The 72,089-nt window shown below is 37.2% G+C and overlaps 5 protein-coding genes and 1 non-coding gene across 7 annotated transcripts; 1 reads left to right on the top strand and 5 right to left on the bottom strand.

Annotated features, from left to right (window-relative positions):
- Nucleotides 1-26,345: 26,345 nt before the first annotated feature.
- On the bottom strand, nucleotides 26,346-27,032 carry LOC142634645 (uncharacterized). The gene is made up of 2 exons (XM_075808939.1): nucleotides 26,775-27,032; nucleotides 26,346-26,672 (listed from the first exon to the last, which is right to left on the bottom strand). The coding sequence occupies exons 1-2, from the start codon at nucleotides 27,030-27,032 to the stop codon at nucleotides 26,346-26,348; spliced, it is 585 nt and encodes a 194-aa protein (XP_075665054.1).
- A 15,138-nt stretch (nucleotides 27,033-42,170) lies between these two features.
- On the top strand, nucleotides 42,171-44,687 carry LOC142622145 (pentatricopeptide repeat-containing protein At4g32430, mitochondrial). The gene has a single exon (XM_075795581.1). It carries the CDS (start codon nucleotides 42,252-42,254, stop codon nucleotides 44,565-44,567), a length of 2,316 nt encoding a protein of 771 aa, XP_075651696.1. The 5' UTR covers nucleotides 42,171-42,251; the 3' UTR covers nucleotides 44,568-44,687.
- A 252-nt stretch (nucleotides 44,688-44,939) lies between these two features.
- TRNAS-AGA (transfer RNA serine (anticodon AGA)) lies at nucleotides 44,940-45,021 on the bottom strand. The gene has a single exon. It is a non-coding gene; the product is annotated as a tRNA-Ser (tRNA).
- A 1,905-nt stretch (nucleotides 45,022-46,926) lies between these two features.
- Nucleotides 46,927-50,171, bottom strand: LOC142614096 (uncharacterized). The gene is made up of 5 exons (XM_075786645.1): nucleotides 50,020-50,171; nucleotides 49,810-49,930; nucleotides 49,510-49,613; nucleotides 47,342-47,473; nucleotides 46,927-47,228 (listed from the first exon to the last, which is right to left on the bottom strand). Exons 1-5 carry the CDS (start codon nucleotides 50,020-50,022, stop codon nucleotides 47,202-47,204), a joined length of 387 nt encoding a protein of 128 aa, XP_075642760.1. The 5' UTR covers nucleotides 50,023-50,171; the 3' UTR covers nucleotides 46,927-47,201.
- Nucleotides 50,172-55,480: 5,309 nt separating this feature from the next.
- Nucleotides 55,481-65,668, bottom strand: LOC142622418 (uncharacterized). Of its 2 annotated transcripts, XM_075795880.1 has the most exons (20): nucleotides 65,327-65,668; nucleotides 65,202-65,236; nucleotides 64,979-65,100; nucleotides 64,370-64,459; nucleotides 64,137-64,256; nucleotides 63,964-64,047; nucleotides 63,053-63,130; nucleotides 62,551-62,676; nucleotides 62,385-62,474; nucleotides 61,936-61,971; nucleotides 61,771-61,826; nucleotides 60,231-60,378; nucleotides 58,662-59,100; nucleotides 58,472-58,563; nucleotides 57,470-58,019; nucleotides 57,041-57,176; nucleotides 56,796-56,837; nucleotides 56,379-56,532; nucleotides 55,869-55,952; nucleotides 55,481-55,785 (listed from the first exon to the last, which is right to left on the bottom strand). In XM_075795880.1, exons 1-20 carry the CDS (start codon nucleotides 65,581-65,583, stop codon nucleotides 55,660-55,662), a joined length of 2,865 nt encoding a protein of 954 aa, XP_075651995.1. In that variant the 5' UTR covers nucleotides 65,584-65,668; the 3' UTR covers nucleotides 55,481-55,659. The 2 variants fall into 2 exon arrangements, with proteins under 2 accessions (XP_075651995.1, XP_075651996.1); XM_075795881.1 differs by lacking the exons at nucleotides 58,472-58,563; nucleotides 58,662-59,100 and having other exon boundaries at nucleotides 65,327-65,667.
- A 4,524-nt stretch (nucleotides 65,669-70,192) lies between these two features.
- On the bottom strand, nucleotides 70,193-71,500 carry LOC142634636 (uncharacterized). Its single transcript, XM_075808931.1, has 2 exons — nucleotides 70,917-71,500; nucleotides 70,193-70,703 (listed from the first exon to the last, which is right to left on the bottom strand). Exons 1-2 carry the CDS (start codon nucleotides 71,498-71,500, stop codon nucleotides 70,193-70,195), a joined length of 1,095 nt encoding a protein of 364 aa, XP_075665046.1.
- Between the last annotated feature and the right edge of the window lie 589 nt (nucleotides 71,501-72,089).

The following is a 72,089-nucleotide window of genomic DNA, read 5'->3' as shown; positions in this document are numbered from 1 at the left end:
TTACAGAGCAAGTGCTAATTTTTTTACATATTATTGGTCATAATGTGAGGTTTCGTGTAATTGGTAGTCGGTTCCATAGATCAACGAAGCTGTCCATAGATACTTCAACGTCGTCCTTAGGGGGGTCCTGAAATTATTTAGAGCTCTAATAAGACTGCCTAGCGAAGATACACCCCCAGAGATAAGGGATAGCAAAAGGTTCTACCCCTATTTCAAGGTAAATATTAAGACTTGTGTATATGTGTAAATTGTGAAAGTTTGTGTAATTCTAAATCATTATGTTTGTCGAAAATTAGGATTGTGTTGGAGCGAGAGAGGGTACACTTGTGCGTGCATACGTGCCACTCCGAGATACAAGGAAGGTTTCGTGGTCGCAAAGGTGGAACCACACAAAATGTGTTAGCTGCCATTAGTTTTGACTTGAAGTTCACTTATGTATTGGCTGGATGGGAAGGCAGTGCACATGATTCACGTGTGTTAAATGATGCATTTGCTAGGCCACGGGGATTTTCAATTCCCTCAGGTATTATAGGATGACTTCACCTTTTGAGTTTATTAATTTAATAAATTTTGTGCATTTTTCGAAGCATAGTAGTGATTTGGTTTTATTTTTTAACATATGTAGGTAAGTATTATCTTGGTGATGCTGGGTATGGTAATAAAAATGGAATTTCGTCACCCTATCGGAGTGTGCGATATCACTTGAAAGAGTTTAGTGATCGTCCTCCTGAGAATGAACAAGAATTGTTCAACCTCCGACACTCTTCCTTGAGAACTACCATTGAGCGAGGATTTGGAGTGTTGAAGAAACGTTTTCGAGTGTTGGATGCAGAACCATTTTGGTCTTTTGAAACACAAGTGAAAGTAGTGTTAGCATGTTGTGTGATTCATAATCACATTATGGGGGTTGATCCTGCGACTATATTATGGAAGCTGCAATGAACCAAGCAAGTAGGGTAGTGGCTCTCAACAAGAAACACGATCACGTCGGGAGTCCCTTGAAGACGATGAGAGTGTGGAATGCTAAGAGAGATGAGATATGCAAAGCTATGTGGTCCGATTATATACCGGGGAGTGGAGAGTAGAACTTTATTTAGATTTATGTGCTTGTCATATGTACTATATTCTTGTTTTATATATGTTTAATCTATTTACTTGTAGACTTCGGTGGTGTAAGGATCATTATTTCCGGTAGTTGTTTCGTTCGTTGTTCACATCGATAATCATGGTTGTATGTGTGTTTGATTTGTTGTTCATATGCACGAGTAATTTGTGAATGTTACTTGGATTGTTTAAATGCTAGTCTCACTATGCAATTATCATATGTAGTAATGTCGAAAGGGAAAGAAAAGGTGGGTAGTAAGCAATTTCGATAGTTGCCACCAATGCACACGACGATGCTAAGCGTACTTGCCGAAGAGGCCACGAAGGGCAACAAGCCCTCGAACACTTTTAAGCCCGGTTCCTTCGCCACCGTCGCCAAGGCGATAGCGAACGGTTGGGGTCGAGTGCCATGCGGTATGTTAAGAATCGAATGCGTACTTCGAGGACAATGTGGACTACCATTCAAACTCTTCAAAAGAAGAGTGGGTTCGGTTGGGATGATAGCTTAAAAATGATCACGTGCGATGCGAAGACGTACCAAAGAGGAAGTTATGGTATGGCTTTCAACTATATTTGTGCATTATATTTTCTATTGTTTTTATCCCATAAATCATGGATTATGTCTCTTGTGGTAATAATAGCTTATACTTGTTTATCATTCACATAAATCATCTAATGACATCAATATTGAATTGAATATTGAATTTATGAGTGAAGTGATCATTGCATTGTTATTGTATGTTCCTGTCTCCGTTACAGGCGCATCGGAAGCATGCTGATTTTTTGAACAAGAAGATAGAGTTGTATGATGAGTTGGCCATTGTAAAGTGGGTAAGGATTTGGCCACAGGAAGCTTTGCTAAGTCATATGTTGATATTGACACGAGCATGACAATGCGAGAGCACCGAGATGGTGGGCTGATAATGGGGAGGAGGGTGTGGTGGATAAGGGGAAGAATGTGGTCGAATCGTCCACCACCGGGTCCACACTTTCAAAGTCCCGCAAAGAAGCCGTGCACCTCCTCTCGATGATAGCGCTCACCGATTTGTCCGATCGGCTTAAGGAAATTCTTGTGGCCTTGAAAGAAATCGGTCGGGGGCACGTTGATTTTAATAGTCTTTACTGCGAGGTGATGGCTATGGCGGCGGACGGGTATAGTGAAGATATGCTTGCAATCTGCCTTTGACCATCCGTGTGAAAATAAGAAGGTAGCTAGGGGATTCTGGCCAAGTTGCTAAGTTGAGGAAACTTTGGATGGATAGTTATTTGTTCACTCGACTCGACTTGTCCGGTTAGTGCCGATGTGATGGCTAAGTTGTGTGTGATGTAGTACTAGTATGATCCTAACATTGTATGATATATGTGACAATTGTATTATCGGTAAGCAGCCTATGTATGTATTTATAACCTGTAGGATGTGAACTCTTTTGTATTATTGGGACGATACAATTGCCCAAGTTATGTGTGGTGACTTTAAGCATGTAGGGCACATGTGTACTGTTCAGATACCACGTGTAGTTATCAATTTTGCATACCATGGACTTGTAATGGTGAAAGTACATTATGTGCGTTTTGATATAAATATTACCACGTGATATTCGGATGCTCTTTGTTGATGTTGAAGTCGATGATTATTTTTGTGATGCTTTTTGTAACTGTTGAAGTGGATGATTATTTTTGTGCTATTACAGGTTCATCTAGGCAATGCAGGTTTTTATTTGTAAATTTTCTTCCCAATTTTCCGTAAAATGTGTGAACAAACCAAACATGGGAAAATGAATTCAGTAAAACGAATTTCAGAAAATGCCAAACACTGGAATTTGTTTGCTGCCCTTATTTTCCATGGTGCAACCAAACAGCATGAGTACATTTTCTTTACGGGAAAATATTTTTTCCGGAAATGATTTTCCGTCCGGAATTGGTTTATCGTCGAACCAAACACAGCCTAGTCATTTGCTCTTTTTATATATAGATAATATAATATAAAACAAACAAAAACAAATTTTGGTGTACTTGAGAAGAAAAAAAATCCATCTCACCAGATTGGCCAAATGTTTTGAATAAGTATGAAATGTTTTTTAGTAGCATTAGAATGAGTTCAACAACTTGACTAAACCAAAACACTATTCATAAGCCTAATGACTCTTTTTATATAGTTAATAGAAACGTGTATATAGATAAGGGCCACAAGGCATGCGTGGAATGTTTTTTATATTCAAGTTAACCACATGTTTCTATTCAGCAAAAAAAGTTAACCGCATGTTTCTTTAGTTTCATATAAGACAAGAACACCTTCCGCCTGTTTTGTTGTCTTTCTTTGTTGGCAGCAATAAAGCAATAACCATTTCTTAAAGTAATGATTAAAATTTTAAAGTAGTCTTAAACTTTGAAGATAAACTGCAGTTTATCATAAATCATAGCAAGTGGTCTCACTTTCGAATTATATCTTTTTTTTTAAGGCACTTTTGAACTATATCTTGAATTAACCTCTCGTTTAAAAAATTAAAAATTTAATGTGCTTGTTTCTCTCATTAAAAAGAAGTTTCTCTGAACTTATGACAATGGTCCTAATTAATTAACTAGTTTGGTTAGCAAGTCTCACCTTGGGAAGGTAGGAAATTCGCATCATTGAAAACGTACAACGCAACCTAAAAATGAATACAAAAGATCTAGCACGGCGTTCTAAGGTGGACAATCTGTAGTTGTTTCCTATACGATTACGAATGCGTTTGGGAAGGGCTGAAACGTCCAGTGTCTGCGTTTCAGCCCCTTCCCTCTTTTTTTTTTTTTCTTTCTTATCTGGGACGAGCTTTGTTCACTGTTCATTGGTCATGAACAGTGATTTTAAGCGTGAACAGTGATTTTTACACATTAAAAAATTATTTTGCTATAGTATTTTTCAGTTTTCAGTTTCAGCTACATCCAAACGGACGTCTTTCTTATATTTGCCCGCGTTTTCATGTTTGCGTTTTCTAGTAGCACGTTTTCTCTTCTTTTTTTTTTTTTTAAGCTGCAGTTGTTGACTTTTTCCTGTGAACATTGCACCCGTTCACTGTTCACGGGACCCATAAACTTCACTTTTCAACAAATTTTTCATTAAAAATGGGTCCCACACAAGGAAGTCAATACCGTACCAGAGGCTATACCGATTTGGCCACCGGTACAATATATTTTGGGTACCAGTCAATACCGGTGTACCGTTTCGGGTTTACCGCTATTATATATATATATATATAAGAAATGATATGTCCACAATATTTTCACAACATTTTTACAACAAATCCTACATAGCAAGTTGTTATTGGTTGTTATTGTTGAGGCAAAAAAGTAATCTTAGTATTAGGTTTAAATTTGAACCAATAACAACTAACTACCTGTGATTTGTTATAAAAATATTATAAAAATATTGTGAACATAGTATCTCTATATATATATACACACACAAAAAATATCTATTTTATTTTTCCTCCACCGTTTTGTCTAGTCAACTTTATCTTTTTTTTGTTTATTTATGTACTTTTTTTTACTATGTCATTTCTCTTTAATTCCCATCCACACACATTTTCATATTCAATCTTATCTATACAGTAGCCCACGTTGTCCTTCATTTCTTCTCCCTCACAACTCTGCTTTTTTCATTCTCTCTCTAGTCTCTTACACACATACTTTTCTCATCAAAATATTTAAAACTAGACCAGAATCTCACAAAGATCTACTTCTGTCTTTCCCTCACAGATTAGTTTCTTTTGCAAGTTGCTTCTTCTCAATCAAACGGTGCACCTGTTGGTCCGGCCACCCTGTGCTTGAGCTACACTGCCATGCCTTCTTCTATCTTTCTTTCTTTCTCTTTCTCTCTCTCCCTCTCTCTTTTTTTTTTTTTTTTCTTCAAGTTGCAGAGGAATTACATTCCAGGCCGGAATGCATTTTTCGGTCGGAATGACCGAAATTCGCCGGAAAGGTCGGTACAAACCGGAATAGTCTGGTATTTAAAATGAAACGAAATAAGGGTCTACCAGTACTGGATTGTTCACCGGTACAAAAAATTCCGGCTATATCGGCCAGTACGAAACGGTACTGACTTCATTGGTCCTACGGCATTATTCACACATTTAAAATTTATTTTGCTACAGTGTTTTCAGTTTTGAGTTTTCAATTTTCAGCAATAAGTTCTATCCAAACGGTTCATAATGTGCAAAACCTACCAAGAATATGGCAGCATGCACATGAAATAAGCAAAGATCCTTAAGAAAAAAACAAATATGGTATGCGAATATTCATGAGCCTTTACATATTCATGACTCTAGTATGAGAGAATATCGCTTGAGTTAGATCCATGAGCCTTCACAACTGGTGAGTCTTATATACTTGTGGAATCCATGATAATAGGCTAATAAGATAACAGTTCTTCTAGGACCATATAATTTGCTACTACTTATTGAGCCTTCACAACTGGTGAGTCCTACATACTTGTGGAATCCATGATAATAGACTAATAAGATAACAGTTCTTCTAGAACCACATCATTTGCTACAACTTATTGATATCATCCACAGTAAGTGATGAATTACAATCGACCGCATCAGAATTCTAGTACATATCTTGCTTTATTAGACAATCTCATAAGCTAATTACTATTTTCCAAGTCCCATTAATTACTTAATAAATGTCATTTTGGAGAGGAGATAGAAAGGAAGAAAGTAATACTACGACAATTTCAGGTGTCATTTTGTGCATCTACCTACTTCCCTCTTGCCCACCATTTGGTCCATCAATGTTGGCCAAGAATAGTCTGCTAGGTTGAAAATTTCTGGTTAGGTACTTAGGTAGAGCGAAATTAGTCCAAGCATCTATCAAGTACTTCGAAAAGGAAATTTGTTGTTTCACTTGTAGTCTTGTCTTGTAATATATACATGTAGCCTCCACCAGGACCAAGTTACACCATCAGTGAGTGGCTTATCACACGTTGACTGGAACTGGGCTGGGGAAGGTTCTATGACTGATTGAAACTTTGTTTTTTTTTTTTTAAAGAAATATTTTTTTAGAAAATAAGAATACTATAAAGGTTATGTTAAGTAAGGTTAGAGGAAAATTGGAATCTGGAACGGGCGACACCAATAGCTTTTTCAGTCTCGCATTTGATTCTCTTCTTTGTGGTAGCTAGGATAGATAGTTCTACTGACAAATATTAAAAAAGTACCTTAGGGCCTAAGCCATATCTAATCAAAGCGTTTTTTCTAACCCACAAGCAAGAATAATGATTATATAAAATGACACATTTACCACTTGCAATTCGTTTATGTTATCTCATTTTATGTGGTCCTAACATTACTCCACAAGTAAAGCCTCCACACCACCTTTTTTTTTCTCCATATATATTATGACTAGTATATAACACCATGCATATGTACAGGTACAATTAAAAAAAATCACAATTATACTGTTCAAATTATACATTTTTTTAAAACGTTGAAATTATACATGGTATTAACTTATACCTTTTTTATACCATAAATTTTTAAAATATATATTTCAAAAATTAATTGGATCTAGACTCTTTGGTTTTTGCACCCAATAATTCATTTGCCACAAAAATTAAAAAATTTGATGGACATGTAAAATTGGACTCCAATTAAAATCTAATTTAAAATCTAATTGAATTTGGACTTTTGATTTTTATACTCAATAAAATTAAAAATAAAATGGGATAAATGCCTCACAACTGAACTCCAATTAAAATTCAATTTAGATTCTAATTTGATTTTCCCTCATTTTTGGTTTTTAATATATATATATATATATATAGTCTCCATACCGATAGGCATGGTAAATTTGACAATCATTATGAAAGTTGACTTCTTGACATGAAAATTATGTCACTATAATTGTTTGGCATTGATTTATAAACTAGTATTATATTTGTGTGATGCAAAGCTTAATAAAGATAAATATGTAAGCTCAAAAAAATTTAAAATTATTAAATAAATAGTAATTGTGGGGACTAAAAGGACCTAAGTAAGTGTTTGGGCATTGGGCTTTGTTGATGGGCGCTAGTTTGTTTTAGACTAAAAGCCTCTTAGAACTGTAACTCGGCCCATGAGTCGAGAGTCCGAGGATTCGTCCGAGGACGAATATCTCCTCGGACAAACCCACGATGACCCTGGGATTCGCCAAAAAGATCAAGGCAGGGTTACGTAAAAACCGTTGGTTAAAAGGGGGACTTAAGCGTCCTCCAAACGCAACGGTGTGAGGAAAATATCTTATGAAAAGGCTGCTACCTCCACATTAAAGACCCTACACCTACCTCCCTGGCCACATTAATGGGGGAGTGACCCCTGAATAGTAGAAGTCAGCCTTCTTGCTGTTATTTAAAGACGCTCAGAGGGTGGTGGATGAGGGGGATGGCTAAAAGGGTGATTTGTGTGACACGTGGATAAAGAAGGAAGAAGAAGAAGTATTTAAGGAGGAAAGAGGGTAAAGAAGAGGGGAGAAGATGAATATTAAGAATTATGCCCTTTGAGAAAGAAAAAGACAAATAATATATAATTTGTCCTCGGCTTACGTCCGAGGAGGTTTATTCTGCCCGGTTTGTCTTTTATTTGCAAGCACTGTAATATTTTAGCATGTTCATCAAGTTTCGAATATCATTAAACTAGATTGCGAGCCCACACTCTACAAATTCCATTGTTTAAGGCTCATTGGGCCTGAGCCCACGTGTATTTTTGGGTCCAGGAGCAATTGTGCGCTTACAATTGGCGCCGTCTGTGGGAATCTAGTGCTGAAAGGAACTGGAACACTATGGCAGGCTTAGGCTCACACCATGCAGAATCTCAGGGATCGCAACCGGAGGATCTGTTCGAACACCTTGAACGCCGGAGGGATCGAGAGGGTAGTGTTCACACCGAGTATCCTAGGACAAGTCGTACTCACACTGGAGGCACCAGTACCGCCCATGAAGATGGTGCTAAAGCCATGCAGAAGGAGATTGATCACCTTAAGAAGAAGCTGCGTCGCGCCAGGCGAAGGCGTGCTTCACCCTCATCTAGTATCTCTTCCGGGAAATCCCGGGGAAGTAGTTACAGTTCGAGATCATGGTCGCCCCCCAGTAGAACGTCCTCTTGTGAAGAGGATAGCCTATCGGGTCATAGGAGCAGGAAGCTCCCCTCCAGGGGCTTATGGAACGATGCCATGAGCCGGGCGTTGCACCAACTCTCTAAATCGCCATTCTCGCGCAGGATTGAGAATGGGAGGCTCCCCAGGAGGTTCACCCAGCCCACCTTCACCATTTATAACGGTCAGACTGACCCGGTAGAACACGTGAGCCACTTTAACTAGAGAATAGCTATGCATTCTCACAATGAGACCTTGATGTGCAAAGTCTTCCCTTCTAGCTTGGGACCTGTTGCTATGAGGTGGTTCAACGGTCTCAAATCAGGGTCTATAAGTTCATTCGGGGAACTGACCAGAGCATTTGCATCAAGATTTATTACATGCAGTAGAGTTCCTCAACCGTTGGACTCGCTGTTGTCTATGGCTATGAAGGAGGGCGAGACGTTGAAAGCATACTCCGACAGGTATTGGGAGATGTTTAATGAGATAGATGGTGATTTTGATGAGGTGGCGATCAATACTTTTAAGGTGGGCCTTCCAACTGATCATGACTTGAGAAAGTCCTTGACCAAAAAACCCGTATGAAGTGTACGTCGCCTCATAGACCGTATTGACGAATATAAAAGGGTCGAGGAAGACCAACAGTAGGGGAAAGGTAAGGCAAAGGTTATCCCGCAGGAGAGAAGGGATTTCAGGTCGGACAGGTATCACAACAATAAGCCGAGAAGAGATTACTCCGGGCAGTCTGGCTCGGCGGCACCTCAGACAGTTAATACTGTATTCCGAGAGCCGGTGCACCAGCTACTGGAGAAGGTCTGTAAGGAACCCTACTTCAGATGGCCTAGTAAGATAGCGGGGGACTCTGCCAAAAGGAATCAGAATCTCTATTGTCAATACCACCAAGACGTGGGTCACACTACCGAGAACTGTCGGACCCTCTGGAATCACTTGGAGCAGCTTGTTAGCGAAGGAAAGTTAAAGCAGCACCTGTACCAACCCAGCAGGCAGGGCAGTCAGTATGGCTCGAATAATCAGAGGAATAACTCATCTCGGCCTCTGTTGGGAACGATCAACGTTATCTTTGCTGCGCCTGGCAGGACTGGCTCATGTCCTACTAGGGTGATGGCAGTTTCGGATTCCCAAGCCGAGGAGGGGGGCTCCAAGCCGAAGAGATTGAAGCTAAATGTGCCCGTCTTGGGATTTTCAGAGGAAGATAAGGTTGGGACCATCCAACCCCATGACGACGCCCTAGTTGTTACGCTAAGGATAGGGAATTATGATGTGAGAAGAGTAATGATTAATCAAGGCAGCGGCGCAGATATCATGTATCCTGACTTATTTAAGGGGCTAAAGTTGAAATTAGAGGACCTTACCTCTTACGACTCGCCGTTAATAAGTTTTGAAGGGAAAGCCGTTATACCAAGGGGACAAATTCGCCTACCCGTGCAATCTGGCTCCGAAACAGTCGAGGTGGATTTTATCGTGGTCGATGCATATTCCCCATACATAGCCATCCTTGCTCGGCCCTGGCTGCACGCCCTGAGAGTCGTTTCCTCCACCTTGCATGTTAAGGTGAAGTTCCCTTCGGGAGAATGCATCGAAGAGATTCTCGGCAGCCAACTAATGGCCAGGCAATGCATATCTGCTGCGGTGTTGCATCAGACCGAAGCGCAGTCCTCAACCTCGGCTGTGAAAGACCTATAGCAATTAATAACTCTGGGTGCGCTCGACGCGGTAACAGCTAAGGAGGCCGTATGTGAAGACCTTGAGAAGTTTTTGGTATTGGATGATCTCAAGAGGTTTTTCCAAGTTGGGATATGTTTACCACACCAGGAGAAGATGGAATTAGTGGAGTTTCTAAAGAACAACATTGATATTTTTGCCTGGGACCCCTATGAGGCTCCGGGTGTTGACCCAAGCTTCATTTGTCATCATTTGAACGTCAATCCTGTTATTCCTCCTAGGAGGCAGCCCCCTCGGCATTCCTTGAAGGAGCATTCCGAAACTGTTAAAGAGGAGGTGCTCAAGCTCAAGAAGGCTGGGGCTATCAAGGAAGTTTTTTATCTAGAGTGGTTGGCACATACGGTCGTGGTCAAAAAGAAGAGTGGAAAATGGCGAGTATGTGTAGACTTTACAGATTTGAATAAAGCCTGCCCAAAGGACTCTTTCCCGATGCCCCGCATCGACCAGCTAGTGGACGCCACAGTCGGACATCCCCGGATGAGTTTTTTGGATGCCTTCTAGGAATATCACCAAATTCCACTAGCAGCAGAAGATCAGGAGAAAACTGCCTTTATTACTCCAACAGGGAATTATCACTATACGGTGATGTCATTTGGGTTGAAGAATGCTAGGGCTACTTACCAAAGGATGATGACCAGGATGTTTGAATTCCAGCTTGGAAAGACCATTGAAATATATGTGGATGACATGGTAGTGAAGAGCAAGGCGATATCTGCGCACCTAAAAGATTTGGACGACACTTTTCAAGTACTTAGAAAGTACAGGTTGCGTCTTAATGCCTCGAAGTGTTCTTTTGGTGTGAGTTCTGGGAAGTTCTTAGGTTATATGGTCACTCATAGAGGGATAAAGGTGAATCCGGCACAAGTCAGAGCCATTCAAACCTTACAGCCACCTCGGAATCCAAAGGAAGTTCAGAGGTTAACTGGAATGATCGCCGCTCTCAGCCGGTTCATCTCCCGGTCAGCTGATCGATGCAGGCCTTTCTTCCAACTGTTGAATAAGTGGAAGGGGTTCCAATGGTTCGAAGAGTGCGTTGTAGCCTTCCAACAACTTAAGGAATATCTTTCCCGGCCACCCATTATGTCTCGGCCTGAGGTAGATGAGGTCCTATTTGCGTATCTGGCAGTGGCCGTCCATGCGGTCAGCCTGGTCCTCATAAGGAATAACAGTAGGGTGCAAAGACCGGTCTACTACATCAACAAGACGCTGAATGATGCCGAGGTGCATTATCTGCTTTTGGAGAAAGCACTTCTAGCCGTACTTCATGCCACGTGGAGGCTTCCTCATTATTTCCAGTCCCACACTGTTGTAGTTTTAACCCAACTGCCTCTCAAGTCAATGTTGCGTAATGCCGACTGCTTTGGGAGGGTGGCTAAATGGGGAACTATTTTGGGAGCCTTTGACATCAAATACAGGCCACATACCTCGGTAAAGGGCCAGATTCTTGCAGATTTGGTGGCAGAGTTTGCTGAACCATTGTTGGAAGAAACTTTGGAGGAATCACACATGGATGAGAAATCAGTTGGCATGATTATGAACGAAAGGCCTTTGACTTGGAACATATCCGTTGATGGGGCAGCTAACCGGAAAGGGTCTGGCATCAGACTCGTCCTAATATCCCCCAAAGGGATTATCTTCGAAAAATCCTTAAGGTTGGCGTTCTCGGCTACTAATAATGAGGCCGAGTATGAAGCAGTCTTGGTCGGCATGAACATGGTACATAGGATAGGCAGAAAGGAAGTTCACATGCTCTCCGATTCTTAATTAGTGGTCGGCCAAGTGACGGGAACCGCGGAGGCTAGGGACCCCAGGATGCAAGAATACTTAACCGAGGTTAAACGTTTACAATCCAAATTTAATTCCTTTATTTTGTCTCACATTTCTAGAAGTGGGAATACACATGCAGACTCTTTGGCTACCTTAGCGACGTCCTTGGCTCAGGGTTTGCCTAGGATTATCCTTGTCGAAGATTTGCTAGCGCCAGCTCTTATCACTGTGGGGGCAGCCCGGATCCATTTGATAAGGCCTGGACCTAATTGGATCGATTCTATGATATCTTTTCTAAAAAACGATATTCTTCCCGATGACAAGTCTGAAGCAGACAAGATCCGTCAAAAGACACCGTGTTTCTGGTTGTCCGAGGATCAGAAATTGTATAAACGGTCCTTCTCCGGACCATATTTGTAATGTGTGCACCCCGAATCAATGGAGGCGCTTTTGGAAGAATTGCATGAGGGAATTTGTGGGAGCCATACTGGGGGAAGGTCCCTAGCTCATAGGGCACTGACACAAGGATATTGGTGGCCCAATATGCAGAGGGAAGCTCAGGACTATGCAAGAAAGTGTGACCAATGCCAGAGGTTCGCTCCTAACATCCATCAACTTGGAGGAGTCCTTAACCCCCTCTCTAGTCCTTGGCCTTTCATTCAATGGGGATTAGACATAGTGGGACCATTCCCGAAGGTTGTGGGAAACAAAAGGTGGTTGCTTGTGGGGACCGACTACTTCACCAAATGGGTAGAGGCTGAGCCCTTGGCAAATATTAGGGATGTTGATTCCAAGAAGTTCGTTTGGAAAAACATCATCACTAGATTTGGAGTACCACATACACTCATTTCGGACAATGGCGTTCAATTTGATAGTAGAGCTTTTAGGAAATATTGTGGTGACATGGGCATCATAAATAGATACTCCACTCCAGCTTATCCTCAAGGAAACAGGCAAGCCGAGGCCATTAACAAGGTGATAGTTAGTGGACTCAAGAAAAGGCTGGACGATGCGAAGGGCAAATGGGTAGAAGAATTACCACACATTCTATGGACGTATCGAACTACGCCGTCCAGATCCACACGAGAAACGCCATTCTCTATGACTTATGGGGCCGAGGCAGTCATACCCTTAGAGTTTGGCTTCCCCACGTTGAGGACGAGTACTTTTAGCCCAGAAAATAACAACGGCCTCCTGGAGAAGAGCCTAGAATTAGTTGAGGAACGGCGAGAGATAGCTATGGTCCAAATGGCTTGCTATCAGCAGAAGCTTAAACGAAGGTATGATGCCTATGTGAACCTCAGACCACTCACACCTGGGGATCTGGTCTTGAGAAAGCCTGTAGGTACTGCTAGAAACCCAGCCTGGGGTAAATTAGGATCAAACTGGGAAGGACCATATCGGATTATTTCTGTAGCAGGTATAGGTTCATATCGACTAGTTGATCTAGATGAAAGAGTTGTACAACGTCCGTGGAATGTAAACAACCTTCGAATGTATTATTATTAATAAAGGGCACTTTTGTTGTTTGTGATTTAAATTATAAATGTATATGGACCTATCAATTACAACTCTTGAAGTATCAAACAGAAACTTGGTTATGCATGGTTCTCGGACTACATACCTTGTGGAAATTGATATCTTATTATTTGTTAAACAGAACCTTAATTATGCCGGGTCCTCGGGCCTTCTACTTTGGAAAAATTAACATCTTAGGTTACTATTACTAAGTATCAAACAGAAACTTGGTTATGCATGGTCCTCGGACTACATACCTTGTGGAAATTGATATCTTATTATTTGTTAAACAGAACCTTAGTTATGCCGGGTCCTCGGGCCTTCTACTTTGGAAAAATTAACATCTTAAGTTACTATTACTAAGTATCAAACAGAAACTTGGTTATGCATGGTCCTCGGACTACATACCTTGTGGAAATTGATATCTTATTATTTGTTAAACAGAACCTTAGTTATGCCGGGTCCTCAGGCCTTCTACTTTGGGAAAATTAACATCTTAAGTTACTATTACTAAGTATCAAACAGAAACTTGGTTATGCATGGTCCTCGGACTACATACCTTATGGAAATTGATATCTTATTATTTGTTAAACAGAACCTTAGTTATGCCGGGTCCTCGGGCCTTCTACTTTGGGAAAATTAACATCTTAGGTTACTATTACTAAGTATCAAACAGAAACTTGGTTATGCATGGTCCTCGGACTACATACCTTGTGGAAATTGATATCTTATTATTTGTTAAACAGAACCTTAGTTATGCCGGGTCCTCGGGCCTTCTACTTTGGGAAAATTAACATCTTAAGTTACTATTACTAAGTATCAAACAGAAACTTGGTTATGCGTGGTCCTCGGACTACATACCTTATGGAAATTGATATCTTATTATTTGTTAAACAGAACCTTAGTTATGCCGGGTCCTCGGGCCTTCTACTTTGGGAAAATTAACATTTTTAGGTTACTATTACTAAGTATCAAATGGAAACTTGGTTTTGTAAGGTCCTCTGACCACATGCCTTGTTAAGATTGATTTTTGATTTTTTGTCGGACAGAACTCTGGTTAAATTGAGACTTAAGTTATATATCTTTAAGTGTTAGGCATAAATTTGATATATCTTTCAATTGTTCCAAACTGCTGAAAATGGACCTATTTATCTTGTTCTTTCTATTTGCTGTGTGCTAATGAGAACTTTATAGTAAACATAAAGATGAAAAGATAAAACAAACATAACTTAAATGAAAATAAAATGAAATTGTTTTCCATTAATCATGTCAATATGTACATCATTACATGGAAAATTTCAAATATAGAGAAAAAGAAGCCCTAAGCTCGGCCCTAAGCTCGTGGAGGGGGGTCTTGCTGAGAAGTACTGCTAGCCTTGGTGCTTTTCAGTTCCAATTCAAAGGCAGACATGACTTTTTTCTTTTTGTCTGTTGTAGTAATCGGAGTGATGATAGGCTCCATGCCTTGTCTTAAGTCCTTCTCGGCATCCCCACCCCCTTCCTTCTCTTTATTGGAACCTGAAGGTTTTGTAGGATCTAGAACGAGCTCTGGGACCATAGGAGGAAGAGCAGGAGGAGCTGCCTCAGGGGCAGGAGCAACAGCAGGAGCCTCTTCTATCTCCTGTATGTCAAGAGGAAGCCAAACGTTCTCGGATTTTCTCAGCTCGGAGGCTGAAGGAACCCCTGCTATGTTTAGAGCTTCCCCCCAGACCTGTTGACAGTATTCTCGGCACAAGGCCGCGAAAGCCTCTGTCAGCTGGTCTTCTATTGCAGCTACCCCTTCCTCATAACTCGCCTGCTTGGTGGCCTCCAAAGAGCGCTTGAATGTGCCGGCTTCCTCCTTCATTCGCACGAGCTCCTTCTCCAAGTTCGAGCCTTCCTTCTGGGCTTGGGAGAGCTCATCATTCTTTTGGTGGAGAAGCTTGCGCTGCCCTTCTACTTGGGTCCTCATAGTTCTAAGGCTGGCCTCGGCACCGTCTCTTTCTCTTTTCAAATCGGCCAGCTGAGAGGTGAGTTTCTCATTTTCTGCAAGGGCCTGGCCTAGGGACTTCTCAGTCTCCATCCGAATGTCAGCCTCCATTCTGGCCTTCTTCCGAGAGTCCTCTACAAACTTCTCGGCTACAAAGACTTCTTGAACAGCCTACGACAAAGTGTTAGAGAATTAGATATAGCTGAACACTCATGAATAATCCGATATTATGAAAAATGAAATATTCATAAACAGTTAAACTTACAAGGGCTAATTCCCTTTTTAAAGACAAGAATAGCTGAGGTTGGCTCATTTTTTCCAAGGTTTTCATATCCTTGGGCAGCAGAAGAGGGCATTCCAACGCGTCGGCCAGGTGGTGGGCGTGGCCTTGTTGGACTGCCCTAATACTGGACTGGCAAGAAATTGGTGCTCCGTCCAGTCTTAAGTCAGGAGACCAGGAAGCCGGTGCTCGGTGCACTTCGGCCATGTCTCTGATCTCCCCACTCTCAACTGAACGAGCCCATCCTTTGCCCTTGTCTAGCCTCTGCTGCTGAGCTGGCTGTGGCTGTTGTCGTGGCTTCTTTTGTTTTTCGCCACTAGTCTCCTCGGCCTTCCCCTTTCTTTTCTTCTTAGGCTCCTCAACTGGAAGTTTGGGTTCGGCTGGAGGAGGGGGAGGTGGCAAAGATGGAGGAACTTGGGACCCTCCCGCCCTCTTCTGGGCAACTTTCTCGCCTCTTTTAGTTAGAAGTCCTTGAAGCTTGTCCATGTCCTCCTCCTCGGAATTGTCTTCTGGATGGGCAACAACTAACCCTGCAACTCTAGAGGCCTCAGTGGGCTCTTCCTCCTCGTCAGATAGCACGACAAACTGGTTCCCTCGGGGTCTTTCAACGTCCTCGAGCTGAAACCGGTCTATCTCGTCGTCCAACGTGTGCGAAGAGGATACTTGCTCCTTTGGAACAACAATTTCTTGAGAGTGCGTCAAGAGAGGGATCGCCGCGATGAGTTGCGTGTATAGGATGGTGTTGGAGTCGTCGGGGATGTCGTGGTCGGCAAGAAAGTGCGGCCTCGCTATGTTTATTCTCTTACGCCTCCTATCCCCCGCGATAATCGCGTTCTCTATCTCCTGGAAATCCGAGGATATTGGGTCGTACCCTAGTATTAAGTGGGCCGCTCTAAGTTGCAAGTCTTCACTCACAAATACTTCGGAGCGCAGGACACGATTCAGATCAGCAACGTTGCAGTGGCTCAAACGAGGGCGCACGAGTTATTTATCTGTAAGAAAGAATACCAACAAAGCCGAGTACGGTTAGATCTGCAATGCATATGAGAAATCGAATTGGATGATGTGTAAAAGGAAATAAACAAGTAGAAATTTTTGAGATTGAAGTACGGGGTAGAGAAATTAACTCCTAAAGAGTCACACCTGGGTCTCCCCATACGACTGGGTAATGAGGGCCATCATGCCCGTTGCCTAAGGCGATGAGGTAGTCGTCCTTCATGCCTTTATTAGACTTGGGCAGACAGGAAATCAGCCTAACTAAACTAGATCGTGATTTAATGTAGTAACCTACTTTTGTAAGTTTGTGACACTCATACATGAAAACGACGTCATGCCAAGTGAGGTTCAAGCCCATCTGCTCATTTAGAGCGTCGACGCTTCCTAAGACCCTAAATACATTGGGTGCGCACTGGTCTGGGCACAACCTGTGATTGCAAAGGTATTCCCTAGTTACACTTCTCATAGGGAGGGTCATCCCACCTTCTATGAAGGCAATCATGGGGATAATGACCTCTCCCGTTTTCCTAGAATCACCTACGGCTTCTGCCGGACAATATTTCAAACCCACGTTGCTGGGAATGCGGTATTTGGCCCTAAAACCTTCCATCCCAGCGGCGGTATCAACTAAACACTTAAATCTACCCATCTAAAAGAAAGGAAAAGGCAAGCTTCAAGAAGGAATAGGGTTAAGAAGGAAGCCAAGGACGTAATCCGAGGAGAAAAAGGTAGAGGAAGTAAGGACTTACGAGTTTGCAGTTATGCGAGTTTCCACGGGTTTCTGAAGAGAAAAGATGATGATTGACGCTTTGATGTGATTGAATTCTGAAGAAATGAATGAGGGCACAGATTTCCAAATGTCATGACGTGCGGGAGGAGGCCTCGAAGTTAGATTTTTCCCGCCCAAATTTTCAAGAGGTGATGAGGACCGTTGGATGTTCATCTCACCGTTGAACGTGGGGAACAGGGTGTAACTTGCAGTCATAAATGCGCGCGTTCTGGAAATTGAAGCGCCAAAAGGCATTTTTTAGGAATGGAATGACCCCCACACACACAGTGATGTACGAAACGTGTGGAGGAAACTCTGGTCGGATCAAAACCCTATTTTTCTCCTCGGATGAGGAAAAATAAATTTTTGAGGGGCTATTGTGGGGACTAAAAGGACCTAAGTAAGTGTTTGGACATTGGGCTTTGTTGATGGGCGCTAGTTTGTTTTAGACTAAAAGCCTCTTAGAACTGTAACTCGGCCCATGAGTCAAGAGTCCAAGGATTCATCCGAGGACGAATATCTCCTCGGACAGACCCACGATGACCCTGGGATTCACCAAAAAGATCAAGGCAAGGTTACGTAAAAACCGTTGGTTAAAAGGGGGACTTAAGTGCCCTCCAGACGCAACGGTGTGAGGGAAATATCTTATGAAAAGGCTGCTACCTCCACATTTAAGACCCTACACCTACCTCCCTGGCCGCATTAATGGGGGAGTGACCCCTGAATAGTAGAAGTCAGCCTTCTTGCTGTTATTTAAAGATGCCTAGAGGGTGGTGGATGCGACAAATGGCTAATAGGGTGATTTAGGTGACACGTGGATAAAGAAGGAAGAAGAAGAAGTATTTAAAGAGGAAAGAGGGAAAAGAAGAAGGGGGGAGATGAATATTAAGAATTGTGCCCTTTGAGAAAGAAAAAGACAAATAATATATAATTTGTCCTCGGCTTACGTCCGAGGAGGTTTATTCTGCCCGGTTTGTTTTTTATTTGCAAGCACTGTAATATTTTAGCATGTTCATCAAGTTTCGAATATCATTAAACTAGATTGCGAGCCCACACTTTACAAATTCCATTGTTTAAGGCTCATTGGGCCTGAGCCCACATGTGTTTTTGGGTCCAGACGCAATTGTGCACTTACAGTAATAATAAATTATTTTAATAAAAAAATTACTTTAAGTTGTAATTGTTTAAGGTTTAGACTTTATCAGTGTTTATTTATTTTTATATTTTAAAACTCTCCTTGTAATTTGTGTTAATCTCTTAATATGAGATATAGAATAAGTTTGATCATTCCTATTTGGGTAATATTTGATCTATGCCTTAACCAACATAAACAATAATAAACAAAATAGTATTTCCTTAATACTATTTTTTTCCTAATGATAGTCTAATTGAAAAAATCAACACACTCACAAATTAAATACAATAACCAAAACTGAAAATCAAAACATACACAAAAAGGTTTGTTGGAGGACCACAATTTGACTCCCTACAACCACTCTAGAAACAAACCCACGTGGTGTAATGTCTCATGCCATAAAAGACTTGGGTGTGTCTTCTTCATCACTCATTGATTTTGAGGTGGAATGGCATAGCTCATGGTCCATCAAATGATATCAAAGCCAAAGTCATGAGTTCGAGTCACGGGAGTTAAGGACGCCCAAAAATTTCGAAAAGGTTTCTAGGTTTAGTCACACATTGGGTCCTTGGCGACATGACTTTTGTGTGCTTATATGTATCTAGAGTGGGGTGTGTGTATGTGAGTCCCTTTTTCTTATTTTTATTTTAAGAGTCATCACCAATCATTGGTTTTGTGTTAAGTGTGATTAGTTACCTAAAGGTCTAATTCATTTTAGGTTACCTAATTAACTAAACTAAATTTTGAGGGTTCATTAATTGAGGCAAACCAAGAAGTCTTGAACCAAAGATCATGGACTTGGAAGTTTGGTTACATGTGGGGAAGGTGTTTGGCACCCCACAACGCCTATCCGAAGATAGTACCTCATTTTAATTTATTTCAAACGTTATCTTTTTGTAAAGAGATAGAATATTTGGCATTTTGATTTTTTTTTTTTTTAAAGGTTTTGTAAACAATATACATACATATATACATGTGAGTAATTATTTAACATATAGCTAGCATGTGAATATTAACTCCAAAGAATATTTACAAACAAGATATGTAAGGTATATACATAGGTAACATGTGAGAGAACATTCAAAATAAACACAAAGACATGTGAATAGAATATTTAATATATACATAGCACGTCAATACTAGCTATTATAATTAAACAATTTAATAACACAAAAACAAAACAAAAAAAAAGGAGGGAGTTGGAAGAATAGCACTTGGTTGTCATTCACATTTTTTTCATTTCCATCATGCAAAAAAAGATGACGAATAAAATCCATTGGTGCCAAAGAAAAATATAGGGACAATGTGAGTTTAAAGGGTGTTCAAGGACTCAAGTGAATGAGTCATGAACACAAATCCTTAATTACAACTATTCTAAGAAAATCTTAAAATGCAAGAAGAAAATTTACAACTTTAACTTTTATTATTTTGAAAAAGCACATATTTTAGAAAAAAATTTATTCAGAAGTTTTGAGAAAAAAAAATTTGTAAAGGTCCTTGTAAGTGCACAATTTGTACCCGGACCCAACCGCGTGATGGGTTCAGGCCCAAAAAGCCTTATACAATCAAATTTGTAGAGTGTGGGCTTGAAACCTAGGTTTTATGGATATTGGACAACAGATAGGTGGGCTAGATTGTCACTATTTACACAATCAATGGATTAGAATAACAGAAATTCTTCTCGAACGTAAGCCGATGATGACTTGTATTGCCTTTCTTTCTTCAAACAATAGATTAAAATTGAAGATGATGTGTACAGTGCTTCCTTTTTCCCTTTTCCTTTTTCGATCCCCCGCTCTTTGCCTTTTTCGTTCTTTTATATCACTCTTCTTCTTCCCTTGATCTTCCACATGTAGCACAAATCACCCAATTAGATACTTGTCCCATCCGTCACCCTCTTGAAGTCTTCAAACAATAACTGTAAAGCCGGTCACTACCGTTTAGAGGTCATTTCCCCATTAATGCTGCCAGAGAGGTAGGTGTAGAGCCTTTAATGCGATGGTGGCAGCCTTTTCCCTGATATTTCTCATTTGTTCCTCCTTTCTATAGTTTTTTAGAGTATATCTCCACCCATCAATCCTTCCAGAATCTCCTTCTAAATATCCTAATGCGTCGTACGATCTTCACCTGACTTGTTCGAGGACTCCTCGGACAATCCCTAGCAACCTTTCCAGCAATAGTTTGTTTGTGGGCTTCAAAGCCCTACTCGAACAGGCAAATACCCCCAAATCAGGCCCAAGGCCCAAGAGTGCATTTTGGCCATCCTACCCCTACAATAGCCCCTCAAAACTTCATTTTTCTCCCCAACCGAGAAGAAAATTGGAGTTTTGAACCAACGCCCGTATTAATGGCTGTAAGTTACACCTTGTTCTTCACGTTCAACGGTGAGATGCGCATCTAACGGTTCGGATTCTTTCTCAAATTTGGGCGGGACAACTCCCATTCAATGTCGCCTCCCATACACCACAATACCTAGGGAACCGAATTTCAACCTTTCATTTTAGAAATCAATCAAATCTAAAAAATTTCTATTCTCTCTCCTTTCAAGAAGCTCGCGAAGAAGCGTCTACCTCTTTCCCGTAAGTTCTCAATCCTTTTAATTCATTTCTCCTTGGTCATAGTCCTCGACCACGAATTATATCCTTTCCCTCTCTAAACTTCCACTCTTATCCCAACCAAATGGGTAGATTCAAGTGTCTAGTGGATACCGACGCCGGTATGGAGGGTTTCTAGGCCAAATATCATATTCCCCATGACGTAGGCTTGAGATATTGCCCTCCCGAAGCCATAGCTGACGATAGGAAAGAAGGAGAAGTTGTCATTCCCATTATCGCATTTTTAGAGGGTGGGATGACACTTCCCATGAAAAACGTAACCAGTGAATACCTCCATAACCATAGGCTATGCCCAGATCAATGCACACCCAACGTATTTAGAGTTTTAGGTTGTGTCGATACTCTAAATGAACAAATAGGTTTGAGCCTCACCTGGCACGATGTCGTTTACATGTACAAGTGCCATAAACTTAAGAACGTAGGATTACCTCAAATCTAGATCTAGCATTGTTAGGCTCATATCTTGTCTTCCCAAATCCAATAAAGGCTTGAAGGACGACTATCTAATCACTTCGGGAAATTGGGCTGACGGTCTTCATTGTCCAATTAAAGAGGGAAACCCAGGTGTGACTCCATAGGAGTTAGTTTCCTTGGCCTTGGACTTGATTCTTTTAACTTTACCATTTCTAGCTATATTGCATCTTAATTTTTCTTTGTGTGATATTTATTGTGATCTAATCATATTCATTTCCTCGGACATTTCTGTAGACAAACAACACGTACGGCCCCGTCTAAGCCTTTGCAGCTTCGCGGACCTCAATTGCGTTTTACAATATGAGGTATTTGTGAGCGAAGACCTGCAGGTGAGGGCAGTCCATCTCATATTGGGATACGACCCACTATCAAACGATTTCCAAGATATCGGCAACGCGATCATCGCAGGTGACTAGAGACGTAAAAGGATAGACATTTCGAGACCGGGTTTTCTTGCTCTACACGAACTACCGGACGATCCTTCTATCATCTTGTACACACGCCCAATTAGAGCAGTCCCCCTTTCAGTGCGACCTGTAGCAACCAGCATCCAAAAAAAGCCCACATCCCCATGTCTATCTCTTGAGGAAGAAATAGACCAGTTTCGGCTTCAGGAAGTAGAGAAACCTATAAAGAGCCACATCGTCACCATCTTGGACGAAGAAAACGAACCTACCGAGAGTTCTGGTATAAAGGGTGTAGTAACTGCACAGGTTGATACCAGTGCCGAGGAAGAAGAGATGTCCAGCTTAAGATCACTAATGAGCAAGAGGGGTACACAACTTACCAAAAAGGATACAGCTGGATCTCAACCCCCTCCCAAGCTGCCACCACCTCCTCCTCCTTCCAACCCCATGATTCCTACCCCTGACCCCAAAAAGAAAAGGAAAAACGAGGTCGAGGAGACAGAAATGGCACAACAGAAGAAGCTGAAGCACCAACAACAACAAAAAGTTGCCAAGGGTGGAACGCGCGCCTCTTTTGTAGAGAGTGGGGAAAGCCATGGTCTGGCCGAGGTGCACCGCACGCAGGCCAATTAGTCCCCTGCACTGGAATTAGATGGGGCTCCAATTCCTTGCCACTCCAACATAAGGGAGTTCCAACGAGGACATGCCTATCACCTAGCTAATGCTTTGGAACAGCCTATTCTTTTACCCAAGGACATGGATGCTCTGGAGAAGATGAGCCAGCCACACCTTTTCCTTTCCCTAAAAAGGGACTTAGCTTTGGTACGTGTCATCCAACCACTACTTTATCGCTATATTTTTTATATTATCTTTTCGTATAAACTTTTTCCAATCGCACTTTTTTACTGCTCCTACCATAATGCATCTACTCAACATCTCCATGCAGGCCATTCAAGAGGTTTTTGTTGCTGAGAAATGGGTGGCGGATAGTCGGAACCAGGCCAAGGCTGAATTCTAGGTTAGAGTTGAAACTGAGAAAACTTTAGGCCATGCCGAGGCAGAGAAAGATGGCTTGGCCAAAAAATTGGCAGACGAAAAGAAAGAGAGAAATAGTGCTGAGGCCGAACTGAAAACTACTAAGGCTCAAGTGGAGGGGCAACGCAAACTGCTGCGCCAAAAAGAAGAGGATCTATCCAAAGCTCAGCAAGAAAATTTGGACTTGAAAAAAGAGCTTGCTCAGGCTAAGGAAAAGGCTCGTAGCCTTAGTGAGACCATGAAGGCTGCCAAGAAGGCTTCTTACAACGAAGGGGTTGCGGTGAGGGAAACCCCACTAACCGAGGAGCTAGTAGAAGTATGCAGGGAGTACTGTCAACAAGTTTAGGCAGAAGCCCTAAATGTGGCAGGAGTCCCGGCTACTTCTAAATGGAGAAAGGCAGAAAACATTTGGATTCCTCAGGACATCCGAGTGTTTGAAGACCTTCCTCCCATTTCAACTACCTCCGAGACAGTGCCTTTGATACAGCCTTCTCCAATTCAAGAACCTATTCCACCTCTTAAAGAACTTGCTGGCTCTGATAAAGAAAGTGAACAAGGTGACAAGGCTGATAAGCGCCTGAGCGAGCTTGCTGAACAAGATGCTCCTCCACCAGGGGCGAAGGACAAAGGAAAACAAATCCAAGCCTCATCCAAAGCTGAGCCTAAGCAGATAGGGGAGGATGACAAAATGAAGGAGGCTGCAAAGAAATCCAAGCAAGACCCTCCACCGAAGCTCAAGGCATAGGCCGTCAAGGACCTTTTCTTTATGTAGTTTTTTTTTTTTTTTCTCAGGACTTTTATTTTGATCCTTTTATTTTAGAACTTCATTTCCAATGCCCCCACTGACAGAATTAATGACAAATTCAAAAGATTGCTCTTTAACCCATTACCAATTTCCTTTACTGAAATATTTATTTCCTTTACCTTAATGTAAGTTACATACATAGCCCAGATGATTTAATATAAAAGTGCGCAGAAAAATCTCCACAATGTCTTAACTGAGACCTATAACTAAATATAAAAATAATTTCACTTTATTAACATAAAGCATCAGTGGATAATCTATGTATTGGAATTATAACACTCAGAGTGTGATAAGAAACGATTAATTATGTGAGAATATATTTGAACTAAAAATAAGAGAAATACAATTATAAGACCAAAGTGTATGTTTAATTTGGGCATAAAGCAAACCATTAAACTTACCATGGTGTATGGCCCAAGAATCAAGGCTTATTCAAATCTCAATTAGATACTTAGAAAAACAAAAATGAAATGTTAATTTCCCCAAAGTAGATGATCCGAGGACCAGACGTAACTGAGGTTCTGTTTAACACTTATTAATATATCAATTTCCACGAGGTATGTGGTCCGAGGAGCCAAACATGACCAAGTTTCTGTTTGATACTTATAAAAATGAACTGCAATGTTAATTTCCCCAAAATAGATGGTCTGAGGACCAAACGTAACTGTGGTTCTGTTTAACACATAATAATATATCAATTTCCACGAGGTACGTGGTCCAAGGAGCTAAGCATGACCAAGTTTCTGTTTGATACTTATAAAAATGAACTGCAATGTTAATTTTTCCAAAATAGATGGTCCGAGGACCAGACGTAACTGAGAATCTGTTTAACACTTAATAATATATCAATTTCCACGAGGTATGTGGTCCAAGGAGCCAAGCATGACCAAGTTTCTGTTTGATACTTATAAAAATGAACTGCAATGTTAATTTCCCCAAAGTAGATGGTCCGAGGACCAGACGTAACTGAGGTTCTGTTTAACACTTAATAATATATCAATTTCCACGAGGTACGTGGTCCGAGGAGCCAAGCATGACTAAGTTTCTGTTTGATACTTATAAAAATGAACTGCAATTAACACAACGCAATAATAATTGAACTAAGATGGCAGAAATGCATTTAAGTACCTTCGTAGGTTATTTACATTCCAGGGACGTTTTACAACCTTTTCATCTAAATCTGCAAGATAATAAGCTCCTATGCCAACTACCAAAATAATACGATAAGGTCCTTCCCAAGTAGGTCCCAATTTTCCCCATGCTGGATTCTTGGCATTACCCAAGACCTTCCGTAATACCAAGTCTCCAGATGTTAGTGGCCTTAACTTGACATGAGCATCATACCCCTGTTTGAGCTTATGCTGATAATAAGTTAGCTGAACCATCGCATTGTCTCTCCGTTCCTCAATTAAGTCCAGGCTTTTCTCTAGTAAACCATCATTATTACTCGAGACGAAAAAGCTTGTCCTCAACGTCGAAAACCCAGTTTCCAAAGAGATCACGGCCTCGGCCCCATAAGTCATGGAGAAGGGTGTCTCTCCTGTGGATCTTCGTGGTGTAGTGCGATATGTCCACAAAACATGTGGTTACTCTTCCACCCATCTTCTCTTTGTATCATCCAGCCTCTTCTTGAGTCCACTTACTATAACCTTATTAACTGCCTCGGCCTACCCATTTCCCTGCGGATAAGCTGGAGTGGAGTATCTATTCGTGATACCTAGGTCACAACAGTATTTTCTAAAGGCCTTACTATCAAACTGCGGGCCATTATCTGAAATGAGAGTGTGAGGTATCCCAAATCTAGTGACAATATTTTTCCAAACAAACTTCTTTGCATCCACGTCCCTAATATTCGACAAGGGTTCAGTTTCAACCCACTTCGTGAAGTAATCGGTCCCTACGAGCAACCATCTGTTATTCCCTGCGGCCTTTGGGAAAGGCCCCACGATATCTAACCCCCATTGAGCGAAAGGCCATGGACTGGTCAAAGGGTTAAGGACACCACCGGGTTGATGAATGTTAGGAGCAAATCTCTGGCATTGATCACATTTCTTCCCATAATCCTAAGTCTCTCTTTGCATATTAGGCCACCAATACCCCTGGATAAGAGCTCTATGAGCCAATGACCATCCTCTTGTGACACCCGCAAATCCCTTTGTGCAATTCTTCCAAGAGTAACTTCGTTGCTTCAGGATGTACACACAGCAAATATGGCCCAGAAAAAGAGCGTTTGTACAACTTTTGATCCTCGGACAGCCAGAACCGAGGTGCCTTCCTGCATATTTTATTTGCTTCAAACCTCTCCTCGGGTAAGACATTACTCTTAAGAAAAGATATTATAGGGTCCATCCAACTGGGTCCGAACCTAACTTGATGAATATGGACGGCATCGGCAGTAGTCCGAGCAAGTTTCAACAAATCTTCAACAAGAATGACTCGAGGTAGACCTTCTGCCGAAGATGTTGCCAGTGTGGCCAATGAATCAGCATGCGTGTTCCCTCTCCTGGATATATGCATCAAAGTAAAAGAATCAAATTTGGATTGTAAAGATCTAACCCTGGTCAAATATTCCTGCATTCTTGGATCTCTGGCCTCTAATGTCCCTACCACTTGGCCCACGATTAATTGAGAATTTGAGAACATTTGGACTGATTTTCCTCCCATTTCTGAACCATATCCATCCCGACTAGTAAAGCCTCATATTCCGCCTCATTGTTGGTAGCCAAGAATCCCAATCTCAGCGATTTCTCGAACGTAAGCCCCTCCGAAGACACAAGAACTAGTCTCACACCTAATCCTCTTTGATTCGCCGCTCCATCAACATACACTTTCCAAATCGGAAGCTCTTTGCACGAGATCATGCCAACTGATTTTTCATCCATATGCAACCCCTTTGCACTCTCTTCTAATGAAGGTTTAGCAAATTTTTCCACCAAATCAACAAGGACCTGACCATTGACAGAGGTGTGAGGCATATATTTAATATCAAAAGCCCCCAGGATAGTTCCCCATTTTGCTATCCTCCCTGAGTAATCAGCACTTCACAATACCGACTTGAGAGGGAGCTGAGTCAAAACAACAACTGTGTGGGATTGGAAATAGTGAGGAAGCTTACGCATAGCATGCACTACAGCCAGAATCGCTTTCTTTAACGATAAATAACGCACTTCAACTTCATGTGGAGATTTACTCATATAGTAAACTGGTCTCTGTACACTACTATCGTCCCGTACTAGAACCAAACTGACGGCATGAATGGCCACAGCTATATATGCAAACAGGATTTCATCTACCTCTGGGCGAGACATGATGGGTGGTCGAGAAAGGTATTCTTTAAGTTGTTAAAAAGCTAAGGCACACTCCTCAGTCCATTCGAATCCCTTCTACTTATTCAGCAACTGGAAGAAAGGTCTACACCTATCAGCGGACCGAGAGATAAATCTGTTGAGAGCAACAGTCATCCCAGTCAAGTTCTAAACTTCCTTTGGATTCTGAGGGGGTTGTAAGCTACTAATTGCCCTGACTTGTGCCGAATTTACTTCTATTCCTCTGTGAGTTACCATATAGCCTAGGAATTTACCAGAGCCTACACCAAAAGAGCACTTAGAAGCATTAAGGCGTAAATTGTACTTCCTAAGCATCTGAAAGGTGTCATCCAAATCTTTCACATGCATAGGCACCATCTTGCTTTTCACCACCATATCATCCACATACACTTCAATAGTTTTTCCCAGTTGTAACTCAAACATCCTAGTCATCATCCTTTGATAGGTAACCCCTGCATTTTTCAAACCAAATCGCATCACCTTATAATGATAATTCCCCGTAGAAGTAATGGAGGTTGTCTTCTCCTGATCATCCAGTGCCAAAGGTATTTGGTGATAACCTTGGAAAGCATCCAAAAAACTCATCCGAGGATGTCCAACTGTAGCATCCACCAACTGATCTATGCGAGGCATTGGAAATAAATCCTTAGAACAAGCCTTATTCAGGTCTGTGAAATCCACACACACTCTCCACTTCCCATTCTTCTTCTTCACCACCACTGTGTGCACCAACCATTCCGGATAAAAAAACTTCTTTAATTGCCCCGGCCCTTTTGAGCTGGAGCACCTCTTCCTTAACGGCCTCAGCATGCTCCTTAGAGGAACACCGAGGTGGTTGCCTCCTCGGAACAATGGTAGGATTGACGTTTAAATGATGGAAAATGAAACTCGGATCAACCCTAGGGGCTTCATAGGGATCCCACGCAAATACGTCTGCATTCTCTTTCAAAAACATAACCAATTCCATCTTCTCTTGATGTGGTAACCGAACACCAACCTGAAAGAACCTTTCAGGGTCATCACCAATAAAACCTTTCTAATTCTTCACATGTTGCCTCCTCTGCTACCACCGCATTGGGCGCATCCAAAGACATTAATTGCTAGAAGTCCTCCGTAGCCGAGACCGAGGATCCTGGTTCAACCTGATGTAGGCTTGCAGCTGATATACACTGTCTTGCCACTGATTGGTTCCCAAGAATTTCTTCAATCAGTTCCCCCGATGGGAACTTCACTTTGAAGTGTAGAGTTGAGGAAACAACACCCAGAGCATGCAGCCAAGGCCTTGCCACGATGGCCGTGTATAGGGAATAAACGTCGACCACAATGAAATCCACATCAACTGTTTCTGGACCTAACTGCATAGGCAAATGAATTTGTCCTTTTGGTATGATAGCTTTCCCTTCAAAACTTATTAATGGTGAATCATAAGCAGTAAGATCATCGAGCTTTAAATTAAGCCCCTTAAACAAGTCAGGGTACATAATATCCGCACCACTACCCTGATCAACCATCAGTCTCTTCACATCATAGCCCCCTATCCTCAGTGTAATCACTAGAGCATCATCATGCGGTTGAATGGTCCCAATCTTATCTTCATCCGAGAAGCCCAAAATAGGCGAAATATTCCCTTTAATCCTCTTCGGCTTTAAGCCAGACTCCTTAGCGAGAATATGTGACACAGACATCACCCTAGTAGGACAAGAGCCAGTCCTACCAAGAGCAGCGAAAATGACATTAATCGTTCCCAAGGGGGGCCTGGACGAGTTGTTCCTTTGGTTAACCGAACCTGAATGGCTTCCTTGTCCATTAGGATGATACAAAAATTGTTTCAACTTGCCTTCACTAACCAACTGCTCCAAATGGTTCCACAGTGTCCGGCAATTCTCGGTAGTATGACCTACGTCCTGATGATATTGACAAATGAGATTCTGATTATGTTTCGTAGGATCCCCAGCCATCTTATTGGGCTATTTGAAGTATGGTTCCTTTCAAATCTTCTCCAGCAACTGATGCACCGGTTCTCAAAATACAGTGTTGACTACCTGAGGAGTGGCCGAACCCGATTGCCCAGCGAAATCTCTCCTCAGCCTATTGTTATTGTATCTATCCAACCTGAAATCTCTCATCTTCTAAGGGATAACCTTCACCTTCCTTTTACCTTGCTACTGATCTTCCTCAACCCGTTTGTACTCGTCAATACGATCCATGAGCCGATGTACACTCCGTACAGGCTTTTTGGTCAAAGATTTCCTTAAGTCATGGTCAGCTGGAAGGCCCACCTTGAAAGTGTTAATCGCCACCTCATCAAAATCGCCATCGATTTCATTAAACATCTCCCAGTATCTATCAAAATACGTTTTCAAGGTCTCTGCCTCCCTCATGGCCATGGACAATAAGGAGTCCAAAGGCTGAGGAACTCTACTACAGGTAATGAATCAAAACCCAAATGCCCTAGTGAGCTCCATGAAGGAATCAATAGAACCCACCTTCAGGCCATTAAACCATCTTATAGCAACAGCCCCAAGCTAGAGGGGAAGACTTTGCACATTAAAGTTTCATTCTTAGAGTGTACTGTCATCCTCTGATTGAAATGACTCACGTGCTCCACCTGGTCTGTTCTGCCATTATAAATGGTGAATGTGGGCTGAGTGAACCGTCGTGGAAGTTTCCCCCTCTCAACCCTACGTGTGAAAGGTGACTTGGAGATCTGGTGCAATGCCCTGGTCATAGCATCGTTTCCTAAGCCCCTAGCGGAAGACTTCTTGTCCTTTCGACCATGAAGATCGTCTTTCTCATATGAGAGAGTATCACTAGGAGGAGTTTTGGACCTTGGCCTGTAACTACTACCCTCGGAGCCCTCAGAAGAAGGATCAGAAAGAGATGGTGTATGCCTCCGCCTCGCGCGGCGTAACTTCTTCTTAAGGTGATCAATCTCCCTTTGCATGGCTTTCGCATCATCCTCATAGGGGGTTCTGCTTCCACCCCGAGAACGACTCCCGCCGGTGTGCACCGTATGTACACTACCCTTTCGATCCCTTTCACATTCAAGATGTTGGAAATGATCCTTACGCTGGGACCCTAGAGACTCTGCATGATGCGGATCTGAGCCTGCCATAGTGTTCCAATTCCTTAAACACAAAATTTCCCACAGACGGCGCCAATTGTAAGTGTACAATTTGTACCCAGACCCAACCACGTGATGGGTTCAGGCCCAAAAAGCCTTATACAATCAAATTTGTAAAGCGTGGCTTGAAACCTAGGTTTTATGGATATTGGACAATAGATAGGTAGGCTAGATTGCCACTATTTACACAATCAATGGATAAAAATAACAGAAATTCTTCTCGGACGTAAGCCGAGGATGACTTGTATTTCCTTTCTTTCTTCAAACAATAGATTAAAATTAAAGATGATGTCTACAGTGCTTCCTTTTTCCCTTTTCCTTTTTCGATCCCCCGCTCTTTGCCTTTTTCGTTCTTTTATATCACTCTTCTTCTTCCCTTTATCTTCCACGTGTAGCACAAATCATCTAATTAGATACTTGTCCCATCTGTCACCCTCTTAAAGTCTTCAAACAAAGCTGTAAAGCCGGTCACTACCATTTAGAGGTCATTTCCTCATTAATGCGGCCAGAGAAGTAGGTGTAGAGTCTTTAATGCGGTGGTGGCAGCCTTTTCCCTGATATTTCTCATTTGTTCCTCCTTTCTATAGTTTTTTAGAGTATATCTCCACCCATCAGTCCTTCCAAAATCTCCTTCTAAATATCCTGATGCGTCGTACGATCTTCACCTGACTTGTCCGAGGAGATGCCCCTCCTCGGACAATCCCTAGCAACCTTTCCATCAATAGTTTGTTTGTGGGCTTTAAAGCCCTGCTCGGACAGGCAAATACCCCCAAATCAGGCCCAAGGCTCAAGAGCACAATTTGGCCATCCTACCCCTACAGCCCTTATTTATTGTTTTCTAAAAGGTATTCCAATGTGGTAAAAGAAACTCTTTTTTCTTTTAAAAAAATTTTTTTATTTAGGCACAATTTTCGGATTTTAAAAATAAAGGAAGAAGATTTTTGAAACACTTTCTTAAAAAAAAAATTAGCATGCTAAAAAAACTTTTTTTTAAGATTTTTGTTTCTGGATTTTTTAAGGGGAGGGAGAAAAGATTTTTTTTAAAGGGAAATTTAACATGGTAAAACACATTTTTTAAAAATATATTTTTCTTGAGGTAACAATCTTTTGAAACATTTTTTTTTTATGTGGGGAAAAACGTTTTGAAAACATTTTATTTTCTCTTGAGAAAGCATTTTTTTAAAGAAAAATATCAATTGCGGATTTTATTTTAGGAAAAGGAAAACGTTTTTTATGAAAAGGTCTTTTAGAAAAGCATATTTAGAAAACTCCTTTTTTTTTTTTGAAAGACTTGATTTTTTTTTGTTTTAGATTTTGAAAAGCATTGAATAGCGTGTAAAGGACTTGTTTTACCCAAGCATATTTATTTTATAACAATATTAATGATGAAAAAGGTAAAGAAACAACAATTATAAACTGCAGAAAAAAAATTGCAAGGAAAGTAAAGTGCAGAAATTTAAATGACATTAAGAGTAGAAGGCTGAAATTTAAATGACATGAAAGTAAAGAGCTGAAATATTACAAAGGTTGATTAAAAAGTTTTTTTTTATGTCTCTCTTATATAGATTTTAATCTCTTTCAAGCTTTATGGATGCTTCATCATAAAGAAATGGGAGTTCTAAGCCATCAACTATTCTTTGAGACATACCTATATTGTGCTTTATTTGAGGTTTAAAAAACCATTTGAGAGCGATGAAATAGAAAATCTTTTTTATTTAGGTGTCTAGGTATAGTGTGTGTGTGTGTGTGTGTGTGTGTGTCTATATAGATACATACATCCATACATACATACATAAGTGCAATAAAGGGGGGAGGGGGATTGCGCAAGAAATTAAAAGGGGAAGGAGATTGCTTGGAAAATAAAATGGATGACATAAATTAAAAGCAAGAATAGTAAAAATCTCTAGATGCCTAGGTGGGATGAGATTTCTTCCCCCTAAGGGTACTTCTCATACAAATCCTAGGAAATGATTCAATACCCATCTAGTCAAACAAGCACAATAACACAAACAAACAATAATATATGAACATGAAAATAAAGAGAGAGATATACACACAAAAGCATAGGAATTTAAAGCAACTATAAACAATAAACAAGATAAAGAGAATGATTTTATATATGGAAAAGATGTTTACAAGATAGTAAAAGAGGATGGGATGGGTGTAGTTATTAAGAAACTACCCCATCCCTACAAAATTACCTACAAAAGTTACAAAAAAAAATGGATGAGGCTTTTTTTTTGTGTGGTGGGTTTCCGAGAGAGATAGAGGGGAGAGAGAGAGACTTTTTCCAGAATTTCTAGGGCTTTTTTTCAAAATTTTCTCACTTTTTTTTCCTTACTTTTTCTCCATATTTTTCTCTCTAAAACTCTATATTTTTTCACAAAAATGAGGCGGTATTTACAAGGGAAGAGGCAAAATGGGAGGCTAGGTAGCCTTCCCTTTTTGCCACCTCATCTGGCCTATTTCATGTTTTTTCCGTTTTCTGGTCTGATCTTCACAAAGTTGTTTAAAGGCCTTTCCGAGCTCCATTTTCTTCAAACTTTCTATTCTTAGAAACCTTTGGATGTTTAGTTTCCAACAACCATAACCTGACCTGATTTAGAGCCACGGTCATCGAGATATTGTGCTAAAAAAGAAGGTAACATAGTACTGAAAAATTCGGCGACGTTTTTTCTTTAAAAAATCGTATCTTCCAATCCAGAACAAATATCATCAAGCTCTTTTTATGAAATATAGCTAAATCTTGTTCTTCAAGATGGTCCAGTCGGCTCACTCTAGTTCTTGCCTAATCAGTACAGTTTATTGCACAAAGTTGAGCCAAAAACTACTTGTTTTTCCTTCTTTTTTTTAAAAGTGAAGATTTTATTAGTTTTTTTAGTATTGTGATGATATCTCATTTGTCTTAACTCCGATTTTGGCCAATAAACTATCGTTTCAAAGGGAAAGATATGCCCTATGAGATGGTCCAAAATTCAACAAGATCGAATGGTTGGATCAAAAAGTCAACATTTTGACCAACCCGATTAGGGTTTGGTCTTAATTGTTACAAAAATGGTTTTTTAATATTGTGATCCTTTGATCTAATATCCAATCATGTTGTATTTATTTTCTATCCTTTTTGGCTTTGAAACTTGTGATTTTGCTTTTTTTTCTTTTTTTCTTTTTCTTTTTTTTGTCTTTTTTTTAACGCATGAATTAGGGACGAACAAAATATGATATTAACAGGAGTCACATTGTGAAGGAGGGATTGTTGGGAGGACCACAATTTGACTCCCTACAACCACTATAAAACAGACCTGCATGGCATGATGTCGAATGCTATAAAAGATTTGAATGTTTCTTCTTCATTACCAACTGGTTTTGAGGTGGAATAACACAGTTCACGATCTGCCAGGGTTCAAAAATTGAGAATATAACAAATAAAAATGAAAAACTTAAATCGGTATCTATCGTTTTACTTATTTATAGTAAAATTCATTTGGCATGATATGCAAATTTAGAAGCAAAGAATAATAATATGATGATTTTTTTTTTATGTAATAAGATGAATTTATTAGATTAAAACACAAGGCAAGTTCCATTTTGAAAAAAAAAAAATACAACTATAAGTTCTGAAAATTTTGATAATAGATTTTTAGTTGGAGTAAAATTTAAATTTATAAAATTTAGATAATAAAGCTTTATCTAAATTAAATAAATTATTGTAAAATCTTATCTCTTAGGCAAGAGTTTTGTAGCTAATATCCTAATAAAATGCAACTTGAGGAAAACAAAAAACAAAAGCGTGGGTTGTGCGGGATTTAAGTTTAGAAATTTTTTTATAACAGACTTTTAGTTTGAATAAAATTTAAATTTGTTTTAAATTATTGTTAATTATGCAGCTTGAGGAAAACAAAAAACAAAAATGTGGGTTGTGTGGGATTTAAGTTTAGAAACTTTTTATAATAGACTTTTTGTTTGAATAGAATTCAAATTTTTTTTAAGTTATTATTAAACCTTATCCCTTAGTCAAAATGTGGGTTTTTTTTTTTTTCAGAAAGAAAACTTACGTTGTTGTGTGGGATTTAAGTTTGGAAATTTTTTATAATAAACTTTTAGTTTGAATAGAATTTAAATTTGTTGAAATTTAAATTTTTACCTAAATTAAAATATTTTTAAATATTATCCCTTAACTGAGGAAATATATCCTAAATATATATATATATATATATATATATATATATATATATATAATTAACTAATTAGTGGAAGTAGCCACTTGGCGCTACCACGGTTCTAAGACCAACTTTTATTATATAGTATATAATTTTTATAATTAAAAAAAAACAAATAAACTGTATATATATATATATATAAATAAATTAGTGCACACCTATAAATTATAAATATGTACATTTAATCTATGGACACATTCAATAAACTAATATTTTGACATAAATGTAATCTTTCTTGAGGTGGAAGCCTAAATGAAAAATGAGTCACTTGGCAAAACCTCATGTTTTCCCACATAAAGTCTCTACACACACACACACACACACAGAGTAAAGCAGATTAAGACCCCCAATTGTAAAATTACGGCTTAATTGCATCTACTCAACTAGATGCAGAATAAGAGTAATCAATGCAAAATTAACCAAGACTACTACCTAGTGCATGGGCATACATAATTAACCATTCAATATAAATGGGCATACATAATTAACCATTCAATACAAAAACACAAGGAGTAAGGGAAGAGAGATGCAAACACAAGATAACACTGCAATGTGTTATTGAAGAGGAAAACCGAAGTGCTCGGTGTAAAAACCTCTCCGCAGCCCTCCAAGCCAAATCAATCTACTAATGAATAAGTTGGAGTACAAGGATTACAATATAGACCCTTCAAGCCTAGACTACCCTTTGTACTTAGACCCTCCAAATCTAAGCTACCAACGGGTTTCACCAAGCCTTATCTTCCCTAACTTTTCGAATCCTGCAATTATCACTAATTTCAACCACCATAGAATGGCATGACCCAATACTTCCCAAGAGCTCCAAAACAACTCACAAAACTCAAAATTGGTGAGTTTTGTGTTTGGGCTAAGAACCTCTCAAATGATATGAAATTAGAGAGATAGGCGTAGAGGAAAACTAAGATAAATGTGTAAAGGATTGTACGTAAGCAATCTCTAACTCTCCAATGAATTAATAGGGTTTTCTCTCTGAAATTCTCCTAACAATTTCATGGGTAATGTGAGCTTTTATAGTGTGGGTAAAGAAATGAAGATAAGCACACAAACAGGCTGGTATTGCATCTCGCAAGTCAGGTCACGAGTTGCCAAGTCGCGAGCCACTCACAAGATGTCATCCACACTTAAACGTTTCAGCTTCCAACATGTGCTCCTCACGTGACCTTTTGCGAATGACTCCACTCGCAAATTATTCTGTTTTCACAGTTCTTCACCAATTCTTCACACTGAACCCATTACATTGAATCCCACAAACATACAGGGAAATGATTGATGAAATACAGTCAAATTTGATACATAACTTTACATATATATAAAAAAAACAAAAGAAGAAAGATAGAAGAAGAAAGAGTTGTATTGGAATTTGTAGTCATAACATATAGCTAGATAATATCATTGAATAATAATATACATCGATAGTTGGAGAGTTGAATAATATCATTGAATAATAAAATTTGTTTTATTCTGGAAAATTATTGCATTATTAAAATCAATAAAATATATTGTTTTTTAAATTGTATGCCATGGGACTAGTGCAATCAAAATGATAAAAATGGCCAGCATTCATAAGATGGATGCACTATATAAAACTAGCGTGTAACTTCGTGCATATGCACAGGTACATTTAAAATCAATCACAATTTTATATATATATAATTTGGAATCTAATTGGATTTATACCCTTCAGTTTTTGCACTCAATAATTCACTTGCCATAAAAATTAAAAAAAAATTAGATGGGGCACATGATACAAAATTGAACTTCAATTAAAATTCAATTTAGAATCTAATTGAATTTACTCTTTGATTTTTGCACTTAATAATTCACTTAACACAAAAATTAAAAAATTAGATGAGACACATGGTGTAAAATTAGACATGATTTAGAATATAATTGGATCTAAACTCTTCGATTTTTTCACCCAATAATTCTTTTGCCACAAAAATTAAAAAATTAGATGGAGCACATGGCACAAAATTGAACTTCAATTAAAATGCAATTTAGAATCTAATTGAATTTAGACTCTTTGATTTTTGCACCTAATAATTCACTTGACACATATATTTAAAATTAGATAAGACACATGACACAAAATTAGACTTCAATTTAAAAATTAATTATATTTTCTCTCAGCTTCACCTATCATTATATATTGGTGTGTAACCCTGTGCATATGCACAGGTACATTTAAAAATAATCAGAATTGCACACACACACACACATATATATATATGATTCAGCAAAATTGAACTCCAATTAAAATTCAATTTAAAATCTAATTGAATTTAGACGTTTTGATTTTTGCACCTAATAGTTCAGTTGACAAAAAAAATTATAAAATTAAGGAAGACACGTGGCACAAAATTAGACTCCAATTTAGAATTTAATTATATTTTCTCTCAGTTTTGGCTATTAATATATTCTAGTGTATAACTTGTGCATATGCATGGTACAATAAAAAAAATTACAATTACATACATATATGGATTCAAAACATTCTCTCTCTCTCTCTCTCTCTCTCTCTCTCTCTCTCTCTCTCTCTCTCTCTCTCCCTCTATTATTTTTTTTATTTTAATTTCTTTTAGATATACACATGAGTTTATTTATTTATTTTTTTGTTTATTGAATTTTTAATGATTTATTTATATTAGACCCTTCGTCTTTTGCACCTCATTAACTCACCTAGAGAAAAAATTACAAAAACCTTAATAGGACACATGGCGCAAAATTAGACAACAATTGGAATCCAATTCAAAACTTAATTGGATTTTCTCTCAGCTTTATCTTTTATTATCGGGCAAAACTTAGGTGCAGTTCCTTAGGTACAGTACCTTAGGTTCCCTACTTAAAATTTTGACATCTATCAAATTTAACATCTCAAACAAACGGCCGTTAAAACTTTTTTTTTTCCTTCTTCCTTTCCTGTACTGCAAGTCTGCAAACGGCTTCTCGTCCAAACCCAAGACCTTTCTCTTCCAAACCACCCATGATCCTTCTCTTCGAAACCCAAAACCCAAAAAAAAAGAAAGAAAGAATCATCGATCAAAAAAAGAAAAGGAATCAGATACACAGACCGAGAGAGAAAGAAAGAATCATAAACCAGAAGAATCATAGATCAGAAAGAAGAAAGACCCATGACCCTTCTCTTCGAAACCCAAAACCCAAAAAAAGAAAGAAAGAATCATCGATCATAAAAAAAATAAAAAAATAAAAAAAAAGAAAGAAAGAAAGAATCATAGATCAGAAAGAAGAAAGACCCATGACCCTTCTCTTCGAAACCCATGACCCTTCTCTTCGAAACCCAAAACCCAAAAAAAGAAAGAAAGAAAGAATCATTGATCAAGAAAAAAAAAAAAAAGAATCATAGACCAAAAGAATCATAGATCAGAAAGAATAAAGACCCATGACCCTTCTCTTCGAAACCCAAAACCCAAAAAAAGAAAGAAAGAAAGAATCATCAATCAGGAAAAAAAAAAAAGAATCATAGACCAGAAGAATCATAGATCAGAAAGAATAAAGACCCATGACCCTTCTCTTCGAAACCCAAAACCCAAAAAAAGAAAGAAAGAATCATCGATCAGAAGAAGAAAAAAAAAATCAGATACACAGGCCAAGAGAGAAAGAAAGAATCATAGATCAGAAAGAAGAATGGAAACAAACCAGAAAGAATCATAGATCAGAAAAGAAGAAAGGAAACAGATGCACACCGAGAGAGAAAGAAAGAATCATAGATCAGAAAAGAAGATAGGAAACATACACACACCAAGAGAGAGAAAGATATGAGATTTTCTTTTTTTCTTTTTTCTGGGTTTTGGGTTTTGGGTTTCGAAGAGAAGGGTCATGGGTGGTTTGGAAGAGAACGGATTTGGAAGAGAATTCGTTTGCAGTACTGGAAGAAGGAAAAAAAAAAGTTTTAACGGTCGTTTGTTTAAGATGTTAAATTTTATAAATGTCAAAATTTTAAACAGTGAACCTAAAGTATTGTACCTAAGAAACTGTACCTAAGTTTTGCCCTTTATTATATATATAGACTAGCATGTAACTCCATGCAAACGCATGAATGTATTTACAATTAAACAAATTTTTTATTATAAAAATATAAATAATTAGTCAAATTAATTTTTTTTAAAGCATGTAACACATGCATACATATAAATACATTTAAAATTAAACACAATTTTATCATAAAATATAGATAATTAGTCAATTTTTTTTTTTAAAGTAAACGTAATTAGTCACATATTAAAATTCTTACATAAACTTAATACTACTTGTAAGGACTGAAAACTCATAAAATACTTCAAAACGTTCCTGCTGCTCTATTCACTTAAAAGTCCTCATACAATACATTTGGTAGAGAGGGTTCAACAACAAAAAGCCCTCCACTCGTAATCTCTTGATTCCTATTTATACTATGCTTTGCTTTCATCGTAGCCTTACACCTTGCAATCTGCGGTCCTTTTCCCGTGACACTTGTCCGTCGGCAATGGAACAAGATTCCACTTTGCATCCCGTACTGTTCAGGTCATGTCCACATTAATGCGACGGATAAAGGAGATGCTTGCTAATTAATGCGGCCAGAATGGTTGTTGCCCAGCATTTAATGCAACCTCGCAACCTTCCAAATCAGCCTATTACAACCAGATATTTGTAACATGCCCCTTATTTAGTTATCGCCCATGCCACCTCATCTTCGGGCACACCTGGAGAGACCTCATCTTTCATTCTAAATGTTGGCCTTCCTCTCTTCGGGTCTTCGGGTTCTTAGGTCCTCGGGTCCTCACACTACTTATGATCACTTTTTTTCTAATTTTTAATAAGATAGAACGTGTAATGATTTTTGTTATGTGGTAATTTTTATTTTATTTATTTTTTGAGAAACCTATGGTGATTTTTATTGAGTATATGTGATTTTTAAAAAAAAATTTATTGTTTATTAATATTAGATTCTTAGTATTTTGCACTCATTAACTCACTTGACGCAAAAATTAAAAAACTTAAGTTGACACATGGCACAAGCTTAAATGGATAATTATGATGTAGTTTCAACATAAATTTAGACACATGGCGCAAAATTGGATTATAATTTCAAATTCTAATTCAATTTTCTCTAAACTTTACCTATTAATATATATATATATATATATATGACTTATAAATTTGAATTTTTTTTAGTTATATGATTATGTTTTTTATGGTTTATTTTATTGGACTTCTCGTTTTCTACATTAAATTAACTAATTTGGCACAAAAATTTAGATTAGATGGGACATGTGGCTCAAAATTAAACTCTAAATTCAATTTTTACACTAAATTAATGCATTTAGCACAAAATTCTAAAATTTAGATTAGATGAGACACATGGCGCAAAATTAGACTCTAATTGAATTTCAATTTAATATTTAATTGGATATTATCTCTACTTTACCTATTATTATATATATAGATATAGATTATTGTATCATCTCTTTCTTTCTTTACACCTAAGCAACAATATAATTAGCCTTTCAAAATAAGAGAGTAATTTTATTGATGATCTGAAAATTTATTCCAACCAAATAAGAAAGTAATTTTGCAACATCAAAATTGCCACTATCACATTCTCAATGAGAATATCTATGGTTAAAAAAAATAAATAAATAAATAATAATAATAATAATAATAATAATAATAATAATATGTATGAAGATTAAAATCATTTGAAAGTAATTTAGGCCATATTTGGTTTAAGCACCACTCAAATTTCATAATTCATATTGAAGTTTTCATAATTCTTAACTCACTCTCATATCTTAGTTTTAATGTCCTATTTTCTCTTAACTCATTCCACAACACTGTTCGGCACCCAAAATCCATTTGGTTTTTGGTTTCAAAAATCTCATTTGGTGGAATCCACATGTTAGAAAACTCATAACGGCTATTTTTGAAGAACCGAAAAAGCCAAACTCAACTACAAAATAATACAATCCACAGTAACAACAGTAGCTACCACACAAAACATAGCAACCACCACCAACCCAAACCCAACAGCCACCGCACAAAACACAACAACCACCACCAATCCAAACCCAACAGCAATCGCACAAAACAGAGCGAACCTTTCTATCTTCCCTATGGTTCGAATTTTTCCCTTTCAGATTTTCCCCATTCCAAAACTCACAGCCAAAGAAGCCCAAAAAAAATACCATATAAAATCCATAAACACCCCCCCCCCCCCCAAAACACAAAAATGTAACCATAAAATCCAAATAACTTCACATCAAGAACCCAGCAGCAAAGAGGTATGAATTAAAAAATAAAAGAAAGAGATGTTCAACAAGAATCACCTGAGATGGAAGGAAGATCCAGTGAAGTGTGTGTTGTGGTCAGCACGATGAAGAAAGAAAGAATCACCAGTCTGAAAAAAAAAAAAAAATGATGATTCAAAGTGAAGAGGAAAAAAAGAAAAAGCAAGAAAAGGACAGTTGTTGGTGTCCCGGCTTGCTTTGGCTCCCATGGATTCATTTTAATTACCAAATTGTCATTTAAAATTAAAAAATGCCATCACAACTCATTTTCATTACTTGAAAACTTTAAAAAGTTGTTCTCACTTTCCACAACTCTAACTCAGTTTTTTGAGTTATGAGTTATAAAAATTGAGAAAGAAAAATGAACCAAACAACCCACTTAGTGTGGGGCCTAATGTTTTAACTTTCATTTCGTCCCGGCCGGAATATTCTATTCTGGTGCTTAATCTGGTGCACTTACTCCCCTGTTCCATTACGGTCTAAATTTTGGGTTGTTCCGGACTATTTAAGTGTTTCAGATGAATTTCGGTTATTCCAATCTCTAAATACCAGCCTATTCCGGGATATTATGAATTGTGTTGGATTTTTTCAAATATTGAAACCCAATGTTCATTATTTGACTTATTTTATTCTCATATCATATTTTAAATTTTGATTTGGTTAATTAGATATAATGAAATATGAAATTTTAAATATATAAATTATGTACATATGTGTGTATATATATCTAGTGCAAAATCCCAAAACGATGTACTAAAACACACCGCCCGATACCGAAATATTACGCTCCAATTGTTAATCTGGAATGGTCTTCAAAACAAAATTCAAAACCTTGATGAAGCTCATCATGGATAATATGTCCTCGTCACATCTACCGCAAGGTTAATGATATGTTGGTCAAGATATGAAGAGACAAAATGGACTGTTTAACATAATACTAGCAATGCCCTTCCTTTATAACGAAACCTTTTTGTAGATGACCAAAGGGCAATTGGACTCTCTAGAATGTGCCCCTCTACTGCTGTTGTAATTGTAGAACTAGTTTTAAAATAAATTGAATTGAACCAAGTTTTCCTCCAAATTGAGAATCTCTTCTAATCGATTATGTAACGACTCGTAAGATCGTCTAAAATATATTATTTAAACAAATTATATTATTCATTAAAAAAATCATGTGCTTAAAACTCTAAAAATATATGTACAATCATCACGTAGACTGTTGGAGAAAATTTGTTTCAAACCAATTTAAACTTTTCCCAATTGAACTAAAACTTGGCAGGCAAGCCAGAATCTCAAGTTTCTACATGTTAGATAATTTTGGTAAAATAAAGTCACATAGACAATTGAATTGATAGCTCTTTGTGCAATTCAGCCCAATAGTTTGGGAAGCTCTTGAGAGGGTTTGACTTAAAAATCACTCTATAAATTGAATAGAACACAGAATTGGCCCATGTTTGCTACACGTGTGCATGGGTTCTTTTACTTCACACGTGTGGACTGATTATTGTAGTAAACAAAATACAAAGAGCTTTATCGTATTTGTCCAAATAGCTTTCTCATGATTACCCGCCAACTTAATTTCAAAGTCCTTCACGCCAAGCCACGGTCAATTAGCCTCAAAAACTCTCACTCACTCAAACATGGACACCACATGTTCGATCAAATTCCTCACCCAAACGCTGCCTCCACTAACCGTTCCATGCTCAATTGTTTGCGCAAAACCCTTCCATTTCAAGCTCTTGACATCTTCAAGAAGCATCTTCAATTGGGTTTTGTCGACAATGTTGATCACGTCACTGTGGCGCTCGCGCTCAAGGCTTGTCAGGGAGACCCAAAACCCGGGTGCCAAATTCACGGTTTTTCTGTTTCTTCTGGGCTTGTTTCGTACATTACGGTTTCGAATTCCTTGATGAATATGTATTGTAAATCTGGACAGTTTGCAAAGGCTTTATGTATCTTCGAGAATCTGATTGATCCCGATATTGTTTCTTGGAATACTGTGCTTTCGGGGTTGCAAAAGAGTGAGGACGCATTGAGTTTTGCTCTTCGGATGAATTTGAATGGGGTTGTTTTCGATCCAGTGTCTTATACTACAATTCTTGCATTTTGTTCAGATGATGGGGGTTTTCTTTTTGGGTTGCAGTTGCATTCCCTTGCAATGAAATTTGGATTTGATTGTGAAGTTTTTGTTGGGAATGCACTTATATCAATGTATTCAAGATGCAGACAGTTAGTGGAAGCTCAAAGAGTGTTTGATGAAATGCCAAATAGAGATTTGGTTTCGTGGAATGCAATACTATCAGGCTACACTCAGGAGGGAGATCACGGATTAGAAGCAATTTTTACATTCATTGAAATGGTGAGAGAAGGGATGAAGCTTGACCATGTCTCATTTACTAGTGCAGTTTCGGCTTGTGGTCAAGAAAGAAACTTAGAGCTAGGGGGACAGATGCATGGTTTAATTATTAAAACAGGGTATGGGAGACATGTTTCGGTTTGTAATGTTTTGATGTCTTTGTATTCAAAGTGCGAGGTCGTTGAAGATGCAAAATTAGTCTTTCAGATCATGAATGATCGAAATGTAGTCTCTTGGACTACAATAATTTCTGTAAATGAAGAAGATGCGGTGTCACTCTTTAATGAGATGAGATTGGATGGAGTATATCCAAATGATGTTACATTTATTGGATTGATCCATGCTATATCAATCCAGACATTGGTCAAAGAAGGCCAAATGATTCATGGTTTTTGCACAAAGACTAGCTTTTTGTCAGAACCGAATGTTTGCAATAGCCTAATTACCATGTATGCTAAGTTTGAGGCCATGCAAGACTCGCTAAAGATTTTTGAGGAGCTTAACTACAGAGAAATCATATCATGGAATGCTTTAATTTCTGGATATGCTCAGAATGGGTTGTCTCAAGAAGCTCTGTGCACATTCCTTTCAGCAATCACAGAGTCCAAGCCAAATGAATACACATTTGGTAGTGCCTTGAGTGCAATTGGTGCTGCTGAGGATATTTCTTTGAAACAAGGCCAGCGATGCCACTCTTATTTAATAAAACTTAGACTTGACACAGACCCAATTGTGTCAGGTGCTCTCCTTGACATGTATGCAAAGCGTGGGAACATTTGTGAGTCTCAAAAAGTCTTCTGTGAGATGCCTGAAAGAACTCAATTTGCTTGGACTGCAATAATCTCTGCCTATGCTAGACATGGAGACTACGAATCAGTGATAAAATTCTTCAGGGAGATGGAGAGGGAAGGGGTAAGACCTGATTCAATCACTTTCCTTTCTATACTAACCGTATGTGGGAGAAAGGGGATGGTAGATGTGGGCCGTCAGCTCTTTGACTCTATGGTTAAAGAATATCAAATTGAACCATCCCCAGAGCATTATTCTTGTATGGTGGATATGTTGGGTCGGGCAGGACAATTGGAGGAGGCGGAGGACTTGGTGAGTCAGATTCCAGGACAGCCAGGATTGTCAGTGCTGCAAAGCTTGCTTGGGGCTTGTAAAATACATGGTAATGTGGAGATGGGTGAGAGGATAGCTGATGCTTTGATGGAGATGGAGCCCACGGAATCAGGTTCATATGTGCTGATGTCAAACTTGTATGCTGAGAAGGGGCACTGGGAAAAGGTAGCCAAAATTAGAAAAGGAATGAGAGAAAGAGGGGTGAAGAAGGAAATAGGGTTTAGTTGGGTGGATACTAGTGTTGCTAGGGGTTCCTTGTGTTTGTATAAATTCTCGTCAGGTGACATGTCCCACCCACAAACTGAGGAGATATTTAGGATGGCAGATTGCATAGGATTAGAAATGAAATTTTTGAGAGAGAAAGAGAAAGAGAGGGAGAGAGCATTTGCAAGATAACCTCGTATAAGATAGACAGGTAGGAGCCCTCCAGTTTGGAGGGTTAAATTTTTACATAAAATTGTTTGAATGGAATTCATGATTGTTTCTCCTTTTCTTTGTGGAAAAAATTGCTTTATTTAAGCAGACACATGAACATGATGGATGCATACTGTTTAGTCATTTAAACAAAGTGACATTCAGTAATGTACCCAATTTAGGTACAGAATATATGAAGAAGCTCAACCTGAGGGTGCATGTAAACAAACTTGTTAATAGTCTCAAACGAAGCTTTTATAAACTGCCAAATGATTTCAATATAAAAAAGCTGTGAGAAGAGAGGAGGATGCATGCATGCTACTGCAAAATGATTTTGACTCAAAAACAGCAAAACGTGGGCGGCAGGATTCGAACCTGCGCGGGCAAAGCCCACATGATTTCTAGTCATGCCCGATAACCACTCCGGCACGCCCACTTGGTTGTTGATGTTTACCTCTCATTTTCATATTTAACAGTAAAACATTACTGAGCTTATGCTGTCGCCCTTTGTATTTGGACTTGGGAGTTGTGGCACACAATGATAGCCATACCAATTACAAACACAAAGAGAAAACTATGAAAATATAAAGATCTATAATTCGTTGCTCTTACAAAAATGTGTATGGCAATATATGGTAAAAGTTGTCTTATAAAGACAAACCAAAAGATTTAAAAAAAAAAAATCTAAAAGGACTATAGGTGTCATTTCTTACAAAATTGTCATCTACAAATGTTACCACCTATAGAAAAATGTCTTACAAAAGCTTATTTAACTTTTTGAATATATACAATTAATGTTCTAGCACTTTCAAAATTACAAAATATTACCACTTATCGATTACAAGAGTTAGTACAACACACTCAAGGGGAGGTATTGCCCCCATAGACCTCCCCCAAAACTCATATATTGTAGGATTTTTAGAAAAAAATTTATATTTCCTTACACCAACCCCCCTCCCCCCCAAGAAAGAAATAATATTTCTTGATATTTGTTTAGGTAAATTAATACTCATGTTTCTCATGTCATGACACTTTTTAAGTTTAAATCAAATTGATCTAAAACTTAAAGTAATTGGTTCTATAATTTAAATTTAAAATTAGGGGGAAAAAAAACTACACATGTTTTATTTCACAACACTAAATCCTTGATGCCTCTATCCCTCCACTCATCCTCTCCTCTTCGTCTCTTGACTCTTTCACATTTTCAAGACTAAGCTTTTGCTAGAAATCCAAATTTTAAAAAATTTGAAGATTGAAAAAGAAAATTTAATTCTACACAATTTTTTTAAAGCATACAACTTTTCAAGTATATTGCTATACTTTACACAATTTTACATTGATTTATTTTGAGTAATCAAATTACATTTTAAACTTTGTGTTTAGATTAATCACTTGAGTTGATTGTTATGAGCTATGAATTTATTAGTTTTGTTAAATTAAGTAATCAATATTGTAGATTTATTTTGTATAAATGTTGATTAATTTTTTCAAAATAATTTTTGCTTACAATCTTGTCTTTTTAATCTTGCCCCTCCCAACTAAAATACTCATTCCGTCATCATTAGCGTATGTGGAATGAAAGAACTATACCCACCCGACGAATAATCATATGCTTAAAAAGTTCAGACTACCCATGTTATTTCAAAGAAAGATCAAGATTCAATCAGGCTCAGCCCCATCTCATAGCCTTGGCAAGGTGTATAATCCATCTTTAAAAAAAATCGATTCTAGCGATTTTGAATCTATAAGTTGTCACCAGACAATATATGTGGACATCCCCCTTCTCCCGAAGCCTTCCCAAACCATTTTCTAGTTTCCCTCCGAGGCTTTACTTTAATGATCATTAAGTCAACTTGCTAGCCAAATGCGGAATTGCCTCTTATTGTGGAGAAAATCTGACAAACTCTTCCTTACCAATGTAGCAAGTTAAATGAGTCACATCCCTTGCGGAGGATTAGAGATATGTAGGATTATTGGTATTAGATTTTCATAATGCTTGGGTATAAGATCATGAGAAACCCATCGATCAATAGAATCCAAACCTCATAATGCTAAGATCCCCAATAAGAATCTCCTCTCTCCTCTAATTTTGGGACCCAAAAATAAAGGAAGTAGAAGATAAATGGCAGGAAAGATATGACCTATGGAAGGTATGGGTCATAAAACTTCTATGATTTGTATAAATATTGATCGTGTTTAAGATTCCGACAAACCCTATCAAATTCTAAAATTTGAACCAAAACCCTTCCATCAAATTCCTACCCATGTTTCAAAAACTAAAGAGGCACATTCAGTTGATCAAATCAATAGCATGAAAGAGACAGGTAAGGGAGAATAAAGAAAAACGAAAAAACAAAAAGGAATGCTCATTGATTCCTTAAACTACTACAGCCAAAAAGCAAACAAATCACATTAAGCAGGGTTTAACATTAATCAAAGCATCAATTAACCAAACACCTAGCAGATACATTTTAAGAGTATTTTTTCCAATTGCATAGAGATCAAATCTTAATATAGGTCACTAGTAGCACAACAACTTCATCAGTCAAAGCCTCTAAAGGAGCGTCCACTATGATCCAAGAAGCCCATCATACCGAAAATATGCTCTCTAACGCTTCAGATCAAGAGCTTCTCAATGGCATCCTACATTTCACAAATAAAATCTCAGAATCCACAACCAAATTTCAACAAAGAAAGGACACAAAACACAAATTAAACATGACAGCATATGAGAAGGCAATTAGAACAACAACTACCTTGAGTTGCTCTATTTGGGGTTTCAATTGGCTTCCCTCATTTGATGTCACAGAACAGGCAATGACAGGTCTGGTGACTCCACAAGCTCGGCCAAGTGCTTCCTTGGAAGGGACAAATACGTAGGGTACATTCTACCAAATTCAAATAGAAATGAAATGTAACATGGATCAGGACACATTTCAGGGAATCAAAGAAAATAAAATCCGATTACATTGTAGCTATAAAATCTTAAAACTCAATTCTTAAAGTCTAGTATTTAGCTTAGGGAAGCAAAACAGAGTATCTTGAGGTCAAGCTCCATGTCCTCGACATGAAAGAACTGCAGGGATAGGTAGTGGCACTTCTTTCAAATCTCAGAGCTAAGACCCAGCTCAAATTAAACAAGACAGGTATCCAAAGTTAACTTCTTCATTAGTCATATGACCAGGATGAAAGGTTTGCCGTTAATCAAGACTGCTAATAGTTTGCATATGCTAATGTGCTAGACAATTCATGAATTATTCTATTTTGTAAACAGATTCCAATAGCAATCTTTCTAAAATCAACAGCAAATGTCTAATTGTTTTGCATGTTCATAACCAATACATGTTAGAAGTCACAAAAAGTTTGTGTGTACAGATAAGCAAATGACCCTTAAAGAAAACCAACCAGTCAGTATTCTCTTCCAGAGTACAGCTTATGACAATGATATGAGTCAATATTTAATTATGTATACAGTTTTGTTATTTATAAACAAATGAAAGCATTTAAAATCAAGTTAGATGCCCACATTAGTGAAAAACATATGCCACCGGTGAAAACCTGGCAACACAAACATTTAAGAGTCACAAATCTAGTAGCCCATCAGGAAGCTTCTCTAGATCCATTTTTCAAGCATGATAAATCCAACATTAACAAACCTGGGAAAAAATTTTCTCCAAACTGAGTTGAAAGAATCTCCAACCCATTATGTGATGCTTTATAGGACCATTCATGTGTAATAAACAAGTGATTCATTAAATCATTTAAAAAGGTAAAATGACTATTAAGCAGGTAAGGAGACTAAAAGTACACATGGGAAGTTTCTTGAGTTGCCATGTAGTGGAGTGGAGGAACTTCCCTCCAAACCAGTTTAGAAAGAAATTTTGTCCAACAAAAAACTTGACTTTAGAGAAGGCATTTTTTTCCAACCGCGTGATATCTTCAAATTGAACATATTACATTCATATATAAGGAATTACAAATAGCTCACTTAGCTTATAAACATTTACCGTCATAAATCCAAAAATATACTCCTTCCAGATCTTGTTCCAAAGTCTCTATCATTCATCTTGTAACAATACTAGTCTAACTAATAGAAAAAAAATTTGATTAATGGGTATTTCTTTTCATAATTTGACAGTTGGGACAGGGGAGATTTCAACTCTAGACATCTCCATTGGAAACACCAGGAAGCTTCATGCCTTTTGACTAGTTTAATTAATGAAATATTATCCACTGACTGCCTCAGTTTATAAGAGCCTGTGAAGACTAAAAGATTTTAAATGAGGTAAACCAAAGTACAGCATGTTAAGAGTCCATAAAAGGTAGATACTTAGGGGCCAAACTTTCATAGGCTCAGGATTCACTGGGAGACAGGTTCTTTTGTTCAAATAAGAAACAAAAACAAGAAATATAGCCAAATAAAAGAAAAGAGAACAATTGCCCCATGCTTTAAGGTCCTGTCTGGATTGAGGGGGAGGGAAGGGGAGTGGAGGGGAGTAGAGTACCCTTATTCAAACCACTAATTATATTTAGAAAAACCAAATGAATGTTTCTCACACTTACTTTCTACACCACCTCATTCCAAAAGCTTTACAACTTCTTTCCTCCACATACATCCATACAAATCAAAATCATAAACCAGAAGACACTTATGAATTAAGTTGTCTATTCAAAGACACTACAACATTTCAAATTGCATCTCATTAACTGCAAGTGTCCAAATAAAATCAACCAAAAGGACAACAATGACTAATATGCAAAGTAATACAGACCATCCACAAGTACATAAATAAAGGTAAGTACATGAAAAGAAACTATTTGCTAAAGCTAATTTCCAACTAAAACGCATGCCATATAACCATATATTAAACACTTAAAAAAACAAGTTCATTTCCCACACAGTGATTGAGGAAAAGAAAACTACCTTATCTTCAGCAAGCAGTGGAAGATGAAGAAGGATCTCAAGTGGCTCAGTGTCCGCAGCCATCACTACAATCTCAGAAATACCCCTGTTCAATGTCTTCGTAGCTGAAACCCCCATTAGAAAGCAAAACCCATGTCAGTAAAAAAGAAAACAAATATGACCCAACAACCAAAACAGCATTAAAAATCAAAACCAAGTTCTCAAATTTACTTTTTTGCTCAAATCAAATGAAACTCAAGAAAACCCAATTTCAAAAACTTCACAAAAAGGCATTAATAAAAAAAAAAAAAAGGAAGAGACCTTCATTAGCACCCTTTTTGAGTTGTTTGTAGTTGGCGGCTTGTTGAACAATGTCCATTATTGAGATTGTGAGCTGCGCATCGGCCAAAGGGTAGGCTTTTGGATTCACTGCCTCTCCAGTCTGCAAAACACAACAAAAATAACAACCATATTGAACAAAGAAGATTGTCTATTTACTTAGTTAATATCACAAAGAGAGAGAGAAAGTACCATTTTCTTTTTTTGGGGGTTGTTGAAGAGTGGTGGGAGAAGATGGGGGCTAGGGTTTTTGCTGAGATCGAAATTAGGGTTTAAGGTAAGAACAGTACTAAGCCGCCTGCAATCCTGGAAGTATCGTATAGAGATCAAGTTAATGTATTTATAGAAACAAAAAGTGGATCGGTCTGGGTTTAATATTTGACAAGCGGGTTTTATTTTTTATTTTTTTTGGGCTGAAAATTAGGGTGAGGTTTGTGGAATTTTTGCTGAGCATGGCCCATCTGGCCTGATTATACTTCATTTGTAAAAAGAATAAAATTGTACTTTCTTATGGTTGATATTATCACAATTTCAGTGTGGATTAATTTTTTAAGGTTGCGCCTAAAGTACTCCTAACAATTGCATTTTAATCCAAATCATAGAGAATCAAAATGTAACAATTAAAAAAAAAAATTGTGAAACTAAATTTTGATCCAGTCAAATCGAAGTGAGGGTAATTTGTTTGTAAACATAATGTAAGATTTATTAATTTAGACGAAACCTTAAAATTTTTATTTTATTCCAAAATTTATGGGTTCAAAGATAATATTTAAAATTTTGTGAACTAAATTATGATGCAGCCAAACAATAAGCAAGTAAATTGTATTTTATTTTTAAAATTATTGAACCAAATTTTCATCAAAGATAATAATAATAAGTATAAAAAAAAATATTATGGCTCTATTGGTAAAGTGTTTTATCGTTGAAATCTAAGAAAAAATATATTTGAAATAGAGTTTAATTTCCCCAATTTAAATATTATATATAATAACATAAATTTTGGGTTAATGTCAAATTTTCAACCACAAAAATAAATAGGATAGTTTGTTTTCATCCTAGTTGTAAGGGCACATTTTGCTTGGATAGCCCAAAAGTGAAAAAAACTAAGACCTAAAGAACCCAAAACAATGAATTTATAAAGAGTGGGCTAGAAACTGAACTACAAGGTGTTGGACAGTAATCACAGTAAACTAAATGGTATTTGAAAGCAAGACTAAGCAATTCAATGCAAAAAAAATCCTCATCGGCAAAGTCTAAGGATGGTAGTTCTTATATATTTCTCTCAAACTTAATCACAATTAAAATTCTGGAGTTTACAGTGATTTCTCTCTCTCTAAATTATCTAATGATCCCCTTGTAGTGGGGATTTCCTTCTTTATATTCTCCTTCCTCACTTCATCTCAGCCCTCCACGTGTAGATCAGATTGATGGCTTTGATATTTGTCTCATCAGCGCCTTCTTGAAGTCTTCGTGAGTAGTTGTAAGGCTGGAGGTTATTGTTCAAGTATCACCTCCACATTAATGCAGCTAGAAAATTAGTTGCAGAACATTCAATGCAGTGGTAACAGCTTTCTTCTTAGATATTTCTCACATTTCCTTGGTCTTATCTCCATCTGATACTTATTCTTACCAACATGATCCTCGGACTACACTCCCAATCACTTACAAATAGACTTCCTCTACGGACTATTGACTTGTATGCCCTCGTTAGTACCTACTTGTCCGAAGACAACTTGATGTCCGAGGACACAGCCCAATATCTCTACACTAGTAATTAATATATAGGATGGAATATGTATGCATTTCATTAGATTTCAAGATTAAAAAAACACACACACTCACAAAAATTAGAAATTAGGCATAAAAGAATGAAAACAATGTAAATAGACATATTTATGGGTATATTACGATTTGAAAATAGCTTAATAGCTCAAAGAAAACATTCAACATTATTATAAGAACTAGTTTGTAATCCTATGCAAATGCATGGGTACATTTGAAAATAAATCCAACAATTTCTATAAACAAATATTAAAGCTATTAAAACATTTTTCTGATAATGCTCCAAAGCACTCTTTTATCATTCAATCATATTATAAGAGAATCCATTACTATTTATCAATCTTAATTATCTCTGATTAACTCTAAGTTTCTAACTTATGAAGACAACATTTGGTATACCAAGCACTCAAAATGCTAGAAGCCAATACGAGTATATGCTATTTAGATTTTTTATGTGGAACTAAATTTGGTGTATCTTAGAAATACCAATCATAAATAAGAAGTCACTTCCAAACTAAACTAAACTAGCTTGTAACTCCATATATATGCATGGGTATACTTAAAAGATACACATTAAGATGCATAGTATAATAATCTTACTTATATAATTTAAATATTATTAATAGTCATTCTTAGATTTTTTTTAACTCTTTAAAAAGTCTTGTAAGAATATTGTTAGGTAGAAAATGTAAATTGTCAATTTTTAAAAATATTTTTTATGTTTATTAATTCTAGACTCATTGGTTTTTGTACACAATAACTCACTTGAATGGATATTTATGATATGGTCCCACATTTGATTCCAAAATTAAGAAATAAAACTATCTCTAAAAATAAATAATTTAGGACACATGACACAAAATTAGACTTCAATTGTAAAATCTAATTGGATTTTCTCTAAGTTTTACCTATTAATATATATATAATTTTTGTGCCAAATGAATTTTTTTTAGTTATAAAAAAATGCTCATAAATATAAAATTATTCAAACTATTTCTTCCTCTAATTTTATATATAGTGTTAGATATATGATTTATTTATATTGGACTTGTCGTATTCATTCTACTCTAAATGAACTTGTGAGGACACTAATCGGACTTATCCGCTTTGGGGAGCCAGTCCCTCACGGTTTAATCTCAAGCGGCGTGGAGAACGATACCTGGAGCAAGGGCGGACCTTGGAACTCGGCAGGCCGTCCCACATCGACAAGAGATCCCTCCCACATATGGTTTATAAGCGTCTGGCGCGACCATATGTGTACCACTACTACACATGTGGTACACATATGGTCGCGCCAGACGCTTATAAACCATATGTGGGAGGGATCTCTTGTCGATGTGGGACGGCCTGCCGAGTTCCAAGGTCCGCCCTTGCTCCAGGTATCGTTCTCCACGCCGCTTGAGATTAAACCGTGAGGGACTGGCTCCCCAAAGCGGATAAGTCCGATTAGTGTCCTCACAGAACTCATTTGGCACAAAAATTTAAAATTTTTGATTAGAAAGAACACGTGCCGTAAAATTAAACTCTAATTGAAATCTAATTTTTACACCAAACTAACTAACTTGGTTCAAAAGTTTTAAATTTTTTATTAGATGGGACACGTGGCGCAAAATTAGATTCTAATTGAATTCCAATTTAAAATCTAATTGGATTTTCTCTCAACTTTACTTTTATATATATATATATATAGATAACTTATAAACTTATATTATTTTTAGTTCTACAAAAAAAAAAAAAAAGGACTCATAAATATAAAATCATTCAAAAATCATGTTTTCTATTGTTCACTTATATTGGACTCCTCGTTTTTAACACAAAATTAACTTATTTGGTACAAAAATTAAAAAACTTAGATTAGATGGGACACATGTCGCAAAATTAAACTCTAATTGAAATCCAATTTTTACATTGAATTAATTTACTTGACACAAAAATTTAAAAACTTAAATTAGATGGGACACGTGCCACAAAATTAGACTCTAATTGAATTCCAATTTGAAATTTAATTGGATTTTCTCTCAACTTTACCTATTATTATATATATAGACTAATGAATACATTGATTTAGATCAAATTTTAAGCAATAGTTTTAAAAGGCATTTATCAAAATATCAAGAGAGCGAATGACATTGTCTAAAACAGTTAATGACACAGTAGTTGATCAAACTTTTAATTAGTGATTTCTTGTGACTTACCTAGGTGGTAACATAAATAAATTATCATTTTTTGTTGGTGAAAATTATTATATTGTCATACTAGTTCATATAACATATAAAGATAAAAAAAAAAATAAAAAGAATATATATATTTAAAGAGAAATTGTGTGGACAACTTTTGCATCATAGCTTTTGCCATAACATTGATATGGCTAACTATGAGTGGTGGAAAAAAAACATTGAATTTATGTAAAAGTAATAGACAATCACTCACAATTTATCAAATCAGAGTTGTGAATAAATTATGTTCTTATAAAAACTTATATAATATCAAAGCAGTAGTTAAATGTGAGTTATTACTATAGTCCCCCCTGGCTTTCGTGCTTGGCGCCAAAATTAAAATAAAAAATTAAACAATTAGAATTTAATTTAAATTCTAATTTTGTTTCAACTTTAATATAATATACATGATATGACAATTTGATATTTAATATATAATATAATATAAATAGTCAAACACAAAAATAAAACATTGATTCTGATCATAATTATCGTATATAACAACAATCCTTAACACAATAAATAACAATAGTATCACCAAGTTTATTAAAATTTAGTCAAGTTGAAATATTTTCGTAGAAATATAATATAAGAAATGTTTAATATACGTTTATTATGTTCAGTAAGCAAAACAATTTACTTTTTAAAAATAAGTGCATACGTGTAAAATACGACATAACACACATTTTAGTAGGAAAAAACCTGTTTTACACTTGAAACCGTGACTTATTAAAGTTGCATTATTAAAGTCACATTTTCAGTCATAAAACTTTTATAAAAAAAAACACACCGTGTAAAACACTACCCACTACTGCCCATTTTATTAATTGCTAGCAACGGTTCCATTCGTGGACGGATAATGCTATAAATTGTTAAGGGAAAAACTTATAGCAACGGTTCCATCGTGGACGGATAATGCTATAAATTGTTATGGGAAAAACTTATATAGAATGTTCAAAATATTTTAAAGTAATAATATGAAGTGAAGTTGTAATAACATGAAGTGGCTTTTGTTAAATTAATGATGTAATACAAAATTAAGAGAATGAAGAACTTAGACTAAAGAGAAAAAGTTACCTAAATTAGAAATTAGTTATGATGTGGTGTAATATCTTCCAAAAAAAAAAAAAAATGCTAGATCCACAATATTTTTACAACAAATCACAAGTGGTTAGTTGTTATTGGTTCAAATTTGAATCTAACGCTAAGATAACTTTTTTGCCCCAACAATAACAACCAGTAACAATTTGCTACTTAGGATTTGTTGTAAAAATGTTGTAAAAATATTGTGAACATATCATTTCTAAAAAAAAAAAAAAAAAGGTGGTGTAATACCTCAGTTGCAATACAGGTAAGAGTAAGACTACAATTTTAAGTGGTTGGAGGGAAGTCATCAAAGTCAGATGATGTGAGCATTTTACAGCTGGCATTTATGGTTTAGACATGTTAAGTGAAGCATGTATACTTAATAAACTGTAGGGTATCTGATAATAGCCATAGATCTATAGGAATGGATAGAACCTCATGATATATGTGATTATAATCCAGAATCCAATCGATAATCCTGGGCATGGGAATCACTCTAGGCACTGAAGTCAGGGAACAAAGAGGGGTGACGAAGAGTCATGTAAACTCAGGGGGCCGAAACAAGCATATCACAAAAAACATTCTTTTCTTTTTCTTTCTCAAATTTCTAAATGTTCTTACAAATGTACCTATGTATTTTCTATCTTAATCTTACAAAATGAATCATTGAAAAACCAGTTAGCAAAATATCTTGAAAAGAAGGTTCCCAATTGCTCGCAATATGACTTTCATTTCTCACTTCTCAGCACTAGGATTTTGGAACATCGTTCTCCACTTGACCAAAACAGAAGAGTGATGCCAAGCAAATTAAGACATCTGCAAGGATAAGACCCACCACATCGAAAACAAACTTAGGAGCAAACAACCCCCACACCTGTCAGGATATTATGAACATATCAGTATGGCATCACATGTGCACAGATAGATATAATTGAAACAATCCAGCTAGTGGTTTACCATTAAATGCCGTCTGTGAATTGTGACACATAACATCGTGACTGTAACTGTAGCAGCTGTGATGAGCCCATACATCATATACGCCTAAAAAATATAAAAAAGTAATCAACCAACTTTTTTTTTTCCTAAAGTAAATATTTGTGGGAGCACGCTGCAGGTAATCAAACCCACTCTTTCCCCATTGGGGAAAAGCAGAGTACCTACTAAACCAAAGAGTTTGGTGGGGTAATCAACCTCCGTTTACCACAGGTAGACAAGCTAACCATATCATGACCCAACTAAAATGATTCTCTCTTACAAAAATATAAACATAAAAAAGAAAATAAAGAAGAAAATTTGATAAACATATAACAAAAACCCAGCAACTGGGTTTGGCGGGTGGGGTCAGTTACTCGTAGGTTTTACTGGCTAAAGGCAATTCCAAAGGGCTATTCTTTAAAAATGTTCCCTGCGTTAGCAAATAAATAAACATATGACAAAAGGACAAACACATGCAGGCAATGAACTTACTTGAGATAACCGCACTAAAATGAATCGTTTCTGACTCAACATATATTGGCATGCAACAAGAAATGGCAGTCCAAATATCGGGAGGATGTGCGAAAAACCAAATGTGTCAATTGTAAGAAGGATTGCTTGGCGAATAAGAATAAACTCATCAAACCTGAAAATTAAAAGTGTCAAGCCATCATGAATAAGGAAATGGATATTATAATGACCATGTGAGCATTAATAATAGTAACGACATGACTGCATCACCATTGGGGGGAGTCAACAATTAATGAGATCTCATGCTCAAGCAAGAAGTCAGAATTGACAGCTGAGCTGTCACTTGTCACTCATTTGATTGGGTTAGTTTGGCTAACTACCTTTACATGGATAATTCAAAATTCTATTTAGGCTTGTATGCACAAGCCAATGACTCACCCAATAAATGCAGCACCATATCGAAGGCCATCAAAAGCACACCTGAAGAAAACATTTTAAAAGGTTATGCAAGACAAATTCATAAATGAGTGAACGCTAGCCCACAAGCATCAATTTTGAAAAAAAAAAAAAAAAAAAAACTAGTATTGGTGTAAAACCAAATGAATTTAAGGATGTAACATAAAGAATACCAGAAGTAGAATCAACAAAGCTACAACCTGAAACGTAGAGAACAAGCAACATACCAGTGACCAGTGCAGAAAAACAGACACACAGCTAAAAGGTTCCATTGTGTTACAGACAGAGGATCAACAGCTGAAACATCACGAATGTCATCCTTGGCATCCTGTTCTATATTATCCAACCTCACTATGCAATAACCTGAAACGACACAATCTTATATATACCAAATTCTATGAAAAAAGCATGCTAGACTTGCAAAGCTCATATTATCCAATATGCACACAAGTATCATCGACTAATTGATATTTTTTTTTCATAAGTACTGAGAACTTCTTTGACTAAGGAAATACAAATTCTCTAAATTCCAAGGAGTGAAAAAAGCTTAAGAAAATACGTTGCATTAATGTGAATATAAAATTGCAAAAAGCCTGTCTCTAGCCAATGTACAATCGAAACTAGAACAAGGATTTAGGTACAAAAATAATAATCACCTCCAATTATTGATGCTAAAGCAACCAAGGGACCTTGTTGTCCTGATAGAAGAATGACTATTGAACTCCAAGCAGAGAGAATCCCGATTGTCTTAATAACTAAGTTTTCCTTGCCATCTAAAAATTTATCTTTGTTGAACTGCCGACCAAATGCCAGTAGTAATAATTGCCCAAACCCAATTGCATAAATTATTTGAGGGATGCAATTTCTGCCAATGACATTAGAAACCAGAGCAAGACTCCTTATGCTACTTTCTGAGGCCCAATGCACTGCTATGAGCAAATAACTTAAAATGGTTCCCATGATCACGTACTTCCATATCCCTCTACAAGATCTGCTAGAAATGGTCTTGTATAGCAAGTATGCCAATAAAATCAGCACTAGCAATGGCACAACCTCAGCTATAAATGTCCAAGAAGTAACTCCTGAGCCAAAACTGGTCATCCATGAAGTAGATTCATTCAGAAATTGTGAGGTAGCAGCCTGCTTTGATAGCCCAACTTCAATAGAAAATCTGCAGAAGGTGATCAAAAGAAGGAAGACAACTGCCTGCAATACATGACTGAAAAATTAGCTTCAAGAGAAACAAATCTTGAATAACCTTCTGTAAATGATATTACAATATTAAATACAAAAGTATTAAGAGGGTCTCATGAACCAAAAAAAAAAAAACCACACAAACCATCATTAGTGTAACTGGTTTTGATTTGGTATTATTTGGTAAAAATCATGAACAGGGTCTCAATTTGATGTTTATGAGCTAAAAATTGAAAACCAAACTAAACAAAATCTGAACTTTATCAAATACCAACCTAGATTACTATACAGTCTCGACAAACTTGCATATAAAAACACGAGTTTAAGTCGATTTTTTCAGGATGAGCACAGAACCTAAATCCTATGCTTTGCAAACATACCCTATGTACAAATTATAATATCATACCCACAACATTGAAGGTTGCTGAAAAATGAATTACAAGAATCTTAGGCAAAATACCTACTTCTAATAGCATCTTCTTCTTCGTGATCGAATAACGTAACTTAACAAAGCCAGTTGTAGCCAAAAGAAAATTTGCTACTTTTCCTTCTTCCACTGATCCCAAGGTTCCCAAAAACAAGGTTGCAAATGTCAGCATATAAAATGGAATGTGCAACCATAAAGCCAAGAAAAGTCAGAGACATGGAGCTTACAAATAAAACTATTTGAGAGGAAGCTGCTTGCACGTATAATTACTACAAAACAAGCACAAATTAAGCCAAAGGAAATCCCAGAATCTCCACATGAAGTGAAAGAAGCACCATACTGCTTGTTCACCCTCTTGATAGCAAGAAAATGGACAAGGAGCGATACTAACATAATGCCAAAACCAATACCCATCATATTTAGATTAAACTCAGTCCATTTGGAGCGTGCTAGCTCTGCAACACTTGTTAGGAAATTAACATATAAATCAATTTGCCTCTTAAGAACAGGTAATGAATCACAGCATTCATTTTTATCTAACAATGATTTCTTTGTATGTGACCAATTCTCCTCTGCTTGAGCATATATGTCTGCTATTTGCAACAAGTCTTCATGGGAAAATCCAATGACTGATGACGCTGAATAAACATCAATATACCTTTTCACCTAAACAAGAAGTGTCCTAGTGTTACTGAAGTAATGATTAACAAAAAGAAAAATGTGTCTAAATGAAGAATTTGTAGCCAGCTAATTATTAAAACAATAATAAAACAGAACTAAAAAAAAATTGTGGCTTTCTTAATACATAACGGTTTGGAGGCATACCCCAATGCAAATTTTTTAGGATATAGATCTCTATGCATTTTGATGATATTGTTATGCGAACCTTTTTCCAGATTACACGTTCCACCATTCTATTTACAATATTTTGTAACTTAAGCCAAAGGAGCCATGGGTTTGGATGGTGTAAGAAGAAGAGGACTTTGATATGAACGGGGCTAAAAAAGAAAAGCCCAGGGAGAAACTTTGGAGATGGCAATTACTTCTCTCTTTGTACAATCTAAACCCCATAACCAAGAGGTAGGAAAAAGCTTATAAGGCATTTTCTTGGCTTGTAAAAACTGAGTCTAAGTACCATCATCCAGACTCAATCAACTTAAAGAAGGGGGGAAGAGCTCAGTTTTGATGTTGAATCAAAGGTTTCGGAAGTGTGTATGGTTCTTGCACTGCAAAGGTGGTTGAGAATCAATATTGTGTCTCAGAAGCTTGATAATGAATTGGGGGATGCTGGAAAATAGAGGTGCCAAAATATGTGCAGGATCAACCTTCATAAATTTGTTATGAGGTGCAAATGACTTTTAGGGAGAAGTTACCAAATCTTTCAGAGATCTTAGAGAATAAAAAAGCTTGGGTGAGGGATTTTTTTCCTGTGGGGAGGGGAAGGGGGGGGGGGGGGTAAGTTACACATGCCCCCAATGGGCCTTGAATTCACAACCTCACCCTCCATCCCTTATTAAAGGAGGAGGAAGTGTCAGTTGAGAAATGGCTCATTGGCCAAGCTTGGGCGAGAAATAACTAAAAGCGTTAGGAGAGGAAGGATAAGTTCTGCTGGCACCTTTTCAATATAAATTTCCATGCCAAGAATTTGAAAGTGTGCAAAAGTTCTTCAAACGCTTTACTTGAAAGTCATGTTAAAGTTCACCACCATGATTACATGTTATAACCCACTGAAGCAAATAGAAAAGAGATGAATTGTGAGATATTTGTTTATGATCTAAAGCCAATATGAGAAGTACCTGCCAAGAATTGATACAGAGTACGTTGACGTAATTTTGCATCCATTGTTCCAGCTTGGACTGATTTTGGCAATTTTCTAAATGGGCATCTTCCAAGTTCAGTGTATCAGCACCTAAACCATATAGATCGGCATTAACACGCCCAATGCTGGTTACAAAAGAATTTCATCACTCATCAGTGCTAATCCTAAAAGAGGAAACGCCCACAATAACATTCAAGCCAAATAATGACATAATGGAACAAAAGTGAGTTAGTGGTTAATAATACATTAATTCTGTCATATACAAGAACAAGTTTTTTAAGCAATAAGAGAAAATAATCTCATGTATGTTCAAATGCCACTTCCACAAATATATCAGTCAGGATAACCCTCAAAAAATTCTTCCCAGGGACACAAACTAAATACCACATCATATAACCCTCATAAAATTAATCTAATATGAACAAATTCCTTATAGTTGACTGAGTGAACTTAAAATAATCACAGTAAAATGCAATTCTGCACGTACATGAATGTCATAGAAGTTCATTACAATCACAGATTCGTGTCACTTGAACACAAAGGGTGCTTTGCAGTTTCAAAAATAAGTACGAATTCTATTTACAAGTATGAGCATCAAGGTTCACAAACAATATGAAGGGAACAAATTTTATCTTCATTCAAGACCAACCACCTCTCCCGGAGATCGCAAAAGCAATAGCTTGTGCACTAGGTACTTAATCTTAGGCTGATCTATGGTGATAGTATCCCATTAACATTATGGACTTGCAGACGGAGGATGTTGCTCGCAACCTACTGAAGACTTTTGAGAGTCAGCAAAAGCTGATTATAATGCTCAAGTTTTAGCTTTGAAAAAAATAATGCCGGTATAAGGCCAACTAGGGAAGTTCCATTTATTTTTAATTGTGTCAAGGGTTAACGACCTCCAAATTTTCCACAATGAGCTTTAGTGGGCCCACTAGCATTTCATCATTATGTGAGTCTAGATCTGCTTTTGGGCTTTATGTCCAGCCTATCGTGGTCTATGGCTGGTTTGAACAGTCAAACTTTCTAAGATCTTTTAGTTTCATATTTAGGAGTTCTATTCAAACAGAACAAGGAATGCCAGCTTCCTACAGCTTAGAAGCTTTGCTAGAAAGTATGATTGCCTCCATTCCTAGGTACAATTGCTTTGGAAATCTGGGACTAATTTACCTGAGGTTTTTAATTGGGACTAGAAGGTCTGATAATTACATTTATTTCTTTTTCCTCCAGAAAATCAGAAATAAAACCAATTAAACTTCCTCATGAAAATGCATGCTACATTGAACTCTACTCCACCAAAGTGTAATTATTGCAGCCATTTCTACGTTAAACCAAATTTAAATATTAAATATACAATTTATAGTTCTTTGTCCAAAGGATCCTGCATCACTGACAAGGAAGTGAGGAAAAATAAAGTTGAACTTGGCAATCATTCATAAATCCATCCCATAAGTATATGAAAAATAAGATGAACATATATAAAAGTCGATATCAACAGGATGCTTACACTGCACCTTCCATAAGGAAAAGGGACACCAAGCAGTGCTGTCATTGTTACTGCAAAGTCAAGCTGCAGAGAGTGACTTGACTTAATACAGATCATATTAGAAATATAAAATAATTAAATCAAGAGAAAAGAAGTTTAAAGAAATGCCATCAGATAGATAAACCATTTCAACCTGTTGGAAAGAGCTGATGCAGACCTTCTTCCCATCCTGAAAGTGGAGGATGAAAAAAATTATTCCAGAAGAAAAGTGACCCCCTAAAAAATACTTGGGCCTTGACTCTAAAAACCCAACACTTGTTTATCAACTGATTCATCAAGGAAATTCCATGCTTGAAATCAACCAACAGATTACATTGTCTATCCATATATTCCTATCTCTAAAACTCTACATAAGCCACATCTAATTAAGTTTCATCCACCTTTAACACTTTCACTAGTTGAATAATTTCTTTTCTTTTTTTCTTTTTTGGCAGAAGAAACATGAGCAAAGAAAGGAACAACTCTAAAATGAAGAAATTTCTAATCCTCCTAAAAGTAGAGAAAGGATAAGAATGCCAAGGGGAAGCAACCAATTGAGGAGAGAAATCTTGAAGCCAACAGCATGTAAGAGAAAGGCAATACCAAATCTTGTTCACAAGTTGGAGTATGAAATTCATATGGAATAGAAAGAGTAGGCTTCTTAAAACTCATGGCAAACATTGATGTTTCAACCTGCATTATGTTACCAGAGTTAGCATGAGTAAAGGATTTCATACTGCAAAGTATAGTAGAAATATATATATTACACCTCTTCAGGACTCCCTCCACCATGATCACCATTTAAGGTTTGTCCATGGTCACCCATCACTAGAAGAAGCGTATTCTCATGTACGCCACCTGGTCCAGATTGGCTTTCCAACAATTCAATTACTTTCTGAAACAAAATAAGTGATCAATCTGTTGAAGTAAGTAAAGACAGAAAGAAGGCAATGTTAAGCAGGATTTTAGGTAGTTCAAGAAGTATAGCACCAAACATACAACCTTATAAAATAACTTGTTATGTACCTAAAACAAATATTCCACAAAAACCCCCACTTCTTCCAATATTTAATTTACAGAAACATCTAACAGCATAAGAACCAGCAGAACTGCAGAAACTTTGATTGTTGTGGGAAAAATTATATATTTAAAAACCTGAAAATGTTGTCATCGCAACATGATGTGTGCCAAGCCGAATTGCAAGAGAATAAGGATAAGGAATTCACCAAAGCAAAATGCAAGATTTTTGCGAATGTATTCAACAAACATACCTCTAAAATAGCATTGTATTGCTCCAATTTTTCTATCATTGGAGTAGAATCGACACCAAATATGTGGCCTGCATGATCCTGAATCATATATAAATGATCAGGAATATTAGTTTTCCCCTACAGCATGCAACTATATACACCAAGAGAAGGTAATAATTTGTGACTCATGAAGCTCTAAACAACTTGATGTAACTCTCTAGGAAAAGAAAATAGCAAACATTACATCATTTGTGTCAATGCCATTAAAAAAAAGGTTAAACAAGGGCAGGCCAAACCATAGATGATACTGATTGACTTTGTTCCAGCTTTTTAAAGGAGAGCAAGCTGATTAAATAATTAGTAATTACCAAGTACCAACCAGGTTGTGCTTAACTTCAACCCTCAAAGAGACTTGCAACAATTATATACGAACATGACAACTCTTGGTCACCCAACATCCCTCCCTTAAAAGCATAGTTGGTCTCATTAAACTCTTTAAGCGCCTCAGTTTATTTTAAAATCATGCAGCACAATGAATTTGAAAGTATTTTTTTCTTTTAAGCCATGCATCTCTAAAGATATGAGAAACATGATATGACTTTAATTGCACTTTCTTGGAAACGCTGGCTTTGACATGACGTCCATAGTGCAGTCAACTTCTGATAATTACAAGAGGCTAAAGTGCATGTCTAGTGAGATATATTATATATATATATAATTCAGCTTGGAGAATAACTATCAGTGTCTAGAGTGCATGTCTAGTGGTAAAGAAAGATAATCCTAGAGCACTCCCTCATATCCTTGTTCTCATTGTAGAGTCACCAGATCCTAATCTTTTGCAACCAGAATATTACCTGACTAACACAAATTGGATATGGTCAAATTAAATAATTTATAACCAAATCTTGCCTAACAAATAAAGTCAATCATACCACACCAAGAAAATGCGCTATAAGAACATCCCAATCTTCTTCATACAAGGTTGGAAGTAGGTGGTCAATGCATCCATTGTCTACCTGTAATGTTCAACTAACAACATCTTACTCAATCAACTATTAAGGGAAGAAGTGCTTGAAAGTTAAACATACATGTAAACATGACATACCGTATGGAGATCTTTAACATTAAAAGATGGGTACGGAAAAGATTTTTTGAAATGATCAGGGAACAACTGTGTCCATGTATCATCCCCCATCATCACTACTCGCTTTCCATTTTGAACCAACTGCAAGAAAGCCCTTATATCAAATTTACATCACAATAAAAGGAGCAAAATAATTTAACACTAGGAAAACCAAATTGCCACATAAATGTGAGCAAAAGAAATCAAAAACCCACCTGATGTATAAAGTTATCTTCAACAATTGCCGGAGCGCCAAAGCTATTCCCAACATCAATAAAAGTGGGCAGTCCACCAGTTGTCAGGCCCTGAAAATATTACAAGAGGAACAAGACATTATTAGAGATAAAGCTCATGCTTCATATGTAAATTTTGTTGAGTCCTTCATGGCCAGTAATACAACTAAAAGTATTGAATTGTTTAAGGAAACCAACACATCCAAAATTAATTGAAGTTCCACCGAAACCATCACACTAGAACCAACAAGGTCAACAAAAGATCATAATATTTTCAACTACATTAATATCTTCTTCTCTCTTTTTTTCCATTGGTAAGTCGTACACACACTCGGAGAGTCTTGAACCCGACCCGTTATTAATGCAAAGAAGAAGTGGCTCTAAAAGCTCATTGGACACATTGAATTCCAGTTCTTAGCACCACCATCATTCATAATAGTTTTTGTTTCTTTGTTTTTGAATAAATGCATCACCATAGTAATAGTAATGAATAAATAAAGTGCAGAGCAAAATTCACACACTCATTTACACACAAATACATATAGAAGAAGTAAAGTATTAGTAATTGTGAAGTAAGGAAAAGAAGCAGACTTTCAAACGCTGCAAACTGGTGGTAGGTGGATCCGCAATAGCTTTGAAAATCCTAGCCGATGATCCTCGCTCCGAAGCCAGTCTTTGTAGCACTTTCAATTTGTCCATCCATGGCTTCGACTCTGTCAAACATTCACTCAAACTCAATCTCAATCTCAATCAATCTTCTTCTTCTACTTAATCCTTTAAACCCTAATCCGAAACAGTAAAAACGATCACTAACCTTCGAAAAATGTACTCGGAGCAACGAAGTCAAACCTAAAATTCAAAGCAATATATATAATTATTTGAAAAAAGAGAAGAAGAAGAAGAAGAAGAAGAAAGAGAGAAAGTAGGGATAGGAAATGCCTGAGTGCGTCGAGGACAATGATAACGAGGCGATCAATGGCGGGTTTGGTCCAACAGCGAGAAGAATTTGGGGAAGAAGAAGAAGAAGAGAAGCAAGGTGATTGGGAAGCATCGGAGCAATGGCTGTAAAAGGGAAGCTCAGTGCGGGTGAGGAGGAAGCCTCTGGTGAAAATGAGAATGGAGGCGATATGAAGAAGCAGTATCAGCCATGGCACCCATTTCTCACTCCCACTCCGCCACCGCCACCATCGTTCCATTTTGCTTTTCTTGCTTGACTCCAAACTCGTCTTAACTAACTAACTTGGAGTTGGATTCAAATTTCGCCATCTAAGAGCAATTGTATCAGATCAGTTAAAATTTTGTAAAATGAAAAATAGTGCAACTTTTACATATTTTATGCAAAAAATCACCCACATCAGTGAGTGTATAAAAGTGTAAAAACGTGGAAACTCCTAAACAAGCTACAGTACCGTGTAAATATACACGGTACTGTAGCTCAGTTATTCAGTTTTTTAATATTAATTGTACAGTATAAAAAATCAATTTCGCTCTTTTTTTTCTCTCTCCTCTCACTGAGCCCACGCCACTCACAGGTCTCTCTTCTCTTTTCCTCCTTTCATTCTTGAGTTATTCCTTTCGTCTTCTCTCTTTGTCTGGTTCTTATTTTTGTTCATTCTCATCATTACGGGAAGCAAAATGTGATCGGTTTGGGGGGTTTTGCAACCACAGACTCATCTTCTCTATTGACAGATTTGGGGCTAATTTCTCTACATAGGTATGGGTTTTTCTTATTAAGATTTTAGGGTTTCTTGGGAGTTTCTCTAAACCAATTTTTGGGAGTTTCTCTAAACTAATTTTTTTTAAGGTTTCTTAGGAGTTTCTTGTTCAAATTTTTCTGGTTTGGGTTTTTTTTTTAGGGATTCTTTGGAGCACACCCTGTTTCTCCCCTGTTTTCGGACTGATTGATGATTGAGAGAGAGAGATATTCCAATGGAAATGGGTTTCTGAGTGATTGAACAGCAGAGAGAGATATTCCAATGGAAATGGATTTTCGGACTGACCCATGACTCACCTCCTTTAAAGACCACAGCTTCATAGTCAGTTCCCTTTTTCTTTTCTTTTTTGGCTTCTATGTATTTGTTTATAAATATTTGTGTTCATCACTCCGCAGCTTCGTTTGTGAGGTTGGCATTGTATTATCAACATAGCATTATGCATGAATGCCATATATTTGTAGTTGCACTTGTTTTTTTTCTTACTTTTAAGCCAATGTGTCAACTGTGCTTTTCCTCTGCTCCTTTTAGCTTCTCGTAAAGCACAAGGTAAATGGAAAGACAAAGCAGTCAAATATCAATAGAACAAAATGCATTTTTATAGACCCAACATTTAAGGATATCATGATTTTTCAATGGATACATAAGCTGCACTCCTGGGTAAGCGTTGAGCAATTGAGAAGTTAGAACCACTTGGGTGGGAGTTTTCGACCCAAAAGAGAAAACTTTATGGTATTTGATATTAATGGTCAAATAAAATCATAAATATGCAAAATGTGCTATCATGTTGACATCTTTGGTTGATTTGGAGCATTGCAGTCTTGAACTGTGAAATGTCCATCCCTTTAGGGGAATGTTGTATGGTGAATAGATTTTGTATTGGCTTTGTGTGTTTGCCGCCATGGGTATGGGCATTGTAGTTACCGTTGTTGTTGGTCTTTGTTAGTGTGCTCCAATTGTGTGGCCTTTGGCCTTATTTGTATTGTGCAAGGAAACGATGCAATGTTATAGTTTCTCATATCTGTATATCGTTATAGTGTGTTTGGAAAAATAATTTTCTGCATAGTGTGTGCTTCTCAGAAAAATAATTTTTCTGCATACTATAATTTTTCTGCATAGTGTGTTTTTTAGAAAAATAATTTTTCTGTATAGTGTTGTTTCGATTCATGACATAAATAACACATGCCAGACAGTTTAGTCAATGTTACACTAGCATGCTAGGGTGAGGTGCAAAGTGTCCCTTGTTCATTCTTGCTTATAATACTAGATTTCTTGTTAATCCATCTTTCACATTTGGGGGATTTTGGCATGTCTAGTCAATGAAGCACTAACATGCTGTTGGGATGCAGTGTCCGAGTATCAGACATGGGTTAGACATGATATGTTCCTAACATGTGTCAGATAGGTATTCTTACACTTACACATCAAATAAAAACCAAATACCATAATTGTCCATTACTGTCCAAACATGCAATAGAGTATAGACTTGCTCAAAATTACTCAAAACAAAACCAACATGTAATAGAGAACTTTGTCCATAACTGTCTCATCTCTCCTTGAGACCCTCTTTCTTCTGTGATGATCTACATTAAGCTCTTTTTTTTTTCTTTTTTTTTTGAGAAAGCCTTTTAAGCTTGAGAAATCACTACTTACCACTTTCTATTCTCTATGAGTTCAAAGAAGTTAAGAGAATTTAATTTTGAGTTGCATTAGGGTCTATATTTGTACACATATCATTATAAGATTGAATGAAGAGACAGTGCTTCTTCCATTTCTTCCTCTTCTTTTTTTGGATTTCCTTGATTCTACTGTCCTGTACATGTCTTGTATACAAGAGTCTCTCTTTTCTTTTAATCGTATTTTTTTAGATAAAAAAATGTTACACACATCATGCCTAGCACTTTTTCATGTTTGTGCTTGAATTTTGGGGTTGGGGAGGCAAGGGGCTTTATATATATCTTTTAAGTCTTTACATTGAAATCCTTAAATGTACTAATATATGGAATTGAATCCAGGGCACCTCCCAGAAGCAACACAACTTCATTTTTATAGGTGATGGACTCACAAAATCCTTTCCTCCTTGACATTTTAGAAGACAATGAACAAGGTTTTGAGTCCTTTGATAGTAGTATTTTGATGTCCACTCCACATTCTGACGTGAATGTTCATCAATCTCCACCCCAAGTTGAAATGGGACAATCTATACCCCCCATTGCAAAAAAATCAACTACTAAGAGACGAGGTCAACGGGGAATCAACTTCACCATAGATGAAGATGTTAAGCTAGTATCAGCGTGGCTCAATGTTAGCTTAGATGCCGTGACATCAACGGACCAAAAGCACACAACATTTTGGGAAAGAATTTGGTCCACCTTCCACAATGACAAGAAATTTAACCACTCCAAGGATTCTTTAAATAGTCGGTGGTCTATTATTCAAAAGGAGACCAACAAGTTTTGTGGATACTTGGCCCAAATTGAGAACTGAAATCAAAGTGGTAAAATTGAGCATGACAAGGTATTTGGACTCAACATCTACTATGTATTGTACATCAATACACTTCTAGTTTTATGATTTTCATTATTTTCAATTTTTTACTTTTATAGATTGAAGATGCAAAAGCTCATTATCTAAATAATAGTAAAAATGCATTTCAATTGGAACATTGTTGGAGAATTTTGAAGAATGAAGCTAAGTGGTTGATTCTAAGAGAAAATTTGAACGCCCGCAAAAGAAAGTCAGCCACACAATCTTTTCATACTTTTGCAAGCTCAATAAATCTAGATGAAGATAATGATGAGATGAACTCCGGCAAATCCTTGGAGAGACCCATAGGCAAGAAGGCCAAAAAGGAAAAATTAAAGAAGAGAAAGAATTGTGATGACGTGGTCTCAATACTTTTCTCCCAATTTGACAAAACCAAGGAAGAAAAGAGGAGAATGCATGAGGAGAAGAAGGAAAGTATGCGCATTGCATTAGAAGAACGAAGAGAGTTAATGTGCATTGCATCTGAAGAACGAAGAGAGTTGATTCGTATTAAGGAAGAGAAGAATGAAGTAGAAAAGAGGAAAATAAAAGATGAAATTATGATGAAAGATACAAGAACCATGGATCCTGAGCAACAAGAATATATTCGTCTACGTCGTTTGGAAATCTTGGATAGGTTAAAGTCAAAATTTCCATCATAATTTGGATATTATTATTGACAATATCTAATCAAGTAATTTTTTGTATAGTGCAAAGATACTAGCACATGGTTGGCATAGATGATTTGATGTTAGACATCTCTTTTGTAGTATTTACTTGTGCAAGGAACATGATTATTCAATCTCTAATCATGTTAGATATATTTTTGTAGTCTTCACTTGTGCAAGGAAATAGATGTAATGTTGTAAATTTTGTATTGTGCACGGACAATAGCACTTGTTTAGTTTGTAAATTTTGTATTGTGCAAGGAAACAGATGCAATGTTATAGTTTCTGCATATCTGCATATCTGTTATAGTGTGTTTCTGCAGAAAAATAATTTTTCTGCATACTGTTATTTTTCTGCAGAAACTGTTTTGTGTTTCTGCAGAAAAATAATTTTTCTGCATAGTGTGTGCTTCTGCAGAAAAATAATTTTTCTGCATAGTGTGTTTCTGCAGAAAAATAATTTCTCTGTATAGTGTTTTTTTTCTGCAGAAACTGTTGTGTTTCTGCAGAAAAATAATTTTTCTGCATAGTGTGTTTCTGCAGAAAAATAATTTCTCTGTATAGTGTTATTTTTCTGCAGAAACTGTTTTGTGTTTCTGCAGAAAAATAATTTTTCTGCATAGTGTGTTTCTGCAGAAACTGTTTTGTGTTTCTGCATAGTGTTATTTTTCTGTTTTGTGTACTCTTTGCAAATTTTGTAAAATAAAATTTCTATCTTTTATCTCAAAAAAAAACTTAGTAAATTTCAAATTTGCGACAATGAAGTTTAATAGAGTAACAATGAAGTTTAATATTAGAATAAAAATTACAATGTCCCTTTTGGAAACTTAGTAATATTAAACTTAGTAAGTTTCAAATTCCAATGAAGGTTCACATTAAACTTAGTAAATTTCAAAATCCTACGACTGGCATTGTAGTTGCCATAGATGCTCGATGAGATCCGCTTGAAGTTGAGAATGAATTCCTCTATCTCTAATAGAATTATGACGTTCAATGAACTGCATAAGATTACAAGTGGGATTATGTGACACCGGTTCAGGTCCATTATCATCGATTTGATCATAATTGTAGTCATTTGCTCCAAGGTAAGTATGTCGCTCATCTTCAACGATCATATTATGCAATATTATACATGCCATCATGATGTCCTTAAGCGTTTCAAGGTGAAAAAAACGTGCAGGCCCACGAACAATTGCAAATCGCGCTTGAAGTACTCCAAATGCACGTTCGACATCCTTCCTAGCCGCCTCTTGTGCAGAAGCAAAATGTTGTTTTTTATGGTCTTGTGGTGCTGGAATTGTTTTGACAAATGTTGCCCATGATGGATATATACCATCGCAAGACAAGTACCCCATCGAATAGTCATTACCGTTTATCGAGTAATTAATCGGAGGAGCACGCCCTTCGGCAAGCTCGAAAATACGGAAGACCGCTCTAGGACATTGATGTCATTGTGAGACCCCCGGTAACCCTAAAAATGCATTCCATATCCAAAGGTCATACGAAGCCACGATTTCATGAATTATAGTTGGATAACGTGTATGAACAATATATTTACCTTTCCACTTACTTGTAAAATTCTTCCATTTCCAATGCATGCAGTCGATGCTTCCTAGCATTCCTGGAAATCCACGGTGTTGGCCAACCGCTAACAATCTTGCAATGTCATTGTTGTTTGGTGACCTCAAGTACTCTTCAAAAAAGATTGAAACTACCGCTTTAACAAACTTTTTAAAGCTTTTTATTGCAGTGGTTTCTCCAATCCTCAAGTATTCATCCATGAAATCAGCCGACACTCCATAAGCAAGCATTCTGATTGCGGCGGTCATCTTTTGAAGGGATGACAACCCGAGTGTGTTAGCTGCATTTCTTTTTTGAACAAAGTATGGTTCCGTAGCTTCAACTCTTGAATGGATACGTAGAAAAAGAGAACGACTCATTCGAAACCTCCTTCGAAATACATTAGGAGGATACACTAGTGTTTCAGCAAAATAATCATGGAAAAGCCTGTCATGACCTTGCAAAGCATTACGCCAGATAAACCTGCGAGGTTGAACCGAACGACGACGTGATGTTGATGCTCCTTCATTGTTTAATTCTTCTATGGCAATAGCTAGAGTAAGTTCCAACTCATCATCATCAGAAGATGAGTCAAATGGAGGCTCATCATTTGGAAAAATAAAATCAATGTCATAATGGAAATCCATTAAGAGAGAACAAAAACCGAATGGAAGAGATAATTTTGTAGAAGTGGATGGAAATTAGAGAGAAAATGGTCATATTTATAGAGCAAAAATGTGACCTTTAGGTTTGAATTTACCATTGGGTTTAAAGTTAAAAAAGATATGACCTTTAGGTTTGACTTTACTATTGGGTTTAAAGTTAAAAAAATATGACCTTTAGGTTTGAATTTACCATTGGGTTTAAAGTTAGGTTTGAATTTACCGTTTGAATTTCAAAATTATGACTAGTGGATATAACAATAAAAATTATGACCGTTGGGTAAAAAAAAAAAATAAACCGTTGGTCAGAGACATCAATTTGGTAGCATCGGTTCGGTCACCGATTCTAGCAATACGGCGGTCGGAGACATCGATTCGGCAATGGTCGTCGGAGCCACTATTATGACAATCGGCTCACTGGTGATGGCAGTACAATGGTTGGAGACACTAGTCCGGTGGGTGATCACCAAAGCCACTATTTTGGTAGTTTGGCATCAGCGGCATTTGTCGAAGCCACTATTTTAACGAGCAATCCGTCAGCGTTCGCCGGAGCCAATGGATTTAACTATTCGGC

This window comes from Castanea sativa, chromosome 1 (assembly GCF_040712315.1).
Source record: "Castanea sativa cultivar Marrone di Chiusa Pesio chromosome 1, ASM4071231v1".
NCBI classification, from domain to species: domain Eukaryota; kingdom Viridiplantae; phylum Streptophyta; class Magnoliopsida; order Fagales; family Fagaceae; genus Castanea; species Castanea sativa.
Note: the sequence above shows the minus strand (reverse complement) of the source record. Positions and strands in the feature narration are given on the sequence as shown.

Coding starts and splice junctions, on each gene's coding strand:
- LOC142634645 (XM_075808939.1), bottom strand. CDS start 27,032: ATGTCTCGCCCAGAGGTAGATGAAATCCTGTTTGCATATATAGCTGTG. Junction 26,673..26,774: donor CTCAGCTCCCTCTCAAGTCG/GTATTGTGAAGT, acceptor GTCAATGGTCAG/GTCCTTGTTGATTTGGTGGA.
- LOC142614096 (XM_075786645.1), bottom strand. Junction 49,614..49,809: donor CAAAAAGGGTGCTAATGAAG/GTCTCTTCCTTT, acceptor TGGGGGTTTCAG/CTACGAAGACATTGAACAGG. Junction 47,229..47,341: donor CCCAAATAGAGCAACTCAAG/GTAGTTGTTGTT, acceptor TGTGAAATGTAG/GATGCCATTGAGAAGCTCTT.
- LOC142634636 (XM_075808931.1), bottom strand. CDS start 71,500: ATGGATTTCCATTATGACATTGATTTTATTTTTCCAAATGATGAGCCT. Junction 70,704..70,916: donor GGCCAACACCGTGGATTTCC/AGGAATGCTAGG, acceptor TATTTTCGAGCT/TGCCGAAGGGCGTGCTCCTC.
- LOC142622418 (XM_075795880.1), bottom strand. CDS start 65,583: ATGGAACGATGGTGGCGGTGGCGGAGTGGGAGTGAGAAATGGGTGCCA. Junction 65,101..65,201: donor TCCGAGTACATTTTTCGAAG/GTTAGTGATCGT, acceptor AATGTTTGACAG/AGTCGAAGCCATGGATGGAC. Junction 61,972..62,384: donor CAACTTGTGAACAAGATTTG/GTATTGCCTTTC, acceptor CTCCACTTTCAG/GATGGGAAGAAGGTCTGCAT.
- LOC142622145 (XM_075795581.1), top strand. CDS start 42,252: ATGATTACCCGCCAACTTAATTTCAAAGTCCTTCACGCCAAGCCACGG.